Below are 72,089 nucleotides of genomic sequence, written 5' to 3' on the forward strand. Positions count from 1 at the left end.
TTAAAATCAACTAAACACATTTTCTATATCTATATGATATTCTAACTTAATGATATAAAACCTGGAAACACGATGAACACCATAAAATCGGATATACGCCGTCGTAGTGTAACCGGGAGCTATTTTGGTTTGGATAACTAAAAACTATGATAAACTTTGATTTAAAATTTGTTCTTCTGGGAAAATGATTTTTCATATGAACATGAAACTATATCCAAAAATCTTGGTTAAACTCGAAGTGAAAGTATATTTTTCAAAATAGTCATCAAGATGTCGTTCTTTCGACGGAAATGACTACCTCTTTAGTAATTGACATGTAACTTAAATTTCCTACTATAAACCTATACTTTTTCTATTTGGATTCTTAAATTAGAGTTCAATATGAAACCATAGCAATTTGATTCACTCAAAACGGATTTAAAATGAAGAAGTTATGGGTAAAACAAGATTGGATATTTTTGATCTTTTTAGCTACGGGAAATGTTTAAAAAATCTATACAAATCATATTCTAGCTAACTTATATTGTATTATACGTGTATTCTAATATATTATGTAATCTTGGGATACCATAGACACGTATGCAAATGTTTTGACATATCATATCGACCCATGTATATATATTATTTGGAACAACCATAGACACTCTATATGCAGTAATATTGGAGTTAGCTATACAGGGTTGAGGTTGATTCCAAAAATATATATACTTTGAGTTGTGATTTAGCCTGAGACGTGTATACACTGGGTCGTGGATTTATTCAAGATAATATATATCGATTTATTTTTGTACATCTAACTGTGGACAACTAGTTGTAGGTTACTAATGAGGACAGCTGACTTAATACACTCAAATCTTTAAAACATAATAAAAATGGTTGTAATTATATTTTGATCATACTTTGATATATATATATATATATATATATATATATATATATATATATATATATATATATATACATATTTGTATAGGTTCGTAATCTATCCATGGCCAAGTCTTATTTCCGAGAAAGGAAATATCCGTGAAAGTGAGTTATAGTCCCACTTTTAAAATCTAATATTTTTGGGATGAGAATACATGCAGGTTTTATAAATGATTTACAAAATAGACACAAGTACGTGAAACTACATTCTATGGTTGAATTATCGAAATCGAATATGCCCCTTTTTATTAAGTCTGGTAATCTAAGAATTAGGGAGCAGACACCCTAATTGATGCGAATCCTAAAGATAGATCAATTAGGCCTAACAAACCCCATCCAAAGTAGTGGATGCTTTAGTACTTCGAAATTTATATCATATCCGAAGGGTGTCCCGGAATGATGAGGATATTCTTATATATGCATCTTGTTAATGTCAGTTACCAGGTGTTCACCATATGAATGATTTTTATCTCTATGTATGGGATGTGTATTGAAATATGAAATCTTGTGGTCTATTGTTACGATTTGATATATATATATATATATATATATATATATATATATATATATATATATATATATATATATATATATATATATATATATATATATATATATAGGTTAAACCTATAACTCACCAATATTTTTGTTGACATTTAAAGCATGTTTATTCTCAGGTAAATACTAAGAGCTTCCGCTGTTGCATACTAAAATAAAGACAAGATTTGGAGTCCATGTTTGTATGATATTGTGTAAAAACTACATTCAAGAAACCTATGTCGATGTAATATATTTCTATTGTAAACCATTATGTAATGGTCGTGTGTAAACACTATATTTTAGATTATCATTATTTGATAATCTACGTAATGTTTTTAAAACCTTTATTGATAAAATAAAGGTTATGGTTGTTTTAAAAATGAATGCAGTCTTTGAAAAACGTCTCATATAGAGGTCAAAACCTCGCAACGAAATCAATTAATATGGAACGTTTATAATCAATATGAACGGGACATTTCAGTTGGTATCCGAGCGTTGGTCTTAGAGAACCAGAAAATTGAATTAATGTGTCTTACCGAGTTTGTTAGGATGCATTAGTGAGTCTGGACTTCGACCGTGTTTTCTTCAAAAAAGATTGCTTAACATTTTTTTTGTTGGAAATTATATATTATTAACATGTAAATATTATGTGATATATTAATCTCTTAACATGTTTGATATTATGTGATAGATGTCTACCTCTAGCACAAATCCCATTGACTCACCTAATAATAACGAAGAGTCGAATATATATTGGCAAGATTCACAAGTTCCCGAAGAACCGGAAGAAGAGGAAACTGAACCGGAAGAAAAGGAAACAGAAGAAGAGGAACCGGAAGAAGAAGAAGAGGTTCCGGAGGGGGGAATAGTAGGAACCACAGAAAACCGGTCAAATAAAAGAAAATCCTCAACCAATGGACCAAAGTTAATAATGGTCAATGGTGTTTCCGCTAAGGAAGCAAAATATTGGGAAAATTACCAATTTTCCGATGAATCGAATCCCGATGAGGATTCCGATGATATTATAGAAATTACCTCGACCCAATTTAATAAAGCGAAAGAAAATAATAAGGGAAAAGGTATAAAAATAGAGAAACCCGATTCCAACCCAGATGAACTTTATATGTATCGACAACATCCGTATTTTCTAAAATGTAACAATGACCCGGGAACCTCTAAACCACCAGGTTTTTCCAAACCAATGTGGAAAATGATGACTCGTATTAGAGGAACACCATATATTCCTAGAAAACTAGGAAAACGAACCAAGTCAGAAGAAGAAGAAGAAACCAGTGATTCAGATTAGAGGGTTGTAATCATGTTGTGTATTATATGTATTGTAGTGTGCTTGTATTTTTATGTTCTATGTAAAAATTACTTGTATTGTTTGTTAATTATCTTTTACGAATCTAATCCTTGTCTATTTTACAGTATAAAAACAAAATAGACGTTAAGGGTAGACAACCGAATATTTTAGAAGACTTACCAGAGGATATGATTGAGGAAATCTTGTCTAGAGTCGGTCAGAATTCATCATCATATTTAGTTATGGCAAAATTAACTTGTCAAACATTTGACAGACTTTCCAGAAATGCCTTAATTTATAAAAGGTTTTCCTTTGATAGGTGGGGTATATCACATTGGGGAGATCGTAAGTTATGCCGTGTTTTCTTTAAAGCGTTAAATGCGGGGAACCCAAATGCAATTTTACGCTACGGGTTAAGAACCTATTTTGACTCAACATATCTCAACATAGGATTTCATGAATTAGAAAGAGCTTCTAACATGCAACATAAAGAAGCATGTTATGCTTATGGGTTAGTGATGTTCGCTTCTTACCAAAGTGAGAAAAAGAACATCGGATTGCAACTTTTAAATAAAACCTTCCCACAAGTGACGGATTCAGTAGTTGGGGTGAGAAACCAGGTTTTTAGATTATTACGAGGCTGTTGGATATTACGAAACCCTCGTCCTTTTAACGACATTACAACATGCTGCCTAGCTAATGGTCATAACGGTTATTTTCCACAAAACCAAGGATGGGAAGTCGTCTTAGTAAAACCAGAATGCATGACTTGTTTTTTGACTTACGAATTACGTGTCTTTATTTCCTTTGCTGAACAACTTGCGAATTAACTAGATTTATCTTCAAAACTGTCTTGTATCATAGTGTACTATATTTCATGTTATATGTAATATAGTGAAGTTGTAAGTTTGAAGAATATTTGTATGTGATATATTATTATAATCAGTTTTTCATATGGAATTGTAGTAGTTGAATTGTATATTAGCTACTAAGTATGAACTTAACGAGTAGGTAGTACCCGAATTTAAACTTATAAAACGCTAATATGAAGAAAAAGCTTTTATAAATGAGTTCATATTATGCTACGAGATACTATTGACTACTCTTAATATTCTGTATGATTAAATTGTTTCATTTGACTATTTTGAAGGAAATGGCACCGACTACTCGACACACCTTGAATATGAGCGAAGAGGAATTTCGTGCCTTTCTTACTTCAAACATAGCCACAGTACAGGCCGCGCTACATACCAACAATAACTCTGAATCTAGCAATACAGCTAACGGCGCAAGAAATCGTGTAGGATGCTCCTACAAGGAATTCACTGCCTGCAAACCTTCAGAATTTGATGGGACCGAAGGACCAATCGGATTAAAACGGTGGACAGAGAAAGTTGAATCGGTGTTTGCCATAAGTAAGTGTGCTGAAGGAGACAAAGTAAAGTACGCTACGAATACCTTCACAGGTATTGCGTTAACATGGTGGAATACCTATCTAGAGCAAGTGGGACAAGATGCTGCTTACGCGCTACCGTGGTCAGCATTCAAGCACTTGATGAACGAGAAGTACCGTCCCAGAACTGAGGTCAATAAGCTTAATTCAGAACTTAGAGGGTTACGAACACAGGGATTCGATATTACTTCGTACGAAAGACGATTCACAGAATTGTGCCTATTGTATCCGAGAGCGTTCGAAGATGAGGAAGAGAAGATCAACGCGTTTGTGAAAGGGTTACCGGAGAGAATCCAAGAAGATATAAGTTCACACGAGCCTGCCTCCATACAAAAGGCATGTAGAATGGCTCACAAACTAGTGAACCAGATTGAGGGAAAAATTAAAGAACAGGCGGCCAAAGAGGCCAACGTGAAGCTAGTCAAAAGAAAGTAGGAGGAAAACGGTGATAAGAGTCACCAATACAACAACAACAATCCCAACAATCGCAACATCAATCGCAACTACAACAAACGGCACAACAATAACAACAACAACTACAACAATCATCCCAACAACAATAACAACCACAACAATAACAACAATCAGAAGCAGCTATGCCAAAGGTGTGAAAAGTATCACTCGGGGTTCTGCACCAAATTTTGCAATAAGTGTAAAAGAAATGGTCATAGCGCGGCGAAGTGTGAGGTCTACGGACCAGGGGTTAATAGAACAAAAGGAACAAATGGTATCGGAACGAGTAATGGCGGAGCAAGTAGTGTCGGAGCAAGTTATGCCAACGTAGTTTGTTATAAATGTGGAAAATCGGGCCACATTATTAGAAATTGCCCGAACCAGGAGAACACGAATGGACAAGGTCGCGGAAGAGTTTTCAATATTAATGCGGCAGAGGCACAGGAAGACCCGGAGCTTATTACAGGTACGTTTCTTATTGACAATAAATCTGCTTACGTTTTATTTGATTTGGGTGCGGATAGAAGCTATATGAGTAGAGATTTTTGTGCTAAATTAAGTTGTCCATTGACGCCGTTGGATAGTATATTTTTACTCGAATTAGCAAACGGTAAATTAATTTCACCAGATTATATATGTCGGAATCGATAAATTAAACTGGGTAGCGAAATATTTAAGATTGATTTGATACCAGTAGAGTTAGGGAGTTTTGATGTAATAGTTGGCATGGACTGGCTGAAGGAGATGAAAGCAGAGATCGTATGTTACAAAAATGCAATTCGCATTGTACGAGAAGAAGGAGAACCCTTAATGGTGTACGGAGAAAAGGGCAACACGAAGCTACATCTTATTAGTAATTTGAAGGCACAAAAAATATAAAGAAAAGGTTACTATGCTGTTCTAGCACACGTCGAGAAAGTACAAACTGAAGAAAAGAGCATCAATGATGTTCCCGTCGCAAAAGAATTTCTCGATGTATTTCCGAAAGAATTACCGGGACTACCTCCACATCGATCTGTTGAATTTCAAATAGATCTTGTACCAGGAGCTGCAGCAATAGCTCGTGCTCCTTACAGACTCGCACCCAGCGAGATGAAAGAACTGCAAAGCCAACTGCAAGAACTATTAGAACGTGGTTTCATTCGACCAAGCACATCACCATGGAGAGCTCCTGTTTTGTTTGTCAAGAAGAAGGATGGTACATTTATGAAATGTCCCGTTCTTATTGATTAAAAACGTTCCATATTAATTGATTTCGTTGCGAGGTTTTGACCTCTATATGAGACGTTTTTCAAAGACTGCATTCATTTTAAAACAAACCATAACCTTTATTTCATCAATAAAGGTTTAAAAAGCTTTACATAGATTATCAAATAATGATAATCTAAAATATCCTGTTTACACACGACCATTACATAATGGTTTATAATACAAATATGTTACAACAAAATAAGTTTCTTGAATGCAGATTTTACACAATATCATACAAGCATGGACTCCAAATCTCGTCCTTATTTAAGTATGCGACAACGGAAGCTCTTAATAATCACCTGAGAATAAACATGCTTAAAACGTCAACAAAAATGTTGGTGAGTTATAGGTTTAACCTATATATATCAAATCGTAACAATAGACCACAAGATTTCATATTTCAATACACATCCCATACATAGAGATAAAAATCATTCATATGGTGAACACCTGGTAACCGACATTAACAAGATGCATATATAAGAATATCCCCATCATTCCGGGACACCCTTCGGATATGATATAAATTTCGAAGTACTAAAGCATCCGGTACTTTGGATGGGGTTTGTTAGGCCCAATAGATCTATCTTTAGGATTGGCGTCAATTAGGGTGTCTGTTCCCTAATTCTTAGATTACCAGACTTAAATAAAAAGGGGCATATTCGATTTCGATAATTCAACCATAGAATGTAGTTTCACGTACTTGTGTCTATTTTGTAAATCATTTATAAAACCTGCATGTATTCTCATCCCAAAAATATTAGATTTTAAAAGTGGGACTATAACTCACTTTCACAGATTTTTACTTCGTCGGGAAGTAAGACTTGGCCACTGGTTGATTCACGAACTTATAACAATATATACATATATATCAAAGTATGTTCAAAAATATATTTACAACACTTTTAATATATTTTGATGTTTTAAGTTTATTAAGTCAGCTGTCCTCGTTAATAACCTACAACTAGTTGTCCACAGTTAGATGTACAGAAATAAATCGATAAATATTATCTTGAATCAATCCACGACCCAGTGTATACGTATCTCAGTATTGATCACAACTCAAACTATATATATTTTGGAATCAACCTCAACCCTGTATAGCTAACTCTAACATTCACATATAGAGTGTCTATGGTTGTTCCGAAATATATATAGATGTGTCGACATGATAGGTCGAAACATTGTATACGTGTCTATGGTATCTCAAGATTACATAATATACAATACAAGTTGATTAAGTTATGGTTGGAATAGATTTGTTACCAATTTTCACGTAGCTAAAATGAGAAAAATTATCCAATCTTGTTTTACCCATAACTTTTTCATTTTAAATCCGTTTTGAGTGAATCAAATTGCTATGGTTTCATATTGAACTCTATTTTATGAATCTAAACAGAAAAAGTATAGGTTTATAGACGGAAAAATAAGTTACAAGTCGTTTTTGTAAAGGTAGTTATTTCAGTCGAAAGAACGACGTCTAGATGACCATTTTAGAAAACATACTTCCACTTTGAATTTAACCATAATTTTTGGATATAGTTTCATGTTCATAATAAAAATTATTTTCTCAGAATAACAACTTTTAAATCAAAGTTTATCATAGTTTTTAATTAACTAACCCAAAACAGCCCGCGGTGTTACTACGACGGCGTAAATCCGGTTTTACGGTGTTTTTTGTGTTTCCAGGTTTTAAATCATTAAGTTAGCATATCATATAGATATAGAACATGTGTTTAGTTGATTTTAAAAGTCAAGTTAGAAGGATTAACTTTTGTTTGCGAACAAGTTTAGAATTAACTAAACTATGTTCTAGTGATTACAAGTTTAAACCTTCGAATAAGATAGCTTTATATGTATGAATCAAATGATGTTATGAACATCATTACTACCTTAAGTTCCTTGGATAAACCTACTGAAAAAGAGAAAAATGGATCTAGCTTCAATGGATCCTTGGATGGCTCGAAGTTCTTGAAGCAGAATCATGACACGAAAACAAGTTCAAGTAAGATCATCACTTGAAATAAGATTGTTATAGTTATAGATATTGAACCAAAGTTTGAATATGATTATTACCTTGTATTAGAATGATAACCTACTGTAAGAAACAAAGATTTCTTGAGGTTGGATGATCACCTTACAAGATTGGAAGTGAGCTAGCAAACTTGAAAGTATTCTTGATTTTATGAAACTAGAACTTTTGGAATTTATGAAGAACACTTAGAACTTGAAGATAGAACTTGAGAGAGATAAATTAGATGAATAAAATTGAAGAATGAAAGTGTTTGTAGGTGTTTTTGGTCGTTGGTGTATGGATTAGATATAAAGGATATGTAATTTTGTTTTCATGTAAATAAGTCATGAATGATTACTCATATTTTTGTAATTTTATGAGAAATTTCATGCTAGTTGCCAAATGATGGTTCCCACATGTGTTAGGTGACTCACATGGGCTGCTAAGAGCTGATCATTGGAGTGTATATACCAATAGTACATACATCTAAAAGCTGTGTATTGTACGAGTACGAATACAGGTGCATACGAGTAGAATTGTTGATGAAACTGAACGAGGATGTAATTGTAAGAATTTTTGTTAAGTAGAAGTATTTTGATAAGTGTATTGAAGTCTTTAAAAAGTGTATAAATACATATTAAAACACTACATGTATATACATTTTAACTGAGTCGTTAAGTCATCGTTAGTCGTTACATGTAAGTGTTGTTTTGAAACCTTTAGGTTAACGATCTTGTTAAATGTTGTTAACCCAATGTTTATAATATCAAATGAGATTTTAAATTATTATATTATCATGATATTATCATGTATGAATATCTCTTAATATGATATATATACATTAAATGTCTTTACAACGATAATCGTTACATATATGTCTCGTTTAAAAATCATTAAGTTAGTAGTCTTGTTTTTACATATGTAGTTCATTGTTAATATACTTAATGATATGTTTACCTATCATAGTATCATGTTAACTATATATATATATATATATATCCATATATATGTCATCATATAGTTTTTACAAGTTTTAACGTTCGTGAATCACCGGTCAACTTGGGTGGTCAATTGTCAATATGAAACATATTTCAATTAATCAAGTCTTAACAAGTTTGATTGCTTAACATGTTGGAAACATTTAATCATGTAAATATCAATCTCAATTAATATATATAAACACGGAAAAGTTCGGGTCACTACAGTACCTACCCGTTAAATAAATTTCGTCCCGAAATTTTAAGCTGTTGAAGGTGTTGACGAATCTTCTGGAAATAGATGCGGGTATTTTTTCTTCATCTGATCTTCACGCTCCCAGGTGAACTCGGGTCCTCTACGAGCATTCCATCGAACCTTAACAATTGGTATCTTGTTTTGCTTAAGTCTTTTAACCTCACGATCCATTATTTCGACGGGTTCTTCGATGAATTGAAGTTTTTCGTTGATTTGGATTTCATCTAATGGAATAGTGAGATCTTCTTTAGCAAAACATTTCTTTAAATTCAAGACGTGGAAAGTGTTATGTACAGCCGCGAGTTGTTGAGGTAACTCTAGTCGGTAAGCTACTGGTCCGATACGATCAATAATCTTGAATGGTCCAATATACCTTGGATTTTATTTCCCTCGTTTACCAAATCGAACAACGCCTTTCCAAGGTGCAACTTTAAGCATGACCATCTCTCCAATTTCAAATTCTATATCTTTTCTTTTAATGTCAGCGTAGCTCTTTTGTCAACTTTGGGCGGTTTTCAACCGTTGTTGAATTTGGATGATCTTCTCGGTAGTTTCTTGTATAATCTCCGGACCCGTAATCTGTCTATCCCCCACTTCACTCCAACAAATCGGAGACCTGCACTTTCTACCATAAAGTGCTTCAAACGGCGCCATCTCAATGCTTGAATGGTAGCTGTTGTTGTAGGAAAATTCTGCTAACGGTAGATGTCGATCCCAACTGTTTCCGAAATCAATAACACATGCTCGTAGCATGTCTTCAAGCGTTTGTATCGTCCTTTCACTCTGCCCATCAGCTTGTGGATGATAGGCAGTACTCATGTCTAGACGAGTTCCTAATGCTTGCTGTAATGTCTGCCAGAATCTTGAAATAAATCTACCATCCCAATCAGAGATAATAGAGATTGGTATTCCATGTCTGGAGACGACTTCCTTCAAATACAGTCGTGCTAACTTCTCCATCTTGTCATCTTCTCTTATTGGCAGGAAGTGTGCTGATTTGGTGAGATGATCAACTATTACCCAAATAGTATCAAAACCACTTGCAGTCCTTGGCAATTTAGTGATGAAATCCATGGTAATGTTTTCCCATTTCCATTCCGGGATTTCGGGTTGTTGAAGTAGACCTGATGGTTTCTGATGCTCAGCTTTGACCTTAGAACACGTCAAACATTCTCCTACGTATTTAGCAACATCGGATTTCATACCCGGCCACCAAAAATGTTTCTTGAGATCCTTGTACATCTTCCCCGTTCCAGGATGTATTGAGTATCTGGTTTTATGAGCTTCTCTAAGTACCATTTCTCTCTTATCTCCAAATTTTGGTACCCAAATCCTTTCAGCCCTATACCGGGTTCCGTCTTCCCGAATATTAAGATGCTTCTCCGATCCTTTGGGTATTTCATCCTTTAAATTTCCCTCTTTTAAAACTCCTTGTTGCGCCTCCTTTATTTGAGTAGTAAGGTTATTATGAATCATTATATTCATAGATTTTACTCGAATGGGTTCTCTGTCCTTCCTGCTCAAGGCATCGGCTACCACATTTGCCTTCCCCGGGTGGTAACGAATCTCAAAGTCGTAATCATTCAATAATTCAATCCACCTACGCTGCCTCATATTCAGTTGTTTCTGATTAAATATGTGTTGAAGACTTTTGTGGTCGGTATATATAATACTTTTGACCCCATATAAGTAGTGCCTCCAAGTCTTTAATGCAAAAACAACCGCGCCTAATTCCAAATCATGCGTCGTATAATTTTGTTCGTGAATCTTCAATTGTCTAGACGCATAAGCAATCACCTTCGTTCGTTGCATTAATACACAACCGAGACCTTGCTTTGATGCATCACAATAAATCACAAAATCATCATTCCCTTCAGGCAATGACAATACAGGTGCCGTAGTTAGCTTTTTCTTCAATAACTGAAACGCTTTCTCTTGTTCATCATTCCATTCAAATTTCTTCCCTTTATGCGTTAATGCAGTCAAGGGTTTTGCTATTCTGGAAAAGTCTTGGATGAACCTTCTGTAGTAACCAGCTAGTCCTAAAAACTGGCGTATGTGTTTCGGAGTTTTCGGGGTTTCCCACTTTTCAACAGTTTCTATCTTTGCCGGATCCACCTTAATACCTTCTTTGTTCACTATGTGACCGAGGAATTGAACTTCTTCCAACCAAAATGCACACTTTGAAAAATTAGCGTACAATTCTTCCTTCCTCAATACTTCTAACACCTTTCTCAAATGTTCACCGTGTTCTTGGTCATTCTTTGAGTAAATAAGTATGTCATCAATGAAAACAATGACAAACTTGTCAAGGTATGGTCCACACACTCGGTTCATAAGGTCAATGAACACAGCTGGTGCATTAGTTAAACCAAACGGCATGACCATAAACTCGTAATGACCGTAACGTGTTCTGAAAGCAGTCTTTGGAATATCATCTTCTTTCACCCGCATTTGATGATACCCGAAACGTAAGTCAATCTTTGAATAAACAGACGAGCCTTGTAGTTGATCAAATAAGTCATCGATTCTCGGTAGTGGGTAGCGGTTCTTGATGGTAAGTTTGTTCAACTCTCGGTAGACGATACACAACCTGAATGTACCATCTTTCTTCTTGACAAACAAAACAGGAGCTCCCCACGGTGATGTGCTTGGTCGAATGAAACCACGCTGTAAAAGTTCTTGTAATTGGCTTTGTAGTTCTTTCATCTCGCTGGGTGCGAGTCTGTAAGGAGCACGAGCTATTGGTGCAGCTCCTGGTACAAGATCTATTTGAAATTCAACGGATCGATGTGGGGGTAATCCCGATAATTCTTTCGGAAATACATCGGGAAATTCTTTTGCGACGGGAACATCATTGATGCTCTTTTCTTCAGTTTGTACTTTCTCGACGTGTGCTAGAACAGCATAGCAACCTTTTCTTATTAGTTTTTGTGCCTTCAAATTACTAATAAGATGTAGCTTCGTGTTGCCCTTTTCTCCGTACACCATTAAGGGTTTTCCTTTTTCTCGTATAATGCGAATTGCATTTTTGTAACAAACAATCTCTGCTTTCACTTCTTTCAACCAGTCCATACCGATTATCACATCAAAACTCTCTAACTCTACTGGTATCAAATCAATCTTAAATGTTTCGCTAACCAGTTTAATTTCTCGATTTCGACATATATTATCTGCTGAAATTAATTTACCATTTGCTAATTCGAGTAAAAATTTACTATCCAAAGGCGTCAATGGACAACTTAATTTAGCACAAAAATCTCTACTCATATAGCTTCTATCCGCACCCGAATCAAATAAAACGTAAGCAGATTTATTGTCAATAAGAAACGTACCCGTAACAAGCTCCGGGTCTTCTTGTGCCTCTGCCGCATTAATATTGAAAACTCTTCCGCGGCCTTGTCCATTCGTGTTCTCCTGGTTCGGGCAATTTCTAATAATGTGGCCCGGTTTTCCACATTTATAACAAACTACATTGGCATAACTTGCTCCGACACTACTTGCTCCGCCATTACTCGTTCCGACACCATTTGTTCCTTTCGTTCTATTAACCCCTGGTCCGTAGACCTCACACTTCGCCGCGCTATGACCATTTCTTTTACACTTGTTGCAAAATTTGGTGCAGAACCCCGAGTGATTCTTTTCACACCTTTGGCATAGCTGCTTCTGATTGTTGTTGTTGTTGCGGTTATTATTGTTGTTGGGATGATTGTTGTAGTTGCTGTTGTTGTTGTTGTTGTTGTTGGGCCGTTTGTTGTAGTTGCGATTGATGTTGCGATTGTTGGGATAATTGTTGCGATTATTGTTGTAATTGCTGTTGTTGTTGTATTGGTGATTCTTATCACCGTTTTCCTCCCACTTTCTTTTGACTTGCTTCACATTGGCCTCTTCAGCAGTCTGTTCTTTAATTCTTTCTTCAATCTGGTTCACTAGTTTGTGAGCCATTCTACATGCCTGTTGTATGGAGGCGGGCTCGTGTGAACTTATATCTTCTTGGATTCTTTCCGGTAATCCTTTCACAAACGCGTCGATCTTCTCTTCCTCATCTTCGAATGCTCCCGGACACAATAGGCACAATTCTGTGAATCGTCTTTCGTACGTGGTAATATCAAATCCTTGGGTTCGTAACCCTCTAAGTTCTGTCTTGAGCTTATTGACCTCGGTTCTGGGACGGTACTTCTCGTTCATCAAGTGCTTGAATGCTGACCACGGTAGTGCGTACGCATCGTCTTGTCCCACTTGCTCTAGATAGGTATTCCACCATGTTAACGCAGAACCTGTGAAGGTATGCGTAGCGTACTTCACTTTTTCCTCTTCAGTACACTTACTTATGGCAAACACCGATTCAACCTTCTCGGTCCACCGTTTCAATCCGATCGGTCCTTCGGTTCCATCAAATTCCAAAGGTTTGCAGGCAGTGAATTCTTTGTAGGTGCATCCTACACGATTTCCTGTACTGCTAGATCCAAGGTTATTGTTGGTATGTAGCGCAGCCTGTACTGCGGCTATGTTTGAAGCTAGAAAAGTACGGAATTCCTCTTCATTCATATTCATGGTGTGTCGAGTAGTCGGTGCCATTTCCTTCAAAATAGTTAAATGGAACAAGTTAATCATACAGAATATTAAGAGTAGTTAATAGTATTTCGTAGCATAATATGAACTCATTTATAAAAGCTTTTTCTTCATATTAGCGTTTTATAAGTTTAAATTCGGGTAGTACCTACCCGTTAAGTTCATACTTAGTAGCTAATATACAATTCAACTACTACAATTCTATATGAAAAACTGATTATAATAATATTTCGCGTTCAAACTTTTATACAATATTTTACAAACTTACAATACCGCTTATTTTACATAAAGCATGAAATATAGCACACAATAACTTTGATACAAGATAGTTGTGAAGATAATTCTAGCTAGTACACAAGTCGTTCAGTAAAGGCAATAAAGACACGTAATTCATACGTCCAGAAACAAGTCATGCATTCTGGTTTTACTAGGACTACTTCCCATCCTTGGTCTTGTGCAACATAACCGTTATGGCCGTTGATAAGACAGCGTGTTGTAACGTCGTCAAAGGGACAAGGGTTACGTAATGTCCAACAGTCCCGTAATAATCTAAAAACCTCATTTCTTACCCCAATTACCGACTCCGTCACTTGTGGAAACGTTTTGTTTAATAGTTGTAGCCCGATGTTCTTGTTCTCACTTTGGTGAGAAGCGAACATTACTAATCCGTAAGCATAACATGCTTCTTTATGTTGCATGTTAGCCGCTTTTTCTAAATCACGAAGTCCAATATTCGGATATATTGAGTCAAAATAATTTCTTAACCCGTTGCGTAAAATAGCATTTGGGTTTCCCGCAATATATGCGTCAAAGTAAACACATCGTAACTTATGGGTTTCCCAATGTGATATCCCCCATCTTTCAAACGAAAGTCTCTTATAAACCAAGACATTCTTGGAACGTTCTTCGAATGTCTTACAAACTGATCTCGCCTTAAATAGTTGTGCCGAGGAATTCTGGCCGACTCTAGACAAGATTTCATCAATCATGTCTCCGGGTAGGTCTCTTAAAATATTGGGTTGTCTATCCATTTTGTGTTTTTAAACTGTAAAATAGACAAGAGTTAGATTCATAAAAAAATACTTATTAATACAAGCAATTTTTACATATATCATAAAGCATAAGAACACTATATTACATATATTACACCACACGAATACAACTATCTTATTCCGACTCGCTCGTTTCTTCTTCTTCGGTTTTGGTTCGTTTTGCCAAGTTTCTAGGGATATATGATGTTCCCCTAATACGAGCCGTCGTTGTCCACATTGGTTTAGAAAAACCTGGTGGTTTAGAGGTTCCCGGGTCATTGTTACAACTTAAGGACTTCGGGCGTTGACGATACATATAAAGTTCATCGGGGTTGGAATTAGATTTCTCTATTTTTATGCCCTTTCCCTTATTATTTTCTTTTGCCTTTTTAAATTCAGTTGGGGTAATTTCTATAACATCATCGGAATTCTCGTCGGAATCCGATTCATCGGAGAATTGGTAATCCTCCCAATATTTTGCTTCCTTGGCGGAAACACCATTGACCATAATTAACCTTGGTCGGTTGGTTGAGGATTTTCTTTTACTTAACCGTTTTATTATTTCCCCCACCGGTTCTATTTCTTCATCCGGTTCCGATTCTTCTTCCAGTTCCGATTCTTCTTCCGGTTCCGACTCTTCTTCCGGTTCCTCTTCAGAAACTTGTGAATCAGTCCACGAATCATTCCAATTTACATTTGACTCTTCATTATTATTAGGTGAGTCAATGGGACTTGTTCTAGAGGTAGACATCTATCACATAATATCAAACGCGTTAAGAGATTAATATATCACATAATATTCACATGTTAAAAATATATAGTTTCCAACAAAATTTGTTAAGCAATCATTTTTCAAGTAAACACGGTCGAAGTCCAGACTCACTAATGCATCCTAACAAACTCGATAAGACACACTAATGAAAAATTCTGGTTCTCTAAGACCAACGCTCTGATACCAACTGAAATGTCCCGTTCTTATTGATTAAAAACGTTCCATATTAATTGATTTCGTTGCGAGGTTTTGACCTCTATATGAGACGTTTTTCAAAGACTGCATTCATTTTAAAACAAACCATAACCTTTATTTCATCAATAAAGGTTTAAAAAGCTTTACGTAGATTATCAAATAATGATAATCTAAAATATCCTGTTTACACACGACCATTACATAATGGTTTATAATACAAATATGTTACAACAAAATAAGTTTCTTGAAAGCAGATTTTACACAATATCATACAAGCATGGACTCCAAATCTCGTCCTTATTTAAGTATGCGACAGCGGAAGCTCTTAATAATCACCTGAGAATAAACATGCTTAAAACGTCAACAAAAATGTTGGTGAGTTATAGGTTTAACCTATATATATCAAATCGTAACAATAGACCACAAGATTTCATATTTCAATACACATCCCATACATAGAGATAAAAATTATTCATATGGTGAACACCTGGTAACCGACATTAACAAGATGCATATATAAGAATATCCCCATCATTCCGGGACACCCTTCGGATATGATATAAATTTCGAAGTACTAAAGCATCCGGTACTTTGGATGGGGTTTGTTAGGCCCAATAGATCTATCTTTAGGATTCGCGTCAATTAGGGTGTCTGTTCCCTAATTCTTAGATTACCAGACTTAAATAAAAAGGGGCATATTCGATTTCGATAATTCAACCATAGAATGTAGTTTCACGTACTTGTGTCTATTTTGTAAATCATTTATAAAACCTGCATGTATTCTCATCCCAAAAATATTAGATTTTAAAAGTGGGACTATAACTCACTTTCACAGATTTTTACTTCGTCGGGAAGTAAGACTTGGCCACTGGTTGATTCACGAACCTATAACAATATATACATATATATCAAAGTATGTTCAAAAATATATTTACAACACTTTTAATATATTTTGATGTTTTAAGTTTATTAAGTCAGCTGTCCTCGTTAATAACCTACAACTAGTTGTCCACAGTTAGATGTACAGAAATAAATCGATAAATATTATCTTGAATCAATCCACGACCCAGTGTATACGTATCTCAGTATTGATCACAACTCAAACTATATATATTTTGAAATCAACCTCAACCCTGTATAGCTAACTCCAACATTCACATATAGAGTGTCTATGGTTGTTCCGAAATATATATAGATGTGTCGACATGATAGGTCGAAACATTGTATACGTGTCTATGGTATCTCAAGATTACATAATATACAATACAAGTTGATTAAGTTATGGTTGGAATAGATTTGTTACCAATTTTCACGTAGCTAAAATGAGAAAAATTATCCAATCTTGTTTTACCCATAACTTTTTCATTTTAAATCCGTTTTGAGTGAATCAAATTGCTATGGTTTCATATTGAACTCTATTTTATGAATATAAACAGAAAAAGTATAGGTTTATAGTCGGAAAAATAAGTTACAAGTCGTTTTTGTAAAGGTAGTCATTTCAGTCGAAAGAACGACGTCTAGATGACCATTTTAGAAAACATACTTCCACTTTGAGTTTAACCATAATGTTTGGATATAGTTTCATGTTCATAATAAAAATTATTTTCTCAGAATAACAACTTTTAAATCAAAGTTTATCATAGTTTTTAATTAACTAACCCAAAACAGCCCGCGGTGTTACTACGACGGCGTAAATCCGGTTTTACGGTGTTTTTCGTGTTTCCAGGTTTTAAATCATTAAGTTAGCATATCATATAGATATAGAACATGTGTTTAGTTGATTTTAAAAGTCAAGTTAGAAGGATTAACTTTTGTTTGCGAACAAGTTTAGAATTAACTAAACTATGTTCTAGTGATTACAAGTTTAAACCTTCGAATAAGATAGCTTTATATGTATGAATCAAATGATGTTATGAACATCATTACTACCTTAAGTTCCTTGGATAAACCTACTGGAAAAGAGAAAAATGGATCTAGCTTCAATGGATCCTTGGATGGCTCGAAGTTCTTGAAGCAGAATCATGACACGAAAACAAGTTCAAGTAAGATCATCACTTGAAATAAGATTGTTATAGTTATAGATATTGAACCAAAGTTTGAATATGATTATTACCTTGTATTAGAATGATAACCTACTGTAAGAAACAAAGATTTCTTGAGGTTGGATGATCACCTTACAAGATTGGAAGTGAGCTAGCAAACTTGAAAGTATTCTTGATTTTATGAAACTAGAACTTTTGGAATTTATGAAGAACACTTAGAACTTGAAGATAGAACTTGAGAGAGATCAATTAGATGAATAAAATTGAAGAATGAAAGTGTTTTTAGGTGTTTTTGGTCGTTGGTGTATGGATTAGATATAAAGGATATGTAATTTTGTTTTCATGTAAATAAGTCATGAATGATTACTCATATTTTTGTAATTTTATGAGAAATTTCATGCTAGTTGCCAAATGATGGTTCCCACATGTGTTAGGTGACTCACATGGGCTGCTAAGAGCTGATCATTGGAGTGTATATACCAATAGTACATACATCTAAAAGCTGTGTATTGTACGAGTACGAATACAGGTGCATACGAGTAGAATTGTTGATGAAACTGAACGAGGATGTAATTGTAAGAATTTTTGTTAAGTAGAAGTATTTTGATAAGTGTATTGAAGTCTTTAAAAAGTGTATAAATACATATTAAAACACTACATGTATATACATTTTAACTGAGTCGTTAAGTCATCGTTAGTCGTTACATGTAAGTGTTGTTTTGAAACCTTTAGGTTAACGATCTTGTTAAATGTTGTTAACCCAATGTTTATAATATCAAATGAGATTTTAAATTATTATATTATCATGATATTATCATGTATGAATATCTCTTAATATGATATATATACATTAAATGTCTTTACAACGATAATCGTTACATATATGTCTCGTTTAAAAATCATTAAGTTAGTAGTCTTGTTTTTACATATGTAGTTCATTGTTAATATACTTAATGATATGTTTACCTATCATAGTATCATGTTAACTATATATATATCCATATATATGTCATCATATAGTTTTTACAAGTTTTAACGTTCGTGAATCACCGGTCAACTTGGGTGGTCAATTGTCAATATGAAACATATTTCAATTAATCAAGTCTTAACAAGTTTGATTGCTTAACATGTTGGAAACATTTAATCATGTAAATATCAATCTCAATTAATATATATAAACACGGAAAAGTTCGGGTCACTACAATTTAGGTTGTGTATTGACTACAGAGAGTTGAATAAACTTACCATCAAAAACCGTTATCCACTGCCGAGAATTGACGACTTATTTGATCAACTACAAGGCTCGTCGATTTATTCGAAAATCGATTTACTTCTGGATATCATCAAATGCGAGTAAAGGAGGATGATATTCCAAAAACTGCTTTTAGGACGCTTTATGGTCATTACGAGTTTATGGTTATGCCGTTTGGATTGACTAACGCACCAGCTGTGTTCACGGACCTTATGAACCGAGTGTGTGGGTAATATCTTGACAAGTTTGTCATTGTTTCCATCGATGACATACTTATTTACTCAAAGAATGATCAAGAGCACGAAGAATATTTGAGAAAAGTGCTAGAAGTATTGAGGAAAGAAAAACTGTACGCTAAGTTTTCAAAGTGTACATTTTGGTTGAAAGAAGTTCAATTCCTCGGTCACATAGTGAATAAAGAAGGTATCCAGGTGGACCCGGCAAAGATCGAAACCGTTGAAAAGTGGGAAACCCCAAAAACTCTGAAGCATACACGTCAATTTTTAGGATTGGCTGGTTACTACAGAAGATTCATCCAAGATTTCTCCAAAATAGCAAAACCCTTGACTGCATTAACGCATAAAGGGAAGAAATTTGAATGGAAGGATGAACAAGAGAAGGCGTTTCAGTTATTGAAGAAAAAGCTAACTACGGCACCTATATTTTGATTGCCTGAAGGGAATGATGATTTTGTGATTTATTGTGACGCATCAAAGCAAGGTCTCGGTTATGTATTAATGCAACGAACGAAGGTGATTGCTTATGCGTTTAGACAATTGAAGATTCATGAGCAAAATTATACAACTCATGATTTGGAATTGGGTGCTGTTGTTTTTGCATTAAAGACTTGGAGGCATTATTTATATGGAGTCAAAAGTATTATATATACCGACCACAAAAGTCTCCAACACATATTTAATCAGAAACAACTGAATATGAGGCAGCGTAGGTGGATTGAATTGTTGAATGATTATGACTTTGAGATTCGTTACCACCTGGGGAAGGCAAATGTGGTAGCCGACGCCTTGAGCAGAAAGGACAGAGAACCCATTCAAGTAAAATCTATGAATATAATGATTTACACTAACCTTACTACTCAAATAAAGGAGGCGCAACAAGGAGTTTTAAAAGAGGGAAATTTAAAGGATGAAATACCCAAAGGATCGGAGAAGCATCTTAATATTCGGGAAGACAAAACCCGGTATAGGGCTGAAAGAATTTGGGTACCAAAATTTGGAGATATGAGAGAAATGGTACTTAGAGAAGCTCATAAAACCAGATACTCAATACATCCAGGAACGGGGAAGATGTACAAGGATCTTAAAAAACATTTTTGGTGGCCAGGTATGAAAGCCGATATTGCTAAATATGTAGGAGAATGTTTGACGTGTTCTAAGGTCAAAGCTGAACATCAGAAACCATCAGGTCTACTACAACAACCTGAAATCCCGGAATGGAAATAGGAAAACATTACCATGGATTTCATTACTAAATTGCCAAGGACTGCAAGTGGTTATGATACTATTTGAGTAATAGTTGATCGTGTCACCAAATCAGCACACTTCCTGCCAATAAGAGAAGATGACAAGATGGAGAAGTTAGCACGACTGTATTTGAAGGAAGTCGTCTCCAGACATGGAATACCAATCTCTATTATCTCTGATAGGGATGGCAGATTTATTTCAAGATTCTGGCAGATATTACAGCAAGCATTAGGAACTCGTCTAGACATGAGTACTGCCTATTATCCACAAACTGATGGGCAGAGCGAAAAGATGATACAAACGCTTGAAGACATGCTACGAGCATGTGTTATTGATTTCGGAAACAGTTGGGATCGACATCTACCGTTAACAGAATTTTCCTACAACAATAGCTACCATTCAAGCATTGAGATGGCGCCGTTTGAGGCACTTTATGGAAGAAAGTGCAGGTCTCCGATTTGTTGGAATGAAGTGGGAGATAGATAGATTACGGGTCCGGAGATAATACAAGAAACTACCGAGAAAATCATCCAAATTCAACAAAGATTGAAAACCGCCCAGAGTCAACAAAAGAGCTACGCGGACAGTAAAAGAAAAGATATAGAGTTTGAAATTGGAGAAATGGTCATGCTTAAGGTTTCACCTTGGAAAGGCGTTGTTCGATTTGGTAAACGGGGGAAACTAAATCCAAGGTACATTGGACCATTCAAGATTATAGATCGTGTCGGACCAGTAGCTTACCAACTGGAGCTACCTCAACAACTCGCGGCTGTACATAACACTTTCCACGTCACAAATTTGAAGAAATGTTTTGCTAAAGAATATCTCACTATTCCGTTGGACGAAATCCAAATCAATAAAAAACTTTAATTCATTGAAGAACCCGTCGAAATAATGGATCGTGAGGTTAAGAGACTTAAACAAAACAAGATACCGATTGTTAAGGTTCGATGGAATGCTCGTAGAGGACCCGAGTTCACCTGGGAGTGTGAAGATCAGATGAAGAAGAAATACCCGCATCTATTTCCAGAAGATTCGTCAACACTTTCAACAGCTTAAAATTTCGGGACGAAATTTATTTAGCGGGTAGGTACTGTAGTGACCTGAACTTTTTCATGTTTATATATATTAAATGAAATTGATATTTACATGATTAAGTGTTTCCAACATGTTAAGCAATCAAACTTGTTAAGACTTGATTAATTGGAATAGGTTTCATATAGACAAATGACCACCCAAGTTGACCGGTGATTCACGAACGTTAAAACTTGTAAAAACTATACGATGACATATATATGGTTATATATATAGTTAACATAATTTTACTATAAGTATGTATCTCATTAGGTATTTTAACAATGAGTTATATACATAAAAATGAGACTATTAAATTAAGAAACTCGAAAACGATATATATAAAAATTATCGTTATAACAACGTCTTACTAGGTACATATGAATTATATTAAGATATTGATACACTTGGTTAATTATTTTAAATGATAAGTAAATATATCATTAAGTGTATTAACAATGAACTACATATGTAAAAATAAGACTACTAACTTAATGATTTCGAAACGAGACATATATGTAACGATTATCGTTGTAACGACATTTAACTGTATATATATCATACTAAGATATATTATATATCATAATATCATGATAATATAACAATTTAACATCTCATTTGATATAATAAACAATGGGTTAACAACATTTAACAAGATCGTTAACCTAAAGGTTTCAAAACAACATTTACATGTAACGACTAACGATGACTTAACGACTCAGTTAAAATGTATATACATGTAGTGTTTTAATATGTATTCATACACTTTTGAAAGTCTTCAAGACACTTATCAAAATACTTCTACTTAACAAAAATGCTTACAATTACATCCTCGTCCAGTTTCATCAACAATTCTACTCGTATGCACCCGTATTCGTACTCGTACAATACACAGCTTTTAGATGTATGTACTATTGGTATATACACTCCAATGATCAGCTCTTAGAAGCCCATGTGTGTCACCTAACACATGTGGGAACCATCATTTGGCAACTAGCATGAAATATCTCATAAAATTACAAAAATATGAGTAATCATTCATGACTTATTTACATGAAAACAAAATTACACATCCTTTATATATAATCCATATACCAACGACTAAAAACACTTACAAACACTTTTATTCTTCAATTTTCTTCATATAAGTGATCTCTCTCAAGTTCCATCTTCAAGTTCTAAGTGTTCTTCATAAATTCCATAAGTATAGTTTCATAAAAATCAAGAATACTTCCAAGTTTGCAAGTCTACTTCCAAGCTTTCTAATCCATTCCAAGTAATCATCTAAGATCAAGGAACCTTTGTTATTTATAGTAGATTATCTTTCTAATTCAAGGTAATATTCATATTCAAACTTTGATTCAATTTCTACAACTATAACAATCTTATTTCGAGTGAAAATCTTACTTGAACTGTTTTCGTGTCATGATTCTGCTTCAAGAACTTTCAAGCCATCCAAGGATCCTTTGAAGCTAGATCAATTTTTCTCATTTCTAGTAGTTTTATCCAGAAAACTTGGGGTAGTAATGATGTTCATAACATCATTCGATTCATACATATAAAGCTATCTTATTCGAAGGTTTAAACTTGTAATCACTAGAACATAGTTTAGTTAATTCTAAACTTGTTCGCAAACAAAAGTTAATCCTTCTACCTTGAATTTTAAAATCAACTAAACACATTTTCTATATCTATATGATATGCTAACTTAATGATTTAAAACCTGGAAACACGATGAACACCATAAAATCGGATATACGCCGTCGTAGTGAAACCGGGGGCTGTTTTGGTTTGGATAATTAAAAACTATGATAAACTTTGATTTAAAAGTTGTTCTTTTGGGAAAATGATTTTTCATATGAACATGAAACTATATCCAAAAATCTTGGTTAAACTCAAAGTGAAAGTATGTTTTTCAAAATGGTCATCAAGATGTCGTTCTTTCGACGGAAATGACTACCTCTTTAGTAATTGACTTGTAACTTAAATTTTCGTCTATAAACCTATACTTTTTCTGTTTGGATTCTTAAATTATAGTTTAATATGAAACCATAGCAATTTGATTCACTCAAAACGGATTTAAAATGAAGAAGTTATGGGTAAAACAAGATTGGATATTTTTGATCTTTTTAGCTACGGGAAATGTTTAAAAAATCTATACAAATCATATCCTAGCTAACTTATATTGTATTATACATGTATTCTGATATATTATGTAATCTTGGGATACCATAGACACGTATGCAAATGTTTTAACATATCATATCGACCCATGTATATATATTATTTGGAACAACCATAGACACTCTATATGCAGGAATGTTGGAGTTAGCTATACAGGGTTGAGGTTGATTCCAAAAATATATATACTTTGAGTTGTGATTTAGCCTGAGACGTATATACACTGGATCGTGGATTGATTCAAGATAATATATATATATCGATTTATTTCTGTACATCTAACTGTGGACAACTAGTTGTAGGTTACTAACGAGGACAGCTGACTTAATACACTCAAATCTTTAAAACATAATAAAAATGGTTGTAATTATATTTTGATCATACTTTGATATATATGTACATATTTGTATAGGTTCGTGAATCTATCCGTGGCCAAGTCTTATTTCCGAGGAAGAAAATATCTGTGAAAGTGAGTTATAGTCCCACTTTTAAAATCTAATATTTTTGGGATGAGAATACATGCAGGTTTTATAAATGATTTACAAAATAGACACAAGTACGTGAAACTACATTCTATGGTTGAATTATCGAAATCTAATATGCCCTTTTTTATTAAGTCTGGTAATCTAAGAATTAGGGAACAGACACCCTAATTGACGCGAATCCTAAAGATAGATCTATTGGGCCTAACAAACCCCATCCAAAGTAGCGGATGCTTTAGCACTTCGAAATTTATATCATATCCGAAGGGTGTCCCGGAATGATGGGGATATTCTTATATATGCATCTTGTTAATGTCGGTTACCAGGTGTTCACCATATGAATGATTTTTATCTCTATGTATGGGATGTGTATTGAAATATGAAATCTTGTGGTCTATTGTTATGATTTGATATATATAGGTTAAACCTATAACTCACCAACATTTTTGTTGACGTTTAAAGCATGTTTATTCTCAGGTGAATACTAAGAGCTTCCGCTGTTGCATACTAAAATAAGGACAAGATTTGGAGTCCATGTTTGTATGATATTGTGTAAAAACTGCATTCAAGAAACCTATATCGATGTAATATATTTCTATTGTAAACCATTATGTAATGGTCGTGTGTAAACAGTATATTTTAGATTATCATTATTTGATAATCTACGTAATGTTTTTAAAACCTTTATTGATAAAATAAAGGTTATGGTTGTTTTAAAAATGAATGCAGTCTTTGAAAAACGTCTCATATAGAGGTCAAAACCTCGCAACGAAATCAATTAATATGGAACGTTTATAATCAATATGAACGGGACATTTCACTTGATACCGATTCGATTAAACAGTCAGTTACCAAAAATTGTTACAAGTCGTTTTCTTGTTTTTATTTTTTTCTGTAATTTTTCTTCTTAATCGATTCTCATTGTCGACCCACTCTAGCCATATAACAAATGAATTCTCTATGTCATTGAGAAAATCATTCAACTACATGATTCCTTTTATCAATCACCACTATCCATTTTACTGCAATTTAACTTAAAACAAAAGAATTTTTTAAGAAACCCAGTATTACTCTGCTCGTGATATCTTTTCACCAACAGCTCGAATTCAAAATAAATTTCAAAATCTGAAAATGCAAAGTTGTTAGGAATTATTCACTAAAACTTCCTGCAAAGTCTGAACTCTCAATTTTTCAAAACGAGTTCGAATTCTGAAGTCAAACTTTAAATTCAAAAAGTCAAACTATGGGTTCATCACAAAATTCGTATTTGTTTTGATGATTCCTGATAAATTGATGAGCTAGAAAGTTTCTAGTAGTGTTTTGAAACATATTTTATGTTGTAATCATAGTCTAAAACAGTTTCAATTTCAAAATCATAGTTTGAGTTAGTGTTCATGTTTTCACGACTGCAGCAATATATTTTTTTTAATCAAATTATACATTGTAAGTGGTTGCTGTTACGAATAATAGTCTTAAGTTCAAATCCTTTCTGATTGTGGATTGCTGTTATGATCCTTGTTTATTGATTTGGTCGTCTGATTCATGAAGAAGAAGAAAGAAATGGAAACATGACAGAACGGGTTATATAAAATTAAATAAGGTTATTAATCAGAAAAGTGTAGACAGCGTAATGGTTATGAGGGTTGTCGGGTTAGCGTGAGGTCACGGGTTCGAGTCCCGTATGCAGCATTCTTTTTACTCATAGATTTTAAAGGGTATACTCTCATTTATTTCTTATTATTATTATTATTATTATTATTATTATTATTATTATTATTATTATTATTATTATTATTATTATTATTATTATTATTATTGCTATTGTTATTAATAATATAATTATTACTATTGTTATTATTACTAATACAATTTATGATCATTTATTATTATTGTTAAAGTTATAATTAGTATCATTATTATTATATCTAAAAGTATTATTATCATTAATATTAATATTTTTTATCATATTTATATTTATTATTACAAAATATTAACACTAGGTATTATTAAGTCTGAAATTAGAATCAAAACTAATATTTTCATCGTAAAAATAATACAACTTTTATATTAGAATCATTAGTGTGATTCTTAAAATTTTTATTAAAACTATCATATAATTTATTCATTTAAATTATTATCCTTATTAAAAAATTTCATTTTTATTTACATTACTATTATTACTATCATTATTATTAATATCCTTAATCTGGTATTACTATAATTATTAATTTCACAAAGAAAGATAATTATATGAAAAATATATTTAAAACAAAACCTAACTATATTAATATTGTTATTTATTTAAAATATATAAATTGATATATATAAGATATTAATACAAAAATTATATCACTGATAATAATATATAAATTTGTTCGAATACGATTATGTGTATTAATAAATATATAAATGATATAGGTTCGTGAATCCGAGGACAACCCTATACTTGTTCAATGTCGTTCTATGTATTTTTACTACAAAATACATTAGGTGAGTTTCATTTGCCTTTTTACCCTTTATATTTTTGGGCTGAGAATACATGCGCATTTTTTATAAATGTTTTACGAAATAGACACAAGTAATCGAAACTACGTTCTATGGTTGAATGATCGAAATTGAATATGCCCCTTTTAGCTTGGTAGCCTAAGAATTAGGGAACAGACACCCTAATTGACGCGAATCCTAAAGATATATCTATGGGCCCAACAAACCCCATCCGAGTTACGGATGCTTTAGTACTTCGATTTTATCATGTCCGATGTAGAGTCCCGGAATGATGGGGATATTCCATATGCATCCTGTTAGTTCGGTTATCAAGCGTTCACCATATGAATGATTTTTATCTCTATGCAATTTGCGAAATGCCTGATATGAGATGTATATAAATGGAAATGAAAATCTTGTGGTCTATTAAAATGATGGAAATGAATGATTATGATAAACTAATGAACTCGCCGACCTTTTGGTTGACACTTTAAAGCATGTTTATTCTCAGGTTGAAAGAAATCTTCCGCTGTGCATTAGCTCATTTTAAAGATATTACTTGGAGTCATTCATGACATATTTCAAAGGACGTTGCATTCGAGTCGTTGAATGTTCATTAGAGATTATTATTAAGTAAATGACAGATTAGGTCATTTATAGTTTGGATATTATGAAATGATACGCATACCTGTCAACTTTCGATGAAATGAAAGTTTGCCTTTAAATAACGAATGCAATGTTTGTAAAATGTATCATTTAGAGGTCAAATACCTCGCAATGTAATCAACTATTGTGAACCATTTATAATCGATATGGACTTCGTCCGGATGGATTAGGACGGGTTATGAAACAGCATACTAAACACTCGACACAGCTATATTAGCTGACTATACATAAACAAACTTGTGCTGGCAGCACATAACATTTTAGTGCAAATAAATTCTGTTTTGTCATAATTAAATCCTTAATTATTTTGGGGACTCAACAGAACATTTAGAAGAGACACTTCGTGATGAATGTTATTATTTAGGCGGGAAAACGAGCGACAAAAATAACATTCAAGATAATATTATTAGTGAAGAATATGAACGTTTTTTTTTAATGTTTTGAGAAGTAAGATTTAGCCCGATTTAGAGTTTAGGGTTTCGGGTTTGGTGTTTTGGGTTTATACCATAAACCTAAAACACCAAACCCTAAACTCTAAACCGTTCGTGTTAAAAACTCAATTTAAATCCTAAATCCAAATCCTAAATCCAAATCCTAAATCTAAACCCTAAACCCTAAATTTCTAAACCCTAATATCTAAACCCTATAAACCCTAATATCTAAAACCCAATGGCTAAAACCTCAACATACGCTCGAAATACACGATAATTGTTATATATCACTTCTTTGGGCGTTTTCCCGCCAAAATAAAAACATTTATCACAAAGTGTCTCTACTAAATGTTCATATTTTCATCCTATCTATAATGTTCGTGAACAAAGTTTTTTCAAAAAACGAAAAAAAAAAGTTTTTGTTTCCCCCCGCTTCCCCCCTGATTACTTCACTCTTGATCCTACCAATATATATATATATATATATATATATATATATATATATATATATATATATATATATATATATATATATATATATATATATATATATAGTGGTAGGATCAAGAGGGAAGTAACCATTCGGGGGGGAAGCAAAAACTTTTTTTTTTCGTTTTTTGAAAAAACTTTGTTCACGAACATTATAGATGAGATGAAAATATGAACATTTAGTAGAGACACTTTTTGATAAATATTTTTATTTTGGCGGGAAAACGCTCGAAGAAGTAATATATAACAATTATCGTGTTTTTCGAGCGTATTTTGATGTTTTAGCTATTGGGGTTTAGATATTAGGGTTTAGATATTAGGGTTTATAGGGTTTGGATATTAGGGTTTAGAAATTTAGGGTTTAGTGTTTAGATTTAGGGTTTAGATTTAGGATTTAGATTGAGTTTTTAACACGAACGGTTTAGAGTTTAGGGTTTAGGGTTTAGGGTTTAGGGTTTGGTGTTTTGGGTTTATGGAATAAACCCTAAACCCTAAACTCTAAATCGGGCTAAATTTTACTTCACAAAACATGAAAAAAAAACGTTCATATTCTTCACGAACAATATTATCTTGAATGTTATTTTTGTCGATCGTTTTCCCGCCTAAATAATAACATTCATCACGAGGTGTCTCTTCTAAATGTTCATATTTTCGTGTGATCTTGATGCCGGAAAAAAAAAATCATAAAAAACAAAAAAAAAAAAAAAATTTGCTTCCCTCCGCTTCCCCCCGATTGGTTACTTCCCCATTGATTCTGCCCCTATATATATATATATATATATATATATATATATATATATATATATATATATATATATATATATATATATATATATATATATATATATATATATACATACATATATATATATATATACCTTAAGAACTCCTTTTGTCTATAAACACATATGGGTAATTAAGTAATTACATAGTTAATTTTCTCTATTAATGATTAATTAAAAAAATAACTCCGTAATTACTCCCACGATTTTTTTAAATTGTGTCAGTTACATTCCATTTTCATAGGTAATCTTGTTCAATCATTAGTAACATTCATTCAGTTATTTCGTGATTGATGTTTTCAAATTACTTACATATATTATCAATTTTTTAATCATAATTATTTCTTCACAATTGTTCATGATCTGGAAAGCATATATCTTTGTTTTTGATGATTATCGTTATCTATTGATCTATAATTCATCTTTATCTCTCCAATCTACATATAGATACTTATCTAATCGAGAAATTTAAAATGGATGTAAACAATAGAAATTTAAAATGGATGTAAACAATGATATTATTCATCGGTTCCGGTCCTAAGATTAAAATTGAATTTCTTTATCGGTTTCGGTCTTCATCATCTCGAATTCTCAAGCATCATAGAACAAATCAGTTGTCCGAATCATTTGATTAGCATTCAATAGAAAATATGTATGTATTTTTTTTTTTATTAATGTTATTCAGTAAAGATAGAAATAAAGGGATCCACGGATGAATAAACTAATTTGATTGTTGTGTGTTTGCTATACATCAATGAATGAATAAAGAAATCAGAATGAGTGGTTACAGAAAATAAGAAATATGCAGAAAGAAAATAAGAAATATGCAGAAAGAAATAGAAAAATTGAATGCACCGAGAGAATGTAGAAACTTGATGGAGACCTTTCTCTCTCTTGTTTTTTTTAATAGAAAGATAATAATTAAATGGGTAAATCACTTTAAAAAATTTTAACAATTGTAAACAATTGAAGGTGATCCACAAATACGACTTAACTTTTTCTTTTTAGTAAATATAAGATGTTGAGAATATGAGTACAAAAAAATAGATATATTAAACCAAGTTATGAAAATAGTAGATTCACGTGCGGAAAGAAAGAAAGTAAGAAAAACGGCGGCAAACCGTTTCGGTGACGGCGATGGCAGACCGTTTGGTGTCGGCGGCAAGAAGAAAGAAGGCAATGGTTGAAAACCTAAGCATCTAAGCATTTGATATCATGTTATAGAATAAAACATGTAGGTCATTATTTATTACAGTGGGGAGCAACATTGCACAAAAGGTTGCCCTTGATCCTTGAATTCCATCCAAAGGTGTCTTCTGCACATCGCGTTGTGGAGACAGGGGAGAAGAGAGGGTGTTTACCGTCCACGCCCTCGGATTGGGCCGAGTGGACAGAAGCTGGGGGCGGGTTATTCAACTGCAAGAGATGAACTCGTGGGTGATTTAGTCTCCCAAGAGTGATCACCAACTGTTGTTAAAAAAAAAAAAAAACTATTTATGGAGTACAACAGAAACCCTAATCATTTACTTAAAACCTAACGGATCGAGCATTTACTTAAAACCTAATGGATCGAGCACATCTATACAATTAGATTGAGCCAGTTCATATTCTATTTACCTATTCTAATATGAACCAATACTTGAATTTGGATTCGATTTGGTTTCGTAAGGAAAAAATGATTGCTTCACCCAAATTTCAATAAAAAATATCCACGAAATAAATTAAACCGGTAGTATAAAGAGAGAAAGAAAATTGAATTGTAATTAGTTGATTTCAATGACTAACCCAATTATGTGAATCTTTTTGAGTGAAATCTAAGTGTTTGTAGCATGTTTGCCGAAAAACCAAAAGCGGTTGTAAATAAGCTAAAACACCTTTCTAACATCACAACTGCAACCTTTACCAAGTCTGAACGACTATTAGATGCGCTGCACTGCAATATTCACTCCGAACCACAAGCACAAATCCTCAGCGCGAAAAGTACTCCAAAGACTCAAAACAACAACAACAACAACAACAACAACACCCCCCAAATATCACGCATGTAGGGTATGGAGGAGGTGGAGTTTAGACAATCATTCCTCATACCTAGACTAGAAGGAAGTCATTATTCCACCCGCGAATATAGCACACGCGGCTAAGAGAAGGTCGTTTCTTCTTCTACTCGAGAGCAGGGATTGCTTCCAAATGAACCTTCGACCAATACTGAATAGAAATAATAGAATTGCTCATATAAAAAATAGAAATACATACAAATTACATAAGATAAAAAATAATTCTCCAAATATTGTGGGATTGATTTCATTAATATTTATGGGTACAATACATAACTTGAAGAAGATAAATTACAACAAATATGAAAATAATATCTACACAATAATATCTATATTGTAATTCAATAAACTTAATCTCCAAATATAGCAATAAATTGATCCCTAAGTATATCTCTCTAATATCCCCCCTCAAGTGAAGAGGTGTGAAATCAACTCAGAGCTTGATGCAGAAATACTTGAACAACGAACACTACAAGCTCTTGATAATGTTTCTTCTAAGGATGTCCTAACTTCACGAGTGGTGTACAACCCAAGCATGTCAGACGGTGATTCTTCCAAGGTTCTCCTAATGACACAAATGGTGGACAATACGAGCACGACAAAAAATAGAATATAGAAGTTTTTTTTTGTCTTGTTATTTATTTATTTTTCTTTTTTGAAACGAAAATAAAGAAATTGAGGAAGAATAAGAGGAAGAAGTTAGATGTGTTGTCGTTGTAAAAAAACGGCGGCACGATGATGGCCTGCCTCGGTCTCGTTGTAAAAAGGCGGCGCCACATGTAAGAGCCTGACTCGGTCTCGTGATAAAAACCTGCTCGCATTTGAATAATTCTCAAATACCATATTAAAAAATAATTCTCTGTGGGATGGATTTCATTAATATTTATAGTACAATACATAACTAACTTGAAGAATAAGATAAATTATAACAAATATGAAAATAATATATATACAATGAAGAATATTCAAATGAAACCAACTTTTAACTTGAGATCCAAGGGATCAACCAGAGTGCGACACGTGGCGCGATAATAACATGTGATTGAAAAAAAAATTAAATTTTTTTAAAAAAAATTTTATTTTTTTTTTCGAATTTTTATTTTCGAAATTTTCTCTTTTAATTTTTTTATTTAATCACATGTGATTGGATTTAACATGCAGTAAATCACATGTGAATCTGCATGTCAAATCCAATCACATGTAATTGAATTTTTTTTTTTAGTAAAATGACGAATTTCAGTAAAATTGTGCTAAAGCCTTTAGACACCAAGTTTTTGATCTGATCAAATCACCGAATTAAAGTCTAAAAATTTGAAGATATGATCACCAAACAATAACATATTTGATCAAATCACCGAATTAAAGTCTGTTTCCGGTTGAAATTTTTTTTGGAAAAAAATGAATTTTTTTTTAATCACATATGATTGGATTTGACATGCAAAATCACATGTGATTGTGTTTTACAATCACATGTGATTGGGTTTTACATTCACATGTGATTGGATTCGAAATGCTAAATTAAAAAAAAATTAATTTTTTTTTAAAATAAATTTTAAATTTTTTTTTTTTAGATTTAAAAAAAAATTAAATTTTTTTTTTGAATCACATGTGATTGTCGCGCTCTGATTGGTCTGTTGAATTTCAATTAAATTATTGGATTCAAGGGATTACAACTCTATATACAATATCTACACAATAATATCTATACTATAATTCATTAAATTAATCTCCAAGTATAGCAATAATTTGATCTCTAAGTATATATCTCTAATACATAATATAACAATAGTACATTTGAATAAAATTGAAGTTAACAAAATATGAAAATCAAGTCCAAACGAAATATTTATTTTTTAACAAATACGTGAAAATCAAGTCCAAACTGAAATATTTATTTTTTAACAAATACGTGACATATAGCTAAGTTTTTTGAATATTCAAAAGTTTTTTGAATATTCAAAACACTCAACTCTTGGACGAATTCGATAAAATCGAATATGTGTTGGTAATTAATAATTTATTATAGTTATATACTTGAATTCGTTTCTGATTTAATCGAATTTATAACTTTAAATACCAAAATTAAATCCAATCAAAACTGAAAATTGAATTTGGTTCTAACTCTAATCATTCCAAAACTCACTTTTCAAATTTTGTTTGGTATCATTCGGTTCACTATTAAGATTAAACGATTTTAAAATGTCATTTATACTCTTATCACATTAGGTAGATTTAACAAATAAAATACACCAAATCGTTTTACCTTTCTTTTTTACCTTTCTTTTTTACCTTTCTTGAAATTGAAATTACGGATGAAAGGACAAATAACGGATTAGATTTAGATTTAGATATATCTTGAGAAGAATCAAACCAATCACTTTTTTCTAGCTTTATGTGATAATACGTTTTACATTTTGGTAGGGCACATCCCAAATCGCGCTCATGTGGTGGACCAACACACGTAAATAGCACATGCTAATCAGTGAAGTATTCCAAGCTACAACTAGTAGTAAAATAGAAAGTTCAGAAGAAAAGAAAGGTCAGGTTGCAGCCGGTGGCTTCATTGTCTTTCTAATCACCCGCCTTTTTCCGTTAATTTATTTTAACGTCCGTCTTTTTTTTAATAATATCTTTCGTTATCTAAATTCGTATCTTCCGTTGACTAGCATTTTAATACTTCCCGTTATTTAATTATAACATCTCTCGTTACCCTATCGTATTTAGAATAATTCGTTTGGTTAATTCACGCACCAGCTTTTAAACTCGAGGGACTAAAGTTGCTAAGGGGTCAAACTAGTTGACTAGGTCATTCCATTCACCCACCTCTTCTCTCTTTTTCTTACTTCCATTTTGCTCTCAAACCCCAACATCAAAGAATCATCATCTAAATTCGATCTAGGAAGCTAGCATCAAAACAAATTACATATTTGAAATCCTCTCTTCATCCTTTTCTATTTGGTACCAATTTCACTACTTGGGGGAAGGTTTCTAAAAACTTTAGATTTCTCTAATTCGATTTATAAACTTGAAATGGTGTTAGTTAGTGTCTATGGCTCAATAGGTTGTTGTGTATGTAAATGATTTGCTCGATTTTGTTGTTTTGAGTAACTAGCATGAACACTTGAAATGGGTTTGTTGAATCTTTGATTTTGGGTGATTAAATGTTAAAGTTCATGTATTAAATGTGTTACTAGTATCATTAGCTTCGTTTTGGTATGTAGGTTGATTTAGAAAAACTTCATTAACAAAATTGTTGAATTCATGATTTTGGTTAGGGTTTAGTAACTTTGAATATGAATTTTGATGCATTGAATGCTATGAAATGTTGTTAGTAAGTGTTTAGTTTCAATGTATGTTTAATTACCTTCGAAACGGCATATCGTATGTGTAAATTGGATTCCCGAATCACCATTTGCATTTTTGAGCTTGAAACGTTAAATAATGATCATTCGACGAGGTTTTCATTGTTGTTAATGATGGATTTGATTGATGAAATGTGTTTAGTTGTATTCCTCATTAAATTACCTTTCCAACGATATAAGATACGTGTTTTGAATGTTTACGGTTCATTAGTTATGTTTGTTTGAAGTTGGATTCGTGCATTAAGTGTTCAAAACTACCCAGATTGCTGATCTAACACCCTGAGAGCTGCTCAAGGCCCCTGGAGCGCCGCTCAAGGCCCCCATATGCCTATTTGAGCGCCACTTGGAGCTCGGCTCCGATTCCTGCTAACCAAAATCACTTTTCGTTTTCCGTTTAATTCCCGCTATGCTATACATGTCCGATTAACATGAAACTTAGCTAACATACTTATATATGCTTATCTTTCATAGAAAAATTGTCGGATACCCGACCCGACCCCGTTGACTTTGACTTTGACCAAGTTTGACTTTTTGTCAAACTTAACCAAAAACTTATGCAATCGTTCTAATCTTCTTTTATACTTGATTCTTGCATGAAACTTGACAACGTGACTCACATGCTATATATATTCGAGTCCTAACGAGCCATAGGACTACTTGAACACATTTCGCCCGACCTTGTGTCGTAACCGGTAATTGATACAACTTATATGTTTAGGTCAAGGCTAAGCAACTTTCATTGCACAACGTTTAAAATGAAGTACTTTGGCATGCAACTACGGTGAGATCATAGTCCCATCTTTTCAACAACTTTTATACTTTTAAATCATGGGATGAGATCCATATACGTATCATACTTTTATGCTTTGAACACAAGTACGAAAACAAACATTCCACGTGCGAGTTAGAACAAAAAGCCTCAACTCAATTATCATTAGTTACACTTGGAGGGTGTAAGCGAGAACTTATGTTGTATGGATCCATACGGGCTTGACGCGCCCTCATTCAGACGGTTCGCTACCGTTAGCGGATGAAATATATTTTCGAGCATAGTGTATGTTCTAACACTACGTAACAGGGTATAAAATAGTTAAGTCTTGATAATTGGGTGCTCCACAAACGTACAACTACTTTGGAATGCAAACGATTTGGATAATCAACTTATACAAAATCTTGTGGTTCAAAAACAACGTTTACAAATACACCTATGATTTCACCAACGTTTTTCGTTGACAGTTTTCTATATGTTTCTCAGGTTCTTGATTGGCTACTTGATACATGTTTCTCAGGTTCTTGATTGGCTACTTGATACAAGCATACATACATACGCTAGTGATAGCACCTTTGGAATCAAACTTAATGTTTATATGCATACGCTATTGATAGCATTCATGATTTTCAACTTATATTATGTCGCAAGTTATTTCATTTATACTTTATAACTTTTGTAAACTTAAACTCGTTGTCGAACCGTTGGTAAGCTTAAAACTTTGCAAGTCTTATACGTTTCAAATGAATGCGACATAATTTTGATCAAACGCGTCTCATTTAGGGACTATGACCACGTAACGGGACCTAAGTTAACAGCGCCGTCAATGGCGATTTTGGCGGATCGTCACAGTCTTAATTGTTGGGACCTAGTGGTTTGAACTTTTTCCACCTTTGCTACAACCAAGGGACCCAGTCACCTGACTAATTTCAAGATACTTAAATTATCATAAGTGACACCCAACCTCCAACTACAAGTTAACATATTTGCTACATTGATAAAATAACGGTTTCCAACTTTCATCATATTAGGTAGTACTAACAGCACATATTATTCTATGATTGAACTATATATTCTATGAGTATGACTAACGAAAAGACCTCGAACCTAACAAATTGACATGATCAAAGCCGCTAAGCAACTTAACTAAAATTAGTGTTCCAGTTAGTTGCAAACCACAGTGGTTCATATCACCACTTTATTATCCTCATTATTCATGTAAGCATTCATATGCAGAATCATCATGCATGTAACAAACGATTATAACCATTTGGGCGAGAAAAAACCCCTAATCTAGGTCCAAAATATCTGTAATGATCTTGGCCTGATTTGTGTTCCAGTTAGTTGCAAACCACAGTGGTTCATATCACCACTTTATTATCCTCATTAATTATTCATGTAAGCATTCATATGCAGAATCATCATGCATGTAACAAACGATTATAACCATTTGGGCGAGAAAAAACCCCTAATCTAGGTCCAAAATATCTGTAATGATCTTGGCCTGCAAAAGACCAATTTAAATCCAAGCTGGACTGAACAGCCTAAATCTAGACAACAGTTGATAAATACATTACCATAACTTCACATACACAATCTTTAATCTTTAATAAATATGACACATCGATCAATAGACCAGACCGTAAAAAGCGAAAATAGCCCTCGCAATCTCTAAAGACGATGATCAAACAACTAGCGTTTCCCTTTTTTCAGCTTTGCGCCTGTTCACTTTAATCACATGAATGATCCGGGTAAACTGCACCTACTACCTTAATTGGGAATTGACAATCCCACCATCCTTTTTGATAAATCTACCAAAGATATGCATTAACAGGTTGTACAGTACAACTTATCAATGCACACAAGTGGTGGATTTATCAGAAATAGTGGTAGAAATATCACGACCACCCTAATCAGATAGACCAGCCTTTCTCCTCAAGTGTTCCTTAAAACCCATAATATCACCTTGCCAACGGGTCACGGCTTGGTTCGCACAAACCCAAATCTCTTGAGCCACTTGGTTAATAAGCCTAAAGTCATGACTAACAAGAACCAAACCCCCGTCCCAATCATTTAACGCGTCAGCTAACGAATCAATCGTCTCGATATCCAAATGATTTGTCGGCTCATCCAAAAGTAACATATGCGGTTGCCTATACGCTAACCAAGAAAATATAACCCGGCTCCTTTGACCATCTGAAAGATTCTTCATTGGCATCACTTGCGCTTTCCCGGTCAACCCAAACCGCCCGATAGCCGCCCGCATCTTTTCCTCTTCGTTACCGGGATACTCGCTCAACATATAAGTCAACGCCGACATTTCTAGGTCAAGTTTTTCAGCTAAATGTTGATGAAACTGCGCGATTCTTAAATGGTTGTGCCGTCTAACCATACCGTCAACCGGAACTAATTCTCCGGTCATTAGTTTTAAAAGTGTACTCTTACCCGCTCCATTGGGTCCCACCAACGCGACACGTGAATCAAGGTCAACCCCAAAGTCAAGATTCTTGTAGATGAGGTTATTGGGAGTGTAGCCGAAAGAGACGTCGATGAACTGTAACACGGGTGGAGTAAGCTTACCGACATTGGTAAAACGGAAAACGAGAATCTTATCTCGAGTGACCTTTTCGGTTAGACCGCCCCGTTCCATTTTGGCTAAGGTTTTTTCTTTGCTTTGGGCCTGTCGGGCTAACTTAGCGGACCCGTGTCCAAACCGAGCGATGTACTCTTTCATGTTAGCGATCTGATCCTGTTCCCATTTGTATTGTTTCATTTGGTTCTCTTCGAGTTCGGATCGAGTTTGAACGTACTGGTCAAAATTACCAGAATATATTTTTAATTTCTTATTTTGCATATGGATTATGTTGGTGCAGACACCGTTTAAAAAGTCCTGAGAGTGAGAGACCACGACGAGTATCCGTTCGAATTTCTTTAGGGTTTCCTCTAGCCATACACAAGCTTCTAAATCTGTAAAATCAAAAAAAAAAAAAAAAAATGGTTAATAAATAAAAGATAAAAAAAAATGCTATTTAAAAGTTACACATGCTTCTAAATCTGTAAAATAAAAAGAAAAAGGTTATTAATGAAAACTGAAAATGTGCTCTTTGAAAGTTACAAAAGCTTCTAAATCTGTAAAATAATAAAAAAAAGTGGTTAAAAATGAAAAAAATAAAAAAGTGCTCTTTGAAAGATAAACAAGCTTCTAATCTGTTATAAAAAAAAAAAGAAAGGAGGAGAGAGAGAAGTGGTTAAACATGAAAAAATAAAGAAGTGTTCTTTGAAAGTTACACTAGCTTCTTTTTTTTTTTTTTTCTTTTTTTCGGCAAAGATGGAACGATTATAATAAAACACCTTCATCAAAATAATGAAGGCAACAATTACAAAAATACTCGAACAGCTTGTACATAAAGATATTAAAAATTAAGCCGACCGACATAAAATACCGGAGCTATAAGCCCAAACAAAATTGAAGAGACTATCAAAACTTGAAAAACAAAGCCAACAAAAACACTTTGAGCTTAATATGACGAACAACAGACATCCAACAAGTGTCGTTTCCGTTGAATATGAAGTTTTCTTGCTAACCATATAAGCCCAAATAGATGCCGGCCCAATCAAACGTCAAAAGCGAGTTAATGAAAGATAGAAATTTTGGATGGAACCCGGATATTCCTTGCAATATTTTTCCAAACCATATTCAACGAAATGTCCGCTATACCTAACAACCGCATAGCTTCGTTGACATTAAAGGAAAAATAAAAATAAAAAGTGGTTAAAAATGAAGAAAATAAAAAAGTGCTCTTCTAAAGTTGCACAAGCTTCTAAATTTGTAAAAAAAAAAAAAAAAAGTGGCTCATAATTAAAAAAAACAAAAAAGGTGCTCTTTTAAAGTTCTATATATTGTAGTCTCCCTCTAGAACAGAGTGTGCTTCTCATTATAAAGTTATGCTACATTGACTTGTATCTTATAAAACAATAGTTGTCAATTAAGTACCTAAAGTGTGGCTAGTGGATAAATTCAATTCATATTTGTTTATATCAAGTGTATTTTGGTTTTGTAGCTTAGAAAAGAAAAAAGAAACATTTTTATAGTGTATCTAGTGTTTTGTTTAAAAGAAAAAAAATCAAACCGAGATGATTTGTGGGTTCATCTAGCAATAGAATAGTAGGGTTCATGAAAAGAGCACGAGCCAAAGCAATCCGCATTCTCCAGCCACCGGAAAAGTCTCGTGTTTTCTTTTGCTGCATCATTTTATTAAAACCAAGACCATTTAGAATCTCGGCCGCACGCTTTTCGGCAGTGGAAGCATCCATTGCATCCAACCGTTCGTAAACTCGTTCAAGAGCTTCTCCACCACCATCATCCTACATTCAAACACACAAATAAATAACAGCACAATTATTTTTTAGCACCTTATCCAAAGAGAAATTATCACATTTTGGGAAGAAAAAAAAAAAACAAAACCGAAACGAAAATATATGGGTTAGAAAAAATTGGCCGACGCGGCTAACCCATTAAATAAGTATGGTAATTTGTACAGCACCAAAAATTAGCTCGTGTACAGCAAACTTGGATATGTACACCGTCTATGGGTAATTTTAAATGGTATAAAAATCATCATGCGTTCAATAAATGAGTAAGATTAAACTTTAACTTCCTTACCCGTTTCTCTTGCAAGGAAATTTTCACATTTAAACTTTAATTTCTTTCCTCTAAATTCCACATTAGTAATCAGTAGAAAGATTATAGCGAATTGACTTCTTGTAGCGACCTATACCACCACCTTATATCACTAAAACTAATTTTAGTAATAGTAGCAGTGTAAACAATTAATTTACTGAAAACTGAAGAGTTCAGAAAAAGTGTTTACCCCGTAACATTGGTTATATTGCAATTTATAAAGATGGAATATTGGATTCTTTGAGGAAGCACCTACGCTTGAAAGGATGAGATATTTTGTTAAAAGATCAATTAATGAAGTTAGATGTCGGTTAAATGAGGTTGACATCTTTCATAAAGATGTAGTTACAAGACCTGTAAGTTTTCTTAAGCTGTAATTTGTACAGCACCAAAAATTAGCTCGTGTACAGAAAACTTGGATATGTACACCGTCTATGGGTAATTTTAAATGGTATAAAAATCATCATGCGTTCAATAAATGAGTAAGATTAAACTTTAACTTCCTTACCCGTTTCTCTTGCAAGGAAATTTTCACATTTAAACTTTAATTTCTTTCCTCTAAATTCCACATTAGTAATCAGTAGAAAGATTATAGCGAATTGACTTCTTGTAGCGACCTATACCACCACCTTATATCACTAAAACTAATTTTAGTGATAGTAGCAGTGTAAACAATTAATTTACTGAAAACTGAAGAGTTCAGAAAAAGTGTTTACCCCGTAACATTGGTTATATTGCAATTTATAAAGATGGAATATTGGATTCTTTGAGGAAGCACCTACGCTTGAAAGGATGAGATATTTTGTTAAAAGATCAATTAATGAAGTTAGATGTCGGTTAAATGAGGTTGACATCTTTCATAAAGATGTAGTTACAAGACCTGTAAGTTTTCTTAAGCTTAGGTATGCATTGGTCTATCAATGTGCATATGCTAAATTGTATCAAGTGGATTCAATGTTTTAAAACACATACACATGAGGAATAGACAAAGATAAAAGGCGTCACGAAGCTTTTAAAACCTATTTATGACCGTACAACTGTTTTTTTAAGGATGCTCGTATACTACCTATGATATTTATTTTCACAATGTGAGAATAATGACAATTAAAATCTAAAATACGTTAGGTCCATACCCTCGTGATAGTAACTTCAATTAAAAAAAAAAAAAAAAAAAAAAAGAGGATATCAACACCTTCCATGAGAATGTTGTCTTCGGTTTATCGTTTTGTATGACACATAAATAGTATATATATTCTTTTCAAGATTTTTTTTTTTTTTTTTTATTTACTTAAACTTCAAGTTGAGCATCTACTTTTTATCACATTGCACACTGATGTTACTGTACTAGCATATAAAATGGCAGTTAGATTGAAAAAGGGTCTGATGGATGTAACCCAATGCAGTCCGACCCAACACGACCCTTGTGACCCGTGACCCATATTTACCCATGTTGAGGGTTTGATACGCACCTGTCCAATCAGGCGTTCAGCTTCTTCCTCCAATTTCAACCTCTCTTCATCACAATTCATCACAGCCTCGAGCGAAGACATATCAGAAGCTTCGATTTCTCTAGTAAGATGGAATATGTCCATGTGCTCGGGAATCGGAAGTTCTCGAAGTCCGATTGAAGTAAGAAGAGTAGATTTACCACATCCATTCAACCCAAGTAAACCGTATCGTCTAAAAAAAGAAATGTACATATAAATTTCAGAAAACTATAAAACCCGTATCAAGAGTTATTGCAGAATATATATAACCTAGTTTAGTTTAATTCTTGGTTTAAATTACCATATCAGTTTTTAGCCATAAAAAAGTATCAAACTTTCTAGGGAAAAAAATCAATTTCAGGAAGCTTTATGGGTACCATCCTAGCAACATGTGAGAAAGGAGTCAGACATGGTCGAAATTACTGGTACGTTATCATCTCGATATAGCACCAAGTAAACCATATCGTCTAAAAAGCCAAATGCATGAACAAATGTTAGAAAACTAAAAAATCCGTATGCAGAGTTATTGCAGAACAAAGATAATTAACCAAGTTTAGTTTAATTCTTGGTTTGGATTATCATATCATTTTTAGCCATAAAAAGTACAGAACTTTTAAAAGGAAAAAAAAAAAAAATTCAGTTTAAGGAAGCTTTTTCTAGGTACCCATCCTAGCGACATGGTCAAACTTACTGGTAAGTAATCATTTTTATAAAATACGTTACACATATTTTTTATAATAAAGGTATACATGGTTACCCTAAAGTAGAAGTAAACTATGTTGCCCTATTATGCAATAACCATTCATAGATATAAAACAGAGGTGACTCGTTAACTCGATGTAAATGACACAAACCTCCCATAGTTAAGCTCGAGCTCAGAATCAACAATAAGATCATGTCCATGAAATGTAAGTGATAGAGACTCAATCTGCAATCATAAAAATGGAAGTTAGAATGTTATTAATATTAATCTAAGTTACAAAGTTGGCTAGATTGTGTAGTATGGAGTACACGATATACAGTCTGAATTATATGAAACAAGGGTCACGACTCATAAGATAATTCATTGAATTACCTTCTATGATAAGGTGTAGAATTACCTTTAAATTTGACACATTTACAAAAAGGCTAAACTAAAACTAGGTAACGTTGATGGCAGAACACCCATCTGACTAGGCATTCGTCTAGGTGGGCCGCCACAGCAATATCCAGCAAATGCTATTCTTAACATTAAAAACAATCAAGTATCAACCAATGTAGAAAATCAAATCTACAATATGCAAAACTATAAGCATGACTGACACTATCAGAGCATATTATCATTAGTTTAATATAAATCTGATTTTGATAATAATATGATAATATAAACTTCAAACAAAACCCAAACTGACGTCAATAAGGGTTCAATTGATCCATTAACGTATCAACAATTGAATGTGAACTAAAAACCATTTGAACCCCAAGATGAGACTACAACCCGTTCTCAACAATTAATTTCATCTGTATATGAAATGTATATAGAAGTGCTAAATTTGACAAAAGAAAAAAAAAATTGTATATTTAGCAATTATAGTTTTTCTAAAACATGATGACAGAACATTAAGACGACTAAAACTAAATTCCTCTACAATAAAGACTCAACAAAATGTGCGCTTCCGAATATGAAACAAAATCATTAGGAGTGAATGGTCCTATTAGACATTAGATTAAAACTCAAATCCCCATAGAATACGAGAAAATTATTGAAATCCGTACTTCACATTTTATATCACAAACCGCCAACCTAACCCGCAATGAGAAAGGAAAAAATCATCACACCAAACAATATCAATCTCAACTATTAGATCACAGAACACAATAAACCCATAGCAGCCGAAGTTTTAACAAAGACTCTTGGATCATAAAACAAGAATCAGGCCACAGATAAAGAAAGGAATTCAAAAAAATCCTAAATAAAAACCGTGTGTATATACGAAAATTGCAGAAAATGGAAACTACCATATCTTTACAACCCGACAATACGTACCAAATGAACAAGCATTGCCAGATGCAGAAGGTATCTGATGTCACTCAATTATTTAGTTTTCTAGTTCACTGACTGTACTATAAAGCAAGACAAACAGCAGGAAAAAAAAAATTATTACTATAAATAAAATAAGATACATACATAAATAAATAAAAATCATAGTCTGATTAAATATCATTCAGAAAACAGAGTCACAACATAGTTTATTTTATAAAACAACTAAATATAAACTAATATAACAATTTTACAGTATAAAACAACAATATAAAACAAAAGATGGATCATATCAATCAATAATATAACTACTTTACAGTATAAAACAAATAAATATGTTGATCCATATATAAATAGAGACAGAGTATTATATATGCATTTATCTAGGTACGCTGAACTAATTCTCAAACGTTTCAATTACAAATACCAAAACTGATCAATCAAATTCATCAGCAACTAACTGATAATCCATCAAAAAAATCAATCGAATAATTAAAACCACAAACTTACCCTAATATCTCTAGATAAAGGATGAGAACACAGAACACCAGTACACGTACGATCAGAAATAGTGAGTGATTCCATTCCGTTCGTCAAATTATCTTTCGCCGTACCAATTTCGGCAGCCTTTTTTGCCGCCGCAACGGCAGCGGCCTTACCGCCTCTTTTAGCGGCGGCTGCCGCTTTCTTCTGAGCTGCTTTTTTCTTGCTTGCATCAGAAACCATCTGAAACAACAACAATAAAAATAAAACAAAATTATAATCAATTATAATTATCAGAACTGCAGATAATTGAAACTGAAACAGTACAAAATGGAGATTGATCTTCATACCTTGTGGTTGGAGAAAGGAAGGATCCGGATAATTTGAGAGAACTGTTAATTATTTATTGTTAGGTTATTTTGATCGGAAAATAGAAAATAGAATTGTTGAGATGAAGTTGATGAAAAGTGTGTATTTATAGCTGTGTGAGTGCGGCGGTGACACGTGGCGTGTTATTGCTGCTAGAGGTTGTCACATGTATTTTACCCGTTTACGTAACCGAACCTGTTTATTTGACCGTCGAGAGATCCATCCATGATCAGCCCAAGATGGCCCAACCTAAACCCAAACCCAAAGATAATTGATTGGAATGCATACGGCCCATATTTGACACACAGCTTTATGGAATTTTTTGAAGCTTTTATAAAAAAAACTCCTAACTAATAAAAAATAGGTATTTACAATTTCGCCTGATTAAAAAAATTTGCACATACTTAAATTGTATCTACATTAACAATAGTTAAACGTATTTTACAGAAAACTTACTTCGACCGCTTTAATTTGATTGTCTTCATATAAATTTGATTCTTAATTATGGCATTTGCCCTAGAAATTATCATTAAAAAACTTGTAAAATAAATAACCAATAACTAAACTATACTTTTATTTTATTGATGGTCCGTCATCTACTTTAAATAACTAAAATACCTTTTACTTTTGTTTGTTGTCTACTTTAATACTTTAGCTTTACTTATTAAATTTATTAAAATAAAGAGTTTTTTTAAAAAAGGACGAGAGATCAAGTCATATAAAAAGAACATTATGTAGATAGTCAATGTGATTTATCAAAACATGCAGATATCATCACAAACTTATTTTTTTGGCATTGGTAGTCGTTTGAATTTTACTTTTTTATGTGACTTATCCCTTTGTCTAGTGATTGCTAAATTTCCCCGTTAAATCAGTCTATGAGTTATATGCTTGGAGTAAAATGATCTTTTCACATTTTCTTCTTTAATATCATCTTTCTCTTGTCTTTATTCCTATTTCTTTTTTTTTTTTATTTTTTTGACAAAAAAAACATACTCCGTATTATATATATATAAGAAATAGTTCCGGAGATCTAGATGTGTTACAATTGGTACAGAATTTACGACGGAATCTGCAAATTACAAAGCACGTTCAATAACGACGGAATCTTTTATTCCTATTTAAAATCTTCATTTACAAATAATATCTTGAAACCATCAATCAACACCACACAACCACTATTCTACACATAATAGAACTCGACTTTACTTCATAATGATTCCATGAATTATAGGCTCCCAAAACATTGTAATTAAACCCTAAAAACCTTCAATCTCACGAGGTGAGGTAGAACGATTATGCCTTATTCTTCCAGAGTGGATGTTATGGGCTCGAAGCCATAAAGCTGAAAATTTATCCCCCAATGATCACGGTGGTTCACCCACGATGACTTCGAGCAGCTCGCAAAGTGAGTGGTCGCCCTAGGATTAGTCGGTCCGCAAAGCGAGTCAGATACCCATATAAACCAAAAAACCCCTTCAATATGATATTCTAGCAGAATGGACCATGCTAAAGAGACGTTGGTGGCTTGGTAAAGACCATTTACGTTTCTTTTCATCGGTGACCATTTCTATTTTCTACGAATCTGGTGGTGGCAATGAATCCTATAACAACCCTCATATTTCCATGCCTGAATTGACTAATTTGACTATAGGGTTGTTATCCATACGTAATATATAATTAAATTTGACATTGATCAAATATTTATTTTTAGTCGACACTTTTTGTTAACTAAAGTTTACACTAATTATATAAAATAACTTTAGTTAATATTAATGCGTATTATATTTAAAACTATATGTAACATAATTATTAATTAAATGATAAGTTATTTTAATCATTATATATATTTTTAGCTTATAAAAAAATAAAAATAAAAAGAAATAAGATTTTTTTTATAAATTAAATAATGAGCCCATGAATTTTGACTAAATATTTTCAAAAATAAAAACTTATTAAAAATATTTTTAACATGTTTTTATTATTTTATCAAAATTGGCACCTTTATTTTATTATTTTTTTTCTTTTCACCAACCATTTTTTACCTATAAATACATGGCTTCTCATTCATTTTTTTCTTGCCAAACACAAAAACTTAAGTTATTCTCTCAAAACCTTGAAGAAAATTTGAGGTACTTTCTATTTTTATTAATTTTTTTTCAATATTGTCATTTATATTTATATTTATTGTATATTATTTGTAAAATTCAAAATTAATTATGTTTATATGTTATAATTAGTATTATAAGTGTTATGATGCATAAAAATAATTTTGATAATTTATGGAATATTATTTATAATTAAATACGAATTATGTAGTGTTTAAACGTAAAAACAATGTAAAATTCATAATAAATACTTTTAACCAAAAATAAAATATATATAATTTTTTTCTGAGTTTTTAAAACTTATATAGATCTGAAAAAATTATAAAAATAATTACTTGGGTCGAATTGGTATTTATTATATAATTAAAGTCTATTATTATGTAATTCAAAGGTAAATTAAGAATAAATATAAAATAATAAAAAATATTTTTTTATATATTTTTCTACAGGTTATTAGACTGATAGAAACTTATAAAAATTATAAAAATAATTATTTGGGTTTATTTAGTAATTATGTAGAATTAAAATTGTTTTGTGAATACATTAAGGGTAAAAACAAAAATAAATACAAAAATATAATAAAAACATTTTATTAAATTTTTCTACTAATCTATATGATTAACTAAGACTATAAAAATTATGTATGTAATTTTTAGATATTTAATTTATTATTTAGACATTTTTGAATAATGTTCGATTAATAAAACACTATTATTTTTGAAGTAATTTAGGTATTTATTTAAAGGTAATTATATTTAATATATATAAGACATACTAAGGTATAATAACTAAATATTAAATAAAACTTAGGTTATATTATCACATATATAATTATTAAGTACATTAATAATTCGTTGTGTGTATACACCTAAAGTGAAGGTTAATCAAAGATAATGTATAATTCATGTGAACTTCATCGCTACTCACGGTCGTAAGTGAATGATGTATAGGTTGCCATTTATGGGTAAGCTTGTGGATCTCGAATGCCATGACTTAGATTCTGGTCAAGAATCCTGAGCCCCCGATTACATCTGGTCATTCCTGACTTATTTGATAGCAACGAAGTTTGAGTAGAGTTGTACAACATCTTGCTAAAGATTAACCCGAACTTTCTAAAATTGGAAAATTAGTATAAGTGAAAACTTTCCATAAATAGTAACCTTCCGAAAATAGAAATTCTTTAGTGAACCATTACTATCAATATAGTACTATATACTATTGTCTATTAGGCAATGTCTGATCATACGTTCTATCTCTAGGTTGAGATCTCGGTCACGTCCTTCCGTTCAATTCTTTCGTGTGCTACTAAGGTGAACTTCATAGCCCCACTTTTTACTGTTTCATAACTGTTTTACAACTTTTGGGGTGAGACACATGCTTGCTTTATAACTGTTTTACACTTAGACACAAGTACTAAATTGTTAACTATGCTGTCATGCTTTGATTCATGCTAAATCCCTACCGTAATATCGTCAATTACTACGTTTAAATGCAAACTTAATTATTGTGAGTAGGCCTATTGAGAGTAACGTCTCTAACCATTCGACCGTTGGTCTTTGGTTACATAATAATGATTCCACGACACTGACAGTACAAGGTGTCATAGGGTAAACTTGTTTAGTAGTGATATTACAAAATGCAGCAACACTTTTAGATTGATATTTCTATATCAATCAACTTTAAACTAAATCTTGTGGTCTAAAACTTTGAATATTATTTATAAACCTGTGAATTTCACTCAACCTTTTTGGTTGACACTTTAAACATGTTTTGTCTCAGGTGATGATTGAGCTAGCTGTTTGCAACTTTGTGATGATAGATTTGATGCTTGCATGGAGTCCACATCGCATATTATATTTTAGTTCATAAACATTTATTTTATGTTTTAATAATAATGTAAACATGTATTACTGCTTCCGCTGTTTTATTAACAAAGGTTTTATTTAAAAAGTCTCATATAGAGTCGTTCTCGTTTATACAACTGTGTTATGATATGATTGGTCACAATTACCCCTGGTCCATTTTGGGGGGTGTGACAGATTGGTATCAGAGCAGGCAGATGTAGAGAACTAGGATTGCATTTTATGTGTGCCTTATACAATTAGGTACCTTAGCAATGTAGGACTACAACTTTCTTTGACTATAGTGCCTTTAATTGTTGCCTTAAACTGTTAAATGTGTGACGACCCGGGAATTTTTGACCAAATTTAAACTTAATCCTTATATGATTTCGATACGATAAGCAAAGCCTATAATGTTGAGTCTCAAAATTTTTGTACTGTTTACATAAATTCATTTACCCTTTGTCTGTTCCCGACGATTCACGAACAACTATTTGTAAATAGATACATATATATATGTACATATTTTAATTTGAAATATAATACGATTTAACTATTAGAAATAAATATGCAAAATAAAATAATATAAGATGTAATGAGAAATATTATAAATATGTATATAAATATTACTTGTAAATATATAAAATTATATTAAATCTATTTGTTTAAAAATATATAATATATATTTATGTGATAAAACTTGTTATTTAAAACTGATTATATTTAGAGAGAGAGTAAATGGAAAATGATTGATTTCGAGCTTAATTAGTAAACGTCAGTAATACTCGGTTGACATTTCGTTAGCGTTCATATAGATTTAATATAAGTTCATGATGGACTAAAATAAAAGTTGGACTGTAAATTGATTACGAAGATTTTAGATTTGTCAAAAATATTTTTACCTTTTTAAGATTAAATATTAGCACTCCGTACATATAAATTGGAACAGAAAATAAATAATTATAGAACCTTTTTGATCAGGTTTCAAACAGTTAATGAGTGAAATAATTAAATATATTTAATCTAAAAGTTTGGGATTTTTAGGAACACTTTTATACGCTAACTGTTTAGCAATGGACACGAAATACACCCGTTGAAAGTGTTGGCAGAATAATTATGTAAGTAACCCGTGAATTAATTGTGACTTTAGTTTCACACGTTTTGTGAAATAGGGATTATAAAGTTATATTATTTTATTATATATTTCACCAACTTGTGTAAATTAAATTGTGATGTTAAATATATTTATACTTATAGATTAATCAGAGATATATGCACACACAACACACTTCCTTCTTTCTTGTTCCTGTTTACCATTAAACCTCGATCATCAACCATTGAAACCCTCATCATCAAATCGACCACCATCATCTTCGTTGAACTACAATCATCACCATCACAACCACACGATAACCATGATCTGCCATAACCTTGAAAACAACCACCAAGCACCACCTTCATCCTCCTTAATTACATCAATATAAACCACCCTCCTTTCTTATGTTTATATTCGTTTTTCACATACCCATAAACGACACCCATGGACGACCATTGTTATATGTTAATTGTTACTGTTTCCTCTATTAACCGAACACACACCATCGATACTTTGATGTTGCAGCTGCTGCTACTGTTTGAACTATTATACGATGAAGATTGAGGACGATACTTTGAAGATAAATACTACGAGATTCGTACAACAAATCAACACCTTTAATTACTCGTCACTGTTACGGCAGCTACATAATTAATTATGCTCCTTCTCTTTTGTTTTCCCCTTCTGTCTACTGCTACAATGCGTAAGCGAATGAGGATGATAATGGTGATATTTAGCGATGAAGAAAATAATTTATGTTAAAGAAGAAGCTGTACAGTAAAATTTTCGATGATGATGACATCCTGGATCTGCAACTCGATACTAGTTGATCCCACCTTTGTTCCATTCGAAAATCATTTGAAACCTATTAGCTGCTATATTGTTTTCTCTGTTAAACCGTCAAACCATCAAAACAATCAACCATCATTTTTTCTTCTTCCTTTCTTTTCGCGATGGATACCACAGCCGCTGCTGTGTATATTTTTTTTTTGTTGTTTTCGAACTATGATATCGATGAAGAATGGAATGAGAAGGTGGAACCAGTGACACGATATATGATAATGGTAATGGTATCATAATAAGGATGATCATGAAAGAAGATATGGTTAATGTAGAATAGTTATGGGTATTGTTTTAGAGAAGAAAGGGAAAACAGAATCATACGGTTTATATATTATAAGTATGGAATAAAATCAGATTAATTGAAATGGCAGAATGGTTAAGGTGCAGTTAGTGTGAACGAGAGGTCTTGAGTTCGAACCAAAGCTGCCGCAAATTATTTATATCTTTTTGTTGTTGGGCAGTTCACATGATGAAGTGATTGGGCCGAACTCAATCTGTTGCTGGCCCGTGAACTATGAATTAGATGTTGGGCCAGATTATTTAGATGACGGGTTAAATATAGTTGGGTTACGGGATATAACAGAAAAACTGATTTGGTTTGATGGTTAGGAATGTTAAGGGTTAACGTGAGGTCGTGGGTTCGAGCTCGGCTATGGGCATTTTTTTACAAAAAGCTTAGGAAGGGGTATACACTTTTATCTTATCTCTATAATTATTATTATTGTTATTATTATGTTTATTAATATTATTATTGTTATTGTTATTATTAGTTATTATTATTATTATTATTTCAATTATTATAATTATCATTATTAGTAACGCTAAAAATAAGTGTTAGTTATTATTATTATGAATATAACTACAATTATAAATAATATTAATATTATTACCATTTTGTTACCAAGTAACATCATTAAAAATCATTAGGGTTATTATTATTATTAGTAAATCATTATTGTTAACAAAACTATTTCTTTTAAAAAAATATTTGAATATTCTGTGCATAAAATATACTTACTACATATATATTATAATCATATTAATATTTTACATAACCATATATATAACAAACTTATTAATATTATTTATATAAATATTTGCATATAACAAACTATTGATTTTTAAATATAACACTAAACAATTATATATAAATATGAATATATTAATATAACTATATAAAATTTTAATCATTTTGAATATATAAACAAATTAAAAATATATAACATATAAATTAAGATATAATATAAGTATATGATTTAAATGGAATTCTATAAAACTACAAAAAAAAAAAATATAAACCATATGTGTTAATAAACGAAATTATGAGATTTCTATTATATGTTTTAATATATATATATATATATATATATATATATATATATATATATATATATATATATATATATATATATATATATATATATATATATATATATATATATATACACGAATGATATAGGTTCGTGAATCCGAGGCCAACCCTACTTTTGTTCAATGTCGTTATATGTATTTTTACTACAAAATACATTATGGTGAGTTTCATTATTCCCTTTTTATATATATTTTTGGGCTGAGAATACATGCAAATACTTTATTAACTGTTTTACAATATTTATATGCGTGAGTTTCATTTGCTCCCTTTTTAAATGCTTTTGCAATATATATTTTTGGGACTGAGAATACATGCGCTGCTTTTATAAATGCTTTACGAAATAGACACAAGTGATCGAAACTACATTCTATGGTTGGATTATTAAACCGAATATGCCCCTTATTTAGTCTGGTAATCTAAGAATTAGAGAACAGACACCCTAATTGACGCGAACTCTAAAGATAGATCTATCGGGCCCAACAAGCCCCATCCAAAGTACCGGATGCTTTAGTACTTCGAAATTAATATCATGTCCGAAGGAGGATCCCGGAATAATGGGGATATTCTTATATACAAATTGTGAATGTCGGTTACCAGGTGTTCAATCCATATGAATGATATTTTTGTCTCTATGCATGGGACGTATGTTTATGAGAAATGGAAATATGAAATCTTGTGGTCTATTAAAATTATGAAATGATTATTTATGTTAAACTAATGAACTCACCAACCTTTTGGTTGACACTTTAAAGCATGTTTATTCTCAGGTACGAAAGAAATCTTCCGCTGTGTAATTGCTCATTTTAAAGATATTACTTGGAGTCATTCATGACATATTTCAAAAGACGTTGCATTCGAGTCGTTGAGATCATCAAGATTATTATTAAATCAGTTATAGTTAGATATATTATAAAATGGTATGCATGCCGTCAACTTTCGTTGTAATGAAAGATTGTTTTTTCAAAAACGAATGCAATGTTTGTAAAATGTATCATATAGAGGTCAAATATCTCGCGATGTAATCAACTGTTGTGAATCGTTTATAATCGATATGGACTTCGTCCGGATGGATTAGGACGGGTCCTTTCAGTTGGTATCAGAGCGATGGTCTTAGCGAACCAGGTCTGCAAGAATGTGTCTAACTGATAAGTCGTTAGGATGCATTAGTGAGTCTGGACTTCGACCGTGTCTACATGTCAAAAGTTTTGCTTATCACTTCGTATCAAAAATTACCTGCTTATCATTCTTAGAGAATCACTTGCTTATCATTCTTAGTCTAAACACGTTTTACTGCATTGATTACATGATTAGTGTATGGACAAAATTCATATCTTAGCATATCTGCTAATTCATATCTTAGCGTATCTGTTATTGTAAACCTTGCCTGACATTTTTCTGTAAATTCCTCCGTAAATTATGGGATTTTAGTATTATATATGCATATGTAAATTATGTATTGCAGGGTACTAATCTATATCCTATAATCTATTTCTTATCGAAAATCCTTCATCTGATTGTACGGGATGAATCCCTCAACCAGTTCGAGTTCCTCAGATTTTGATAGCTATTCCGATAGTTATTCCGACAACTATTCCGACATGGATATTCACCTAAGCTTCGAAAATGGTGTCACCAGAATGAATCAATCAAACAGCCATCCCCAATTCATCTGATGGGTTCGTAGTCGACTTAATCAATGAAGATGAGAATAAGTCGATCCCTTCCACCAACCGAATTCACCTCTTGACAATGAACCTGAAGCGTTTACCGGCGGACCTATCCGAAACACCATCTTCAGCCTCATTTCCAGAGTAGCTCGACATGATTATATTCTATCCATAATTTGAAACCTTATTCATCTACTCATTCTGATCGACAATTATCCCGGAGTAATACAAAAAGTCAACGAACTTCGCGCTTGAGTAATTAATTTGTAGAATATGGTGCAAAATCTACCAGCTTCAGCAACATCACCGGCACCAACAGTACCATCAGTAACAGCACCAGTACTATCAACAATCCATGCCTCAACATCTCATTCTGTACCTCGAGTATAATTATCGTTCCACGAATCGTTCTACATCATTTATCTTCGTTCGACATGGCGATTATATAATCTCTAATGTTTTAGAGATTATATATTCTTATTCTAAACGGTAAATCAAATGAGTCTAATATCATATTGACTCATTAAATCCATGATTACACTTGAAGAAAATATATATGTATATATGTTTTCATAAAAATTGTAATTAAAAAAAAATAATAAAATTCTTTCGTACAAAGTGTTAATTGTAAAAATATTTTAACGGGTAGGTAATACCCGAGGAATATTCAGATTTTACATTAATAAGTTACACTGTACATTCTTTCAAATCTGATTCGACATTCATTTACTATCCTACTTACATATACAGAGATACGAATCCGGTCACCACAGAATAACCATATTCATCCAATTTCATATTTGGATTTTGATTTATCAGAATACAACAAGTGGCATAATGAAGAAAACATTTGACAAAATAAAATTTGTTAGAAACAAATAAATTAACTATGAGGAATTTTGTTAAGAAACCACGCTAACTGTTCCTAGCTAATTGTTCCTAGCTAACTGATTACATTTTTATTTATCGCAATTTAATTATCGCAATTTACATTCTCGCAATTTTATTTATAGTCATTTAATTTCTGTTATTTACTTTACGCACTTTATTTATCGTTATTTAATTTCTGTTATTTATTTTACGCACTTTAAATATCGGGACACGTATACAAGGTTTTGACATATCATATCGATGCATCTATATATATTATTTGAAATCACCATAGACACTCTATATGCAGTAATGATCGAGTTCTCTACACAGGGTTGAGGTTGATTCTACAATAATATATATAGTTTGAGTTGTGATCGAGTCTGAGACGTATATGGGTCACGACACGTATTAATTAATTCGAATATTATATATTAAACTATATATGAATTATTGGACTGTCAACTGTGGACTATCGACTGTGGACTAATAACATTGGACAATTAAAATGAATTAAAATATTGATTATAACATATGAAATAAACAATTCTTCAAGTTGCCACTTGATTTTGTCTTAAACATCATTTGTATCTTCACGATTACATTCTGCGTTCAAACTTTTCATGATTCTTAAAAACATCTCAATCGAGAGGATGAACCAACCGCACTTCATTTACGGGAGAAAAGATTGATGCATATAGTTTATGCACCTGAAAACACTCAGAACCTGAGTAAACGTTTAACACGTAGCTGTGCTAATTCCTTTAGCGTTATTATTACCAAAAATAACTTTGCATCTGCTGTTCGAGATAGCCAGTTTTGTCACAGCTCCAGCAAGACAACTTCGACTTTTCGTACGAAACAACCTTATTATAACGTTGATATATACGCGTGCTCTTTTATTGTTACCAGGGAACCTTTCATATTCCACCATATTACCATCAGCGTTTAATCATCTAAAAACACAATTTTCCTGAAAACACCTCAGATTAATAACCGATGATTCAGATATCATAGCATTAAATGCAGAGGAAACAGAAAAATAGTAGATGGTCTAAACGACCAAAAGTTTGATGATAAAGAAAAGAGTGTTAGGAACGCTCGATAAAAAATTGGGTATTGAAAAACAGATTGAGCTACCCATGAAGGACACCAAGGACAAATACAAGGACCAAACCCTATATTCAAAGAATTCAGGTAATTCTGGATCCGTTGAAATCTTTAGAGAATATTTTGCTCCGAAGTCATGTTAAAATCTTGCGGAAAATCTTTCTCCATCAACCATCGAACTTAGAAATTCCAAAATATCATCATCAATATCTTCGATATTTCTGAGGATATTTTTATAAATATTCTCGTCCGAAATTATATACCTCCTTGTGCTTCCTGTGTATCATTATATTGAAAACATTCAATAGAAAATTTAGTATCGAAAAACAGATTATGCGAAACTAGGAAGAAAGCCGTGGACAAATCACAAAGAATAAGTTTGACTTCAAAGAATCCAAATGATTCAATGTCTGCTAAAGTCTTTAGTGAATATCTTGCTCCTTACTCTAAACCCTTGCAGATAATAGTTTCTATCATCCTCTGATCTTTGATATTCTGAGATATTATCGTATCTTTCATTATAAATATCCTCCATATTTCTGGAGATATTTTTATAACTAATCTTATCTGAAATCATTAATCTCTTCGTGCTATCAGTGTTACATCATATAGAAACTGTTAGTTTCTATATTCTGTAAACTTTAGAGCTTAAGATATGAATGTTATTGAAGTAATGTTGGGAACTGATGCATGAGTTAGTATAATATAATGACACTTGATCAACGTGATTATATTACAGTAAGTCATGTTGAGTTTCTAATGGGACGTGATGATTCACAGATCATAACGTCATCATGTGCCATGTCACATAACTCTTTCATTCTACTTAACTCCGAAACAAATCAAGAAAATGTATTCTTAATGGTTCTATCTTCCGTGATGTTGATAAATTTGAAAATCAAATCGTGCAATCACGTTCCTTCCTGCTTTGAACATTATAATCATTCGAAACTCTATATCTACAAATTCTGGTCCATTATTCGCTTGACTTGAAGTCGGGAAGAGAAAACAAAAGCATAGAGCTTTGAAATATAAGGGAGAATATAAAGCCCGATGACAACACACAAATTACAAACCGTGTATATCAATGTTTATCGCAACATAAAAATACGGGAGAATTAAAAACATTATAATCCCGAGGGCAAAGTAGAAGAAAGCAGACTCCTCTGGTGGAAGTTGAAAAAGAAGAACGATCATTGCGATAGTTAGAATAAGAATTAGGATCAGAACAGGGTTAAGCATTTTCATAAATCTTTTGAATTTGGGAATTTAGTATAGAAGTGGTGAAAACAAATAGAACAGAAATGGTAAATTTATAATGGAAATATCCGACTGAGCAATCGAGACAGATCACCCTATTTATTAAAAGAGATTTAATTTCCTTATTTACCGAAGAGTCAAATCTTATAGATTTCGAAGATTTTCTTTTAAATCCCTTGAATTCCGGAATTCAACCGAGACAACATCAAAAGTTAAGACGCACCTTATTTTCTAAATTCAACCCTGACTACATCAAAAGCTAATCCTTTACTTCTTTATTCCACTCTTTTGTGATAGCTTCATTTGTACTCTTCGAATAATCGAATTGTCTTATCCATATTACTCAATGAGGATAAAACTCCAATTATCAGCTCGTATGTGTCATGAAAACATTTTTATTGTTAGCCATGACCACTTCACTCAAATTTCGGGACGAAATTTCTTTAACGGGTATGTACTGTGACGACCCGGGAATTTTTGACCAAATTTAAACTTAATCCTTATATGATTTCGATACGATAAGCAAAGCCTATAATGTTGAGTCTCCAAATTTTTGTACTGTTTACATAAATTCATTTACCCTTTGTCTGTTCCCGACGATTCACGAACAACTATTTGTAAATAGATACATATATATATGTACATATTTTAATTTGAAATATAATACGATTTAACTATTAGAAATAAATATGCAAAATAAAATAATATAAGATGTAATGAGAAATATTATAAATATGTATATAAATATTACTTGTAAATATATAAAATTATATTAAATCTATTTGTTTAAAAAAATATAATATATATTTATGTGATAAAACTTGTTATTTAAAACTGATTATATTTAGAGAGAGAGTAAATAGAAAATGATTGATTTCGAGCTTAATTAGTAAACGTCAGTAATACTCGGTTGACATTTCGTTAGCGTTCATATAGATTTAATATAAGTTTATGATGGACTAAAATAAAAGTTGGACTGTAAATTGATTACGAAGATTTTAGATTTGTCAAAAATAATTTTACCTTTTTAAGATTAAATATTAGCACTCCGTACATATAAATTGGAACAGAAAATAAATAATTATAGAACCTTTTTGATCAGGTTTCAAACAGTTAATGAGTGAAATAATTAAATATATTTAATCTAAAAGTTTGGGATTTTTAGGAACACTTTTATACGCTAACTGTTTAGCAATGGACACGAAATACACCCGTTGAAAGTGTCGGCAGAATAATTATGTAAGTAACCCGTGAATTAATTGTGACTTTAGTTTCACACGTTTTGTGAAATAGGGATTATAAAGTTATATTATTTTATTATATATTTCACCAACTTGTGTAAATTAAATTGTGATGTTAAATATATTTATACTTATAGATTAATCAGAGATATATGCACACACAACACACTTCCTTCTTTCTTGTTCCTGTTTACCATTAAACCTCGATCATCAACCATTGAAACCCTCATCATCAAATCGACCACCATCATCTTCGTTGAACTACAATCATAACCATCACAACCACACGATAACCATGATCTGCCATAACCTTGAAAACAGCCACCAAGCACCACCTTCATCCTCCTTAATTACATCAATATAAACCACCCTCCTTTCTTATGTTTATATTCGTTTTTCACATACCCATAAACGACACCCATGGACGACCATTGTTACTATGTTAATTGTTACTGTTTCCTCTATTAACCGAACACACACCATCGATACTTTGATGTTGCAGCTGCTGCTACTGTTTGAACTATTATACGATGAAGATTAAGGACAATACTTTGAAGATAAATACTATGAGATTCGTACAACAAATCAACACCTTTAATTACTCGTCACTGTTACGGCAGCTACATAATTAATTCCGCTCCTTCTCTTTTGTTTTCCCCTTCTGTCTACTGCTACAATGCGTAAGCGAATGAGGATGATAATGGTGATATTTAGCGATGAAGAAAATAATTTATGTTAAAGAAGAAGCTGTACAGTAAAATTTTCGATGATGATGACATCCTGGATCTGCAACTCGATACTAGTTGATCCCACCTTTGTTCCATTCGAAAATCATTTGAAACCTATTAGCTGCTATATTGTTTTCTCTGTTAAACCGTCAAACCATCAAAACAATCAACCATCATTTTTTTTTCTTCCTTTCTTTTCGCGATGGATACCACAGCCGCTGCTGTGTATATTTTTTTTTTTTGTTGTTTTCGAACTATGATATCGATGAAGAATGGAATGAGAAGGTGGAACCAGTGACACGATATATGATAATGGTAATGGTATCATAATAAGGATGATCATGAAAGAAGATATGGTTAATGTAGAATAGTTATGGGTATTGTTTTAGAGAAGAAAGGGAAAACAGAATCATACGGTTTATATATTATAAGTATGGAATAAAATCAGATTAATTGAAATGGCAGAATGGTTAAGGTGAAGTTAGTGTGAACGAGAGGTCTTGAGTTCAAACCAAAGCTGCCGCAAATTATTTATATCTTTTTGTTGTTGGGCAGTTCACATGATGAAGTGATTGGGCCGAACTCAATCTGTTGCTGGCCCGTGAACTATGAATTAGATGTTGGGCCAGATTATTTAGATGACGGGTTAAATATAGTTGGGTTACGGGATATAACAGAAAACTGATTTGGTTTGATGGTTAGAAATGTTAAGGGTTAACGTGAGGTCGTGGGTTCGAGCCCGGCTATGGGCATTTTTTTACAAAAAGCTTAGGAAGGGGTATACACTTTTATCTTATCTCTATAATTATTATTATTGTTATTATTATGTTTATTAATATTATTATTGTTATTGTTATTATTAGTTATTATTATTATTATTTCAATTATTATAATTATCATTATTAGTAACGCTAAAAATAAGTGTTAGTTATTATTATTATGAATATAACTACAATTATAAAAAATATTAATATTATTACCATTTTGTTACCAAGTAACAACATTAAAAATCATTAGGGTTATTATTATTATTAGTAAATCATTATTGTTAACAAAACTATTTCTTTTAAAAAATATTTGAATATTCTGTGCATAAAATATACTTACTACATATATATTATAATCATATTAATATTTTACATAACCATATATATAACAAACTTATTAATATTATTTATATAAATATTTGCATATAACAAACTATTGATTTTTAAATATAACACTAAACAATTATATATAAATATGGATATATTAATATAACTATATAAAATTTTAATCATTTTGAATATATAAACAAATTAAAAATATATAACATATAAATTAAGATATAATATAAGTATATGATTTAAATGGAATTCTATAAAACTACAAAAAAAAAAATATAAACCATATGTGTTAATAAACGAAATTATGAGATTTCTATTATATGTTTTAATATATATATATATATATATATATATATATATATATATATATATATATATATATATATATATATACGAATGATATAGGTTCGTGAATCCGAGGCCAACCCTACTTTTGTTCAATGTCGTTATATGTATTTTTACTACAAAATACATTATGGTGAGTTTCATTATTCCCTTTTTATATATATTTTTGGGCTGAGAATTCATGCAAATGCTTTATTAACTGTTTTACAATATTTATATGCGTGAGTTTCATTTGCTCCATTTTTAAATGCTTTTGCAATATATATTTTTGGGACTGAGAATACATGCGCTGCTTTTATAAATGCTTTACGAAATAGACACAAGTGATCGAAACTACATTCTATGGTTGGATTATTAAACCGAATATGCCCCTTATTTAGTCTGGTAATCTAAGAATTAGGGAACAGACACCCTAATTGACGCGAACTCTAAAGATAGATCTATCGGGCCTAACAAGCCCCATCCAAAGTACCGGATGCTTTAGTACTTCGAAATTAATATCATGTCCGAAGGAGGATCCCGGAATGATGGGGATATTCTTATATACAAATTGTGAATGTCGGTTACCAGGTTGTAACGACCCAACCCGTTAACCATCCGAAAACGTGCCACAAAAAAAAAATTCTGAAACAGTTGATCTGGACGGCGTCCAAAAGCTTGGACGGCGTCCAGGTCTTAAGACTGGGACGGCGTCCAGATGTACTAAAACATTCTGATCAGTTTTTTCGAACTCACGCGGGCGAAAACCCGCTTCCCGACACTTTTAAACCAAAACACTTTCACAATATATTACAATAGTTTAAACTAAGAGTTTTTCACAATAAAAACCGAGTTTTACGACACCGGGCCCACATCGACCCAAAATACCATAAGTGGCTATTTCGACCCATTAGTTTATACAAAAACATAGACCGAGCATGGGATTGGGGACACGCTACCCAATCCTAATCAAATCCAAAAGCAAGTCTTCTAAAGCAACTACGCAAGTCCACTAGTCCCCGCGCTTACCCGAGCCACCGCATCCGTGCAATCTATAAAAATGTAAACAACGAGAGGGTAAGCTAACGCTTAGTGAATGAGAATATACTACATACATATATATGCATAAAATGAAATGTGCATCGCTAACACACAAATACGAGCCACATACCGTAATCCAAGCATAACTAAGCAATGTTATACCTAACGTACCACCAAGTCAAACCGCAAGATTAGTTACAACAATATAAGTAAATACGCGTACATAAATGGGTAACCAAACTACAAGGTTAACCCCTTAACCTCAATCATACGAACATTGGCCGAACAACCCGAGCCTTAGTGAATTCGCACAACCCGAAATTCACTTCTCTACCAATTCAACAACCGAGGTTGGCCGAACTACCCGAGCCTTAATGAATTCGCACAACCCGAAATCCATCACCTCATAAAAAGGATGACCGAACAACCCGAGTCATCATGAATCCGCACTACCCGAGATTCACTTCCCAAATACCAAAACCCACGGTCACGGGATTATAAAATCCACCACATCGGGGTTATCCACATCACAACAATATCAACCCTTCGCCATTGAGGTTATAACATCCACATCACAACCACGTGTGATCACGTACACTCAAAACGTGTACCACGTCAAAGGTGGTCAACCAAAACGCACAACCGTGCCAATTGGACTCATACACAAGTCCATCAATCCACCTATATGTGAAGTGAGCTCGATAGCCGAGAATCACTTCACCCGACCCGCACTCATCCTACACATACATATACATATAGGATATTAACACTCACCTTGTCACCTTAATGAATGCTTCCAAATAATCCGCAACTCGTCAATGGAACGTACCTATTCCATTATCACAATACAAACAACACAACTAGGGTTGACTTACAAACCAACCCAATTGACCCTTAGTGCAAATTCGACCCATTTGCACTTCCAAGCACAAACCGCGCCCAAATTAATCAATAATCACTAATACACGTGAAAATGGTCCTAACACACCAATTAAACCCGAACACAAGTGTTAAACACGTGTCATACCCATTTTGACACCAAAACCCTAATTTTGACCCATTTCAAAATTAGTTAACCAAACTCACCCAAAAGAGTTTCACCACTTCCATAATCACTAAACCTAGTGATTAAACTCAAGATCAAACCCTAAACAACGCTAAAACGTCAACCGACCCAAAACCCGCCAAGTGACAAGAATAACTAGTCACCATAAACCCATTTCATCACCTAAAAGGGTTTCACAACAAACTAACTCAAAATCCTAACTTGAATATCAAATTTAACAATTTAAATTCGGAGTTTGAGCTTACCAATACCACCACAACGTAGCTAGGAGCGAGATGAACAACTTTAGAACCCGAGCTTTTGCGAGAATCCGACTCCTTCTTCTCCAAATCCACCTCTCTCTCTAAAACTCTTACTCTCTCACTAGAACAAGATGAGAGTGTTTGTGTGGGTGTTAGTGGAGCAAATGAGGCTCCTAGAACTGATCTTGTGGCCTTAACTCGTTCCATAAGTGAAAATACCATTTTGCCCCTCTAAAAATCTTAAAATAACCCAGCTGGCCCGACAGACAAACTGGACGGCGTCCCAATTTCTGGACGGCGTCCAGCCTTTAATATCTGGACGGCGTCCCACCATCCTGGACGGCGTCCCGAACAACTAAAAAGTCAAAAACAGGATTAGGGTCTTACAACTCTCCCCCACTTAGAATCGATCACGTCCTCATGATCCTCGTCACTTAACCAAACGGACCACACTCCACGGTCCTCAACATAAGTCCCAATCCTACTTTCCTAGGCAGCTCTTCCCAAGGAATCACCTTTAACAACTAAAATCGTCTCCCACAATTTATCAAACCCACTATCCGAGCACTAAAACCATGCTCACTCCCTATCATCAGGAAAACTCAACCAATCTCGGACCGAGATATCAATCCCCTAGCGTATCCTTACCGAGTACAATGCTAAAAGTAACCAAGTCAACCTAAGGTCAACAACACGAAACGATGGAGACCGAACCAAACGAATCCTTACGGATAACACCAATCACTAAACATCCCTTGTAGTACGCAATACGACCCATACGCAACTACCGTAACATCATAACAAACGGTTAAAACCGATAGCGCCCAAAATGACTATGGCAATGCTAATCCAAAGGTGTACCAAAATCGACAATTCGTCACACCTGTAACAACATGTGAGCGAAGCACGGCTATCGCATCACTAATCCTACAACATGGTTCTCACGACCCCACCATCGGTGTATAAATCAACCGATAGTTCACACAACATGGTCCTTACGTCCCCACCATTGGTGCATAAAACAACCAATAGATCAAACCAAACGGTCCTTACGACCCCACCATCGGCGTATAAAACAACCGATAGATCACAACTCAACATGGCCGAAACAACCCAAGCCTGAACACATATGGAGGATGGTCGAAACAACCCGAACCTTAGTGAATTTGCACAACCCGAAATTCACCTACCCAATCCATATATCTCACAATGAAATGACCGCACAACCCGAGTCATCGTGAATACGCACAACCCGATATTCACTACCACCGCCACATAGTATAACCGAGGATGGCCGTACAACCCGAGCCTTAGTGAATCCGAACTACCCGACATTCACTACCTCAAACTATGAGTCCAACCAACAGGGACAATCGTACTACCCGAAATATTGTGAATACGAACAACCCGATATTCACGTCCCGCAACACAACTCAGGAATGGTACTCGCATTTCCCACCGGTACTCGCATTTCCCGATAATGTTACACCATACGACATAACACTACTCCCTTGATGAAGTTAGCGGACCCCGATGGTCATGCTCCACCAATCTCAACACCGGATGAAGTCAGCGGACCCCGAAGGTCATGTTTCACCGATATCACACCTCGCTCATGATGAAGTCAGCGGACCCCGAAGGTCATGCTTCACCAATCGCATATTCCCATGATGAAGTCAGCGGACTCCGAAAGTCATGCTTCATCAATCAACACCCTTTTGGCCTCGAACGACGAGTAGCGTAACATCGCGCTCTGTTACGCCATAGTGAATCCTAACGGATACCACTAACCATTCACACACTCGAGCAAGAACCACCTATATCAAACATAGGCACAAGACAATAATTCTCTAGAAGAGAATCCGACACACACCTCCCTTAACCGAAGGATTTCACCTTGCTCACCAAACACGTCCATTATCTCTCAACGAGATTTACCACATTACCACCTCGGTGATAATTCAAATCCAAACCATAAGTACAATTTATCCGAAATTGTAATCTACCACAAATCGACCAAACTAGGTCCCAACACAATTTTCGAATCTTACTAAAACGTTATCCGAAATCTCACACTAAAACTTCCTCGGGCGGGAGTGTAACTCCCCCACTTGGAACTACATCACATAACCGCATCTCTTACAACCGTACCATGCTACCAAAGGTAGACTTTACCAACAATTTGGGCTCTCACGACCCATCACCACATCTTGCTCCAACCGAGAGCACACGAAGGATTTAAATCAATCCTCAAACACTTCGAACGAAAAGTGTACCACAATTACACAAACCACACCCTCGCAATCATCCAATTGCTCTAGTTTGTCAATTTCCACCTAGTCACTCATGTACCTAAGGGTTTCACTTGGGTACCCTAAGTACAATGTAACCGCAACACAATCGGAGTTGAACACCATGCTAGTAGGTATAAAAGAGGCACCTAATGTCGCGTCATATAAACTCCATTACCAACATACATCGAGATTCAAAACACTCGATTTCAAGGGTTCCAACCACCCGACGAACCTTACAGTTCATCAACTTCCACATACAAGCGAACATTCTCTTAACAATCGAACACCAAAAGCCATTTCCATGGCTTGGTAGAAATATTTCCCAAATACTAAGGAATGCTTGGTTACACCAAGTCTTACGCCCTTCGTCCAAAAAAACAATCATTACCATAGGGTACTTCCATTAGGAACGTCACCGTTAACAATAATATGCACAACACAATGCAATAACAAATCCGAACTTAAACGCCACATAAATAAATATTCAAATGACATATTTATTAAAATGAAACGTACCTCAACGTCTCCTTGCGGCATTCGCCGCCAACTCGGGACAATCCGGCTTGCGATGCCCCTCCTTATGACAATAGTAGCACATCCCGTCATCACTTCTCGGCATTGTGCACTCCCACAACTTGTGGCCCCTAATACCACAATTGAAACATCTAGGTGCACGAGAATCCACCGTGCCTTTTCCCACATTACCCGTACTCACACTTGCACCCTTATTTTTCTTACCCGGGGCGCCGTACGAATCAACCCTCCTCTTACTTGAAGGTTCACACATCTTTGATCGCGTATACGACTCGAAACCTCTAGCCAAGTTGAATAATTCCGCAAACGATTTCGCTTGACCCCGACTAATTTTACTTTTCAAGTTATCATTCATGGTCCGATAGAAATCCCCCATTAACAAACGATCATTCCCCAAATACTCCGGGCAAAAACGAGCCTTCGCCATAAAGGTCGTCTTGAGAGTATTCAAATCCATAGATCCTTGCCGCAAATTTCTCAACTCATTACGCAATTCCCACAAATCGGTCGAAGTCCGGAACTCCTCGAAGAATTCCTCCTTAAACTCGTTCCACGATAAGACCATAAACGTTTCGCCACCGACAAGATCGATCTTACCATCCAACCAATCCCTTGCCCTGCCCCGCAACAGACTAGTAGCGAGTCTCGTATTTTTCTCGGGAGGGCAATCAATAGTACGTAAACACCCTTCGACATCCAAAATCCAAGTTGTGCTTACCAAAGGATCCGGTTTCCCGTCATACATCGGGGGTTTAGTCCTCATGAAGCTCTTAAGACAACGCTCCATTTCACTACTACCCCGAAATTCGGAATACTTCCTATCCATTTCTTCTCGAAATGCACTCATTTGCTCCGCAACGGTGGCTGTAACTCTAGAGTTAATCTCCTCGTCATTCGTCTCGATCTCGTTTCGTGTCGTCATTCTAAAGAATGCAAAACGATTAGTCCACGAACGTATAAAACAACACGCATAACACCGCCCCATCTTGCTCAACACTCGTCGTACATCACTTGTTAAACACGATTTGCACCCGTAATAAGGTTTGCAAGTCCTTATTACGCACACACATCGTATCCCCTCGTTAGTACAACGACCATCTTGCTCGATGATATTCGCAACGCAACATAAACATAAACATAACACAATCGTATATTAATAATATCCACGTATTAATATACACGTTAGTCCACCTATCAATTAAGGCACTAACCAAATTCCCATTCCGACCCGTAATCCTACAAGTCCCGCCAAATAAGCACACACAAAAGTCTAAGTCTAGGCACCTATCTCAAGTCACCTAAATCCCTTAGACCATGCTCTGATACCACTTGTAACGACCCAACCCGTTAACCATCCGAAAACGTGCCACAAAAAAAAAATTCTGAAACAGTTGATCTGGACGGCGTCCAAAAGCTTGGACGGCGTCCAGGTCTTAAGACTGGGACGACGTCCAGACATCCGGGACGACGTCCAGATGTACTAAAACATTCTGATCAGTTTTTTCGAACTCACGCGGGCGAAAACCCGCTTCCCGACACTTTTAAACCAAAACACTTTCACAATATATTACAATAGTTTAAACTAAGAGTTTTTCACAATAAAAACCGAGTTTTACGACACCGGGCCCACATCGACCCAAAATACCATAAGTGACTATTTCGACCCATTAGTTTATACAAAAACATAGACCGAGCATGGGATTGGGGACACGCTACCCAATCCTAATCAAATCCAAAAGCAAGTCTTCTAAAGCAACTACGCAAGTCCACTAGTCCCCGCCCTTACCCGAGCCACCGCATCCGTGCAATCTATAAAAATGTAAACAACGAGAGGGTAAGCTAACGCTTAGTGAATGAGAATATACTACATACATATATATGCATAAAATGAAATGCGCATCGCTAACACACAAATACGAGCCACATACCGCAATCCAAGCATAACTAAGCAATGTTATACCTAACGTACCACCAAGTCAAACCGCAAGATTAGTTACAACAATATAAGTAAATACGCGTACATAAATGGGTAACCAAACTACAAGGTTAACCCCTTAACCTCAATCATACGAACATTGGCCGAACAACCCGAGCCTTAGTGAATTCGCACAACCCGAAATTCACTTCTCTACCAATTCAACAACCGAGGTTGGCCGAACTACCCGAGCCTTAATGAATTCGCACAACCCGAAATCCATCACCTCATAAAAAGGATGACCGAACAACCCGAGTCATCATGAATCCGCACTACCCGAGATTCACTTCCCAAATACCAAAACCCACGGTCACGGGATTATAAAATCCACCACATCGGGGTTATCCACATCACAACAATATCAACCCTTCGCCATTGAGGTTATAACATCCACATCACAACCACGTGTGATCACGTACACTCAAAACGTGTACCACGTCAAAGGTGGTTAACCAAAACGCACAACCGTGCCAGTTGGACTCATACACAAGTCCATCAATCCACCTATATGTGAAGTGAGCTCTATAGCCGAGAATCACTTCACCCGACCCGCACTCATCCTACACATACATATGCATATAGGATATTAACACTCACCTTGTCGCCTTGATGAATGCTTCCAAATAATCCGCAACTCGTCAATGGAACGTACCTATTCCATTATCACAATACAAACAACACAATTAGGGTTGACTTACAAACCAACCCAATTGACCCTTAGTGCAAATTCGACCCATTTGCACTTCCAAGCACAAACCGCGCCCAAATTAATCAATAATCACTAATACACGTGAAAATGGTCCTAACACACCAATTAAACCCGAACACAAGTGTTAAACACGTGTCATACCCATTTTGACACCAAAACCCTAATTTTGACACATTTCAAAATTAGTTAACCAAACTCACCCAAAAGAGTTTCACCACTTCCATAATCACTAAACCTAGTGATTAAACTCAAGATCAAACCCTAAACAATGCTAAAACGTCAACCGACCCAAAACCCGCCAAGTGACAAGAATAACTAGTCACCATAAACCCATTTCATCACCTAAAAGGGTTTCACAACAAACTAACTCAAAATCCTAACTTGAATATCAAATTTAACAATTTAAATTCGGAGTTTGAGCTTACCAATACCACCACAACGTAGCTAGGAGCGAGATGAACAACTCTAGAACCCGAGCTTTAGCGAGATTCCGACTCCTTCTTCTCCAAATCTACCTCTCTCTCTCTAAAACTCTTACTCTCTCACTAGAACAAGATGAGAGTGTTTGTGTGGGTGTTAGTGGAGCAAATGAGGCTCCTATAACTGATCTTGTGGCCTTAACTCGTTCCATAAGTGAAAATACCATTTTGCCCCTCTAAAAATCTTAAAATAACCCAGCTGGCCCGACAGACAAACTGGACGGCGTCCCAATTTCTGGACGCCGTCCAGCCTTTAACATCTGGACGGCGTCCCACCATCCTGGACGGCATCCCGAACAACTAAAAAGTCAGAAACAGGATTAGGGTCTTACACAGGTGTTCAATCCATATGAATGATATTTTTGTCTCTATGCATGGGACGTATGTTTATGAGAAATGGAAATATGAAATCTTGTGGTCTATTAAAATTATGAAATGATTATTTATGTTAAACTAATGAACTCACTAACCTTTTGGTTGACACTTTAAAGCATGTTTATTCTCAGGTACGAAAGAAATCTTCCGCTGTGTAATTGCTCATTTTAAAGATATTACTTGGAGTCATTCATGACATATTTCAAAAGACGTTGCATTCGAGTCGTTGAGATCATCAAGATTATTATTAAATAAGTTATAGTTAGATATATTATAAAATGGTATGCATGCCGTCAACTTTCGTTGTAATGAAAGATTGTCTTTTCAAAAATGAATGCAATGTTTGTAAAATGTATCATATAGAGGTCAAATACCTCGCGATGTAATCAACTGTTGTGAATCGTTTATAATCGATATGGACTTCGTCCGGATGGATTAGGACGGGTCCTTTCAAAATGCTACACTATACTTTAGAAACTTTACTTATCTTAGAATGCCGAGCCAACCTAAGAACTCTGCTCACTTTCCTAAGTACTATTCAATTCCGCCACCACATTTAAATGCGACACCGTTCTCGACATTCCTATGTCATCTATCATAGTTTTGTGTATTACATATGTATTACATGAAATGTTATCCATGATTTTTGAAACTCCTATATTTGTTACTATTCATACTCAAACGTATATAACCTCCTTGTTATATCACGTAACTATATGCTTTATGCCTTTATGCATCGGTTTGTGAACCGGAAAATGTCATTGAGTTATCTCAAAGACATTATAATGTCATCACTACTCATATTCATTACTTTTAAATCTTTGATTTCTCATTATTTTTTTATCATTGAATTTTCTTGACGGATGGCGTCTACGAAACTCTAGAATAGAAGGGTTTAGATTATCGATTTAAAGGATCCTATAGCTCAAGCCGTAGACCTGAATAGGCCATTACGAATTGAAAGTCTTTAATCGAAAGATTATCAGATTACATACTTATCATTTTATGATCTCGACACATCATACTGCTATTATTGGAGTATAGACACATCATATATTATTATATCTTATCATATCTATCTTAATAGACTTTGTCTAACACTTTTTCTAAATTTCCTCCGTAAATTACGGAAATCTTTTTGCTATATATACGTATATCAAGAAGACAAATATATCATTCAATATTCAACACTCATCTTATAACAAAAACCCTTATTCCGATCAGATAATATGGATTTCTCACTTGATTCCTTGAACTCCTCAAGCTCTAATGGCAGCGTAACCGGAATGAACCAACCAATTAGTCATCACCTTTTCTGGATGAATTGGGGGTGGGTTCGTAGTCTACTTAATCAATGGAGAAGTGAAGAAGGTGATCCTTTTCACCCACCACATTGCCCTATTGGCGAAGAACCTGAAGCACTTACCGGCGAACCCGTTCGGAACACTATTTTCACCCTCATTTCCAGGATATCCCGTCACAAATATATAATATCTAGAATTTCAGATCTTATTCATCCCCTTGTCCGAACCGCCAATCATCCCGGAATAATAGAAGAAGTCAACGAGCTTTGCGCTCGAGTAGTGGCTTTGGAAAATATGGTGCAAAACCTACGAGCACCAGCAGCAGCATAACCAGCACCACCAGTACCATCAGCATCACCGCCAACAGCATCAGCTTCACCAACAACATCATCTGCATTCCACGCCTCAACATCACACTCAGTACCTCAAACATTAACATCATACGCCCCATAGATACCAAGGAATATTAGTAATAATGAGTTAAGATGTATTGACTCATTCTTTCTGAAGAATTATATATGTATACTTTATATATATATGGCTTGGAAAAATAATAAATATTTTCGTACTAAGCTATTACGTGTGAATCTTAACTAGTAAATACTACTCGGATAATTCATATCACTAATATGCTATGATGTACATCCTTCGTTAATGACTTAACAATCGTTAATCACTGCTTCAGCACACTAAACTCCATTTTCATAATAAATCAAGTGTATTATTCAAATACATGTTTGATTTTACACTTCCATTTTCGATGTACTCAAAACTTTCTAGAAAACATTATTCGTGCCTTGTGAATTTCACAAGAAATCCACGAGCACCAACATCATATACCGAGATATATCAATAACAATGAACGATGAAGTATTGATTCATAACTTCATTAGCGAAATATTTCGCGACAATTATTAAATCTCTAAGGTTTTGGAGATTATTAATTCTCATTTCAACCATAAATCAAATGAGTTTAATATTATATTAACTCATTAAATCCATGATTACATCTGAAAGAAAATATATATGTACGTATATTTTCATAAAGATTGTAATTAAATATTCTGTTGTACAAACTGTTGACGGTGAAAATATTTTAACGGGTAGGTAATACTCGAGAAATATTTATATCTCACATTAATATGTTACACCGTACATTCTTCAATTCTGATTCAACAGTCATTAACTATACTACTTACATCCACATATGTATCCGTTCACTAAAGAACAACCATTTTCATACAAATTCAAATACATATTCTGATTTTGGCATATCAGAATTTAAGTAAAACTTTAGCAAGTGTTATCTTCTTAAAGATCACTACATTCATGAATTATATTTGTGACGACCCGTCCTTGTCCACTTGGACGAAGTCATCAACATTTGGTCCCATTGCGATGATCGACTCCAAGTAATGTCCTTAAATTGAGCAAATGCACAGCGGAAGACTTAATTCGTACCTGAGAATAAACATGCTTTAAAGTGTCAACCAAAAGGTTGGTGAGTTCATAGGTTTATCATAACAATCATTTCAATATTTTAATAGACCACAAGATTTCATAATCATAAATATAATACACTCGCAAGTGTATGTAAAGCATTCTAAGTGGTTGAGCACCTGGTAACCATACTTAACATTTAATCACGTCGCATATTCCCTTTATTATGAAATCTCACTACACCGTACCAAGTGTAGTCACCGAAACGAAGTACTGTGCAACCGTTGAATACTGGTCGTCCAGTCCGGTTGGGGTTGTCAGGCCCGATAGATCTATCAACGGGATTCGCGTTTACAATATCCATGTAAATAGTAGTTACCAAGCTACAGGGAAGTATGCCAGTGGTACAACTCAACGTAGAATATATTTTTAAGTACTTGTGTCTATTTTGTAAACATTTATAAAAGCAGCGCATGTATTCTCAGCCCGAAAATATATATTGCAAAAGCAATTAAAAAGGGAGCAAATGAAACTCACCTAATGTATTTTGTAGTAAAAATACATATGACGTCATTTAACAAGTATAGGGTTGGCCTTGGATTCACGAACCTAAATCATTTGTATATATATATTAATACACATAATCGTACTCAAACAAAAATTATATATTCTTATTAATTATTATTTATTATGATTTAATAGTGTTATATATATTTTTATTAATGTTT

General features: G+C 33.6%; 1 protein-coding gene across 1 annotated transcript; it reads right to left on the reverse strand.

Annotated features, from left to right (window-relative positions):
* Nucleotides 1-36,847: 36,847 nt before the first annotated feature.
* Nucleotides 36,848-44,372, reverse strand: LOC139876504 (ABC transporter F family member 1-like). The gene is made up of 6 exons (XM_071863831.1): nt 44,318-44,372; nt 43,995-44,210; nt 42,319-42,392; nt 41,447-41,657; nt 39,427-39,661; nt 36,848-38,263 (listed from the first exon to the last, which is right to left on the reverse strand). Exons 2-6 carry the CDS (start codon nt 44,208-44,210, stop codon nt 37,206-37,208), a joined length of 1,794 nt encoding a protein of 597 aa, XP_071719932.1. The 5' UTR covers nt 44,318-44,372; the 3' UTR covers nt 36,848-37,205.
* Between the last annotated feature and the right edge of the window lie 27,717 nt (nt 44,373-72,089).

The sequence above is a fragment of the Rutidosis leptorrhynchoides genome, chromosome 11, assembly GCF_046630445.1.
Source record: "Rutidosis leptorrhynchoides isolate AG116_Rl617_1_P2 chromosome 11, CSIRO_AGI_Rlap_v1, whole genome shotgun sequence".
NCBI classification, from domain to species: domain Eukaryota; kingdom Viridiplantae; phylum Streptophyta; class Magnoliopsida; order Asterales; family Asteraceae; genus Rutidosis; species Rutidosis leptorrhynchoides.

Bases quoted from the DNA above. Each gene is read 5' to 3' on its own strand.
- LOC139876504 (XM_071863831.1), bottom strand. From the start codon at position 44,210: ATGGTTTCTGATGCAAGCAAGAAAAAAGCAGCTCAGAAGAAAGCGGCA. The intron at 42,393-43,994 runs GTAAGTTTGTGG...TTATGATTGCAG, and splicing joins CTTTATCTAGAGATATTAGG to ATTGAGTCTCTATCACTTAC. The intron at 39,662-41,446 runs GTGCGTATCAAA...GTTTGAATGTAG, and splicing joins CTGAACGCCTGATTGGACAG to GATGATGGTGGTGGAGAAGC.